General features: G+C 48.1%; 3 protein-coding genes and 1 long non-coding RNA gene across 6 annotated transcripts; 2 read left to right on the forward strand and 2 right to left on the reverse strand.

Moving 5' to 3' along the window:
- Positions 1-10,794: 10,794 nt before the first annotated feature.
- On the reverse strand, positions 10,795-12,362 carry LOC143818506 (uncharacterized). The gene is made up of 3 exons (XM_077299792.1): positions 11,479-12,362; positions 11,193-11,400; positions 10,795-11,102 (listed from the first exon to the last, which is right to left on the reverse strand). Exons 1-3 carry the CDS (start codon positions 11,716-11,718, stop codon positions 10,951-10,953), a joined length of 600 nt encoding a protein of 199 aa, XP_077155907.1. The 5' UTR covers positions 11,719-12,362; the 3' UTR covers positions 10,795-10,950.
- A 15,214-nt stretch (positions 12,363-27,576) lies between these two features.
- On the forward strand, positions 27,577-31,861 carry LOC143816951 (uncharacterized). Of its 2 annotated transcripts, XM_077297957.1 has the most exons (6): positions 27,577-27,733; positions 28,145-28,301; positions 29,420-29,544; positions 29,626-29,760; positions 30,433-30,607; positions 31,010-31,861. In XM_077297957.1, the coding sequence occupies exons 5-6, from the start codon at positions 30,538-30,540 to the stop codon at positions 31,768-31,770; spliced, it is 831 nt and encodes a 276-aa protein (XP_077154072.1). In that variant the 5' UTR covers positions 27,577-27,733; positions 28,145-28,301; positions 29,420-29,544; positions 29,626-29,760; positions 30,433-30,537; the 3' UTR covers positions 31,771-31,861. The 2 variants fall into 2 exon arrangements, with proteins under 2 accessions (XP_077154072.1, XP_077154073.1); XM_077297958.1 differs by having other exon boundaries at positions 28,145-29,544.
- Positions 31,862-31,997: 136 nt separating this feature from the next.
- LOC143816952 (protein XNDC1N-like) lies at positions 31,998-38,828 on the reverse strand. 2 transcript variants are annotated; one of them, XR_013224027.1, is made up of 4 exons: positions 38,727-38,796; positions 37,494-37,631; positions 37,249-37,404; positions 31,998-33,382 (listed from the first exon to the last, which is right to left on the reverse strand). XR_013224027.1 is itself a non-coding variant. In XM_077297960.1 (4 exons), exons 1-4 carry the CDS (start codon positions 38,826-38,828, stop codon positions 33,216-33,218), a joined length of 609 nt encoding a protein of 202 aa, XP_077154075.1. In that variant the 3' UTR covers positions 31,998-33,215. The 2 variants fall into 2 exon arrangements, 1 of the variants encoding a protein (XP_077154075.1); XM_077297960.1 differs by having other exon boundaries at positions 37,494-37,677; positions 38,727-38,828.
- A 38-nt stretch (positions 38,829-38,866) lies between these two features.
- Positions 38,867-47,454, forward strand: LOC143816954 (uncharacterized). Its single transcript, XR_013224030.1, has 2 exons — positions 38,867-39,001; positions 46,239-47,454. It is a non-coding gene; the product is annotated as an uncharacterized LOC143816954 (long non-coding RNA).
- Positions 47,455-55,909: the final 8,455 nt, after the last annotated feature.

Consider the following 55,909-nt stretch of genomic DNA (forward strand, 5'->3'; position numbering starts at 1 on the left):
GGATCACCTTTGCCTCCATGCCGGCCGGACCACATCACCACCCGTGCATGGTATCCTGGACTGTGGACTGCTTCTACCAGTAAACCAGGTAAAGACTTAACAACTCTGTGTCCTCCACTTATTTGCCGGCATACACGATCCTTGCCATACACCTTGGGAGTCCTGGGGACCCCGCTTCACCTGTGGGAAGCATCACGATCTGGCTGCAACATCACCCCAGAGGACCCCTGTAAGCAGCGTTGGTCCCACTGACCGAGAACCACAGGTGGCGACACGAATAGACTTTACTAATTTCCCTTAAATGAGCGCCCAGGGCCACAGACCGGGTTGCAGCCACCGTGACATCCCCAAAAGCGACCGGACCCGGTACTGAGTGTCCCCATTGCCCTGGTGGGCGACTCACCCGCATCAGCAGGGGTAGCAAAACTACCAGTCTGACCACCACCAGCATGATCAGGCACATGGCAGCAAAGCACATGACTTAGTGGCCCGTATCCCAGGTTCCAGGAACACTGTCTGCAGGTGACACCACTGCTTCTTCCACTCTTGTGCGTGCAAGCCAATCCCCTGTCCATGGTGCATGTGAAAATGCCTCCTGCCCTGCACCTTTAATTGCACACACTCAATTAGCATCATCATCAAGCACGCCCTCATCCTTGTCCCAGCGCAGCGTTCAGTTGTCCATACCCCAGTCCTTGAAACACAAGTGCAAATACGCTGCCAATGCTTCACAAGCCACACTACTAAATTCACACATTTTTCATCTGCTTGTGCTCGAAATGTTGCCTTTTAGGCTTGTGGAGACGGAACCTTATGGTGGCGGCTGTCCCAAGGTACTCGTTCTCCAGCTGCCACTATTTTTCCAGGGGTGCCGTCCCCGCTTTACACAACCACATGTCCCACATTAGCTGTGTCCTCAACAATGCTGTTACTGGGAAAGTACACCTAACCACGGACACATGGAGAAGTGCCTCTGGGCATGGACGGTACATCTTGCTGACGGCAGACTGGGTTAACATACTGGAAGCCAGGACCCACTCAGACCTTGGGATGGAACACATCCCCACGACACCGAGGATTGTGGGCTCTACGTCAATCAGGGTTGCCCTCACAGTGTACAGCTCCTGCACCTCCTCTTCAGATCTGTGGCTGACACCGCTGAACCTCCAGCCAGGCATGGTCGTGTATGACAATGGCTGTAATCTGATGGCGACTCTGAGGTGAGGCGAGCTAACATACGTACCATGCCTGGCCCATAATAATAATAATTTTTATTTATATAGCGCCAACATATTCCGCAGCGCTTTACAACTTATAGAGGGGATTTGTACAGACAATAGACATTACAGCATAACAGAAATCACAGTTCAAAACAGATACCAGGAGGAATGAGGGCCCTGCTCGCAAGCTTACAAACTATGAGGAAAAGGGGAGACACGAGAGGTGGATGGTAACAATTGCTTTAGTTATTTGGACCGGCCATAGTGTAAGGCTCGGGTGTTCATGTAAAGCTGCATGAACCAGTTCACTGCCTAAGTATGTAGCAGTACAGACACAGAGTGCTATTAACTGCATAAAGTGTATGAGAACATGATGCGAGGAACCTGATTATGGTTTGTTTTTTTTGTTTTTTTTAGAATGGGCCACACAGGGATGGTTAGGTTAATGCATTGAGGCGGTAGGCCAGTCTGAACAAATGAGTGTGGCCCATGTGCTTAACCTCCCTTTTCAATGGCTTCTCAAAAGCTACCCGGAGCTTCCGTATCTCCTTGTCAAGGTACACAGGCTGTGTGCCCATTTCATAAAGTCAGCTACAGATTCCGCCACACTTGCTCTGCTTCAGCAGCGTTTGCAGCTTCCAGCTCACCGACTGTTGTGTGATGTCCCCATGCATTGGAACTCTACACTGCAGATGTTGGAAAGATTTGTTAGCTGAAAAGGGCAGTTGTTGACTATCAGAATCAACAAGGTCATTGGTATTCAGACTCCACACATAAGACCTCGGGAGTGGACATGGATGTTAGACATATGTACTATCCTCCAAAACTTTGATCAACCAAGATGGTGAGTGGCGATGACACCATAATTAGCATCACCATCCCACTTCTCTGTGTTCTGAAATGCTCTCTGCTCACTATCAAAGAAGATGCATTGCAGACGGAGATTGATGAGATTGAGCAAGGAACCATATGTGGTGAATACACACAGCCCACCCACATCTCATCCCAATGTGGATTGGGTGACAATGAGGAAGAGGAGGAGAAAGAACAGGAGCTATTTTCATGCACTATAGACGGTACTACAAACACAACTGTCATACCATCTGTTCAGCTTGGATGGCCTGAGGACAGGGAGGAGGAGGACAGCATGGTCAGTAGTCCTCTTGGTGAGGACACAGAAGTCTTGCCTGTTAGCAGTCTGGCACGCATGGCTGAGTTTATGTTACGCTGCCTTTTCCGTGACCCTCGCATTCTCAAAAGTTTGGGTGACAGTCATTACTGGTTGGTGACACTTCTAGACCCACACTACAAGGAGAACTTTCTATCTCTTATTGCAGAGTCAGACAGGTGTACTAAAATGGTGCAGGACCAGAGGGCCCTTGTTGCAGAATTATTAAAAAAATTCCCATCTGAAAACGCTGGCGACAGAGGTCACAGTTCGTTGGCCAACCAAGGAGTACAGACAAGAGAATCAGAACTCCAATCCAGCAAAGGCAGGGGAAGACTGTAAAAGTTCAGGTAGAGTTTTCTCAGAGCCCCCATCGCACAGGTCCTGAGGCGTGAGGTACTCTCACAAGGAGTGCAAAGTTTTGGAAGATGCGGAGGGAGTACCTTGATGACTATACCAACATCCTCCTTGATTCCTCCGTGCCTTACAATTATTGCGTAACCAAGCTGGACACGTGGCATGAACTGTACGCCTTGGACGTCCTGGCCTGCCCTACGGCTAACATTTTGTCGGAGCGGGTATTTAGTGCCGCTGGGGGAATTATAACTGATAAGCGCATCCGCCTGTCAACTGAAAATGCTGACAGGCTGACTCTTATAAAAATGAACAAGGGCTGGATTGGGCCAGACTTCTGTACACCACTGAATGTTCAGTGAAAGAACTCTACTCCAGTGTCTTTTTTTGTTAACTCTATTACCATGCACCTCTTTACACCCACACATGGGTATACGCTTCGTGATTTCGCCTTTTTTTCTGTTGTCGTCCTCCTCCTTTTACTCATCCTCATCATCCACCACCATTACATCACCATGGTGACCGTGGTCCGTGATAGAACTGCCATTTTATTGTGTCAAAGGGTGTTTTTTATGCCCGTAAAAAAATGTTTACATACAGGTCCTTCTCAAAAAATTAGCATATAGTGTTAAATTTCATTATTTACCATAATGTAATGATTACAATTAAACTTTCATATATTATAGATTCATTATCCACCAACTGAAATTTGTCAGGTCTTTTATTGTTTTAATACTGATGATTTTGGCATACAACTCCTGATAACCCAAAAAACCTGTCTCAATAAATTAGCATATTTCACCCGGCCAATCAAATAAAAGTGTTTTTTAATACCAAACAAAAAAACCATCAAATAATAATGTTCAGTTATGCACTCAATACTTTGTCGGGAATCCTTTGGCAGAAATGACTGCTTCAATGCGGCGTGGCATGGAGGCAATCAGCCTGTGACACTGCTGAGATGTTATGGAGGCCCAGGATGCTTCAATAGCGGCCTTAAGCTCATCCAGAGTGTTGGGTCTTGCGTCTCTCAACTTTCTCTTCACAATATCCCACAGATTCTCTATGGGGTTCAGGTCAGGAGAGTTGGCAGGCCAATTGAGCACAGTAATACCATGGTCAGTAAACCATTTACCAGTGGTTTTGGCACTGTGAGCAGGTGCCAGGTCGTGCTGAAAAATGAAATCTTCATCTCCATAAAGCATTTCAGCCGATGGAAGCATGAAGTGCTCCAAAATCTCCTGATAGCTAGCTGCATTGACCCTGCCCTTGATGAAACACAGTGGACCAACACCAGCAGCTGACATGGCACCCCACACCATCACTGACTGTGGGTACTTGACACTGGACTTCAGGCATTTTGGCATTTCCTTCTCCCCAGTCTTCCTCCAGACTCTGGCACCCTGATTTCCGAATGACATGCAAAATTTGCTTTCATCAGAAAAAAGTACTTGGGACCACTTAGCAACAGTCCAGTGCTGCTTCTCTGTAGCCCAGGTCAGGCGCTTCTGCCGCTGTTACCTGGGGAATGCGGCACCTGTAGCCCATTTCCTGCACACGCCTGTGCACGGTGGCTCTGGATGTTTCCACACCAGACTCAGTCCACTGCTTCCTCAGGTTCCCCAAGGTCTGGAATCGGTCCTTCTCCACAATCTTCCTCAGGGTCCGGTCACCTCTTCTCGTTGTACAGCGTTTTCTGCCACATTGTTTCCTTCCAACAGACTTACCATTGAGGTGCCTTGATACAGCACTCTGGGAACAGCCTATTTGTTGAGAAATTTCTTTCTGGGTCTTACCCTCTTGCTTGAGGGTGTCAATGATGGCCTTCTTGACATCTGTCAGGTCGCTAGTCTTACCCATGATGGGGGTTTTGAGTAATGAACCAGGCAGGGAGTTTTTAAAAGCCTCAGGTATCTTTTGCATGTGTTTAGAGTTAATTAGTTGATTCAGAAGATTAGGGTAATAGGTCATTTAGAGAACCTTTTCTTGATATGCTAATTTATTGAGACAGGTTTTTTGGGTTATCAGGAGTTGTAGGCCAAAATCATCAGTATTAAAACAATAAAAGACCTGACAAAATTCAGTTGGTGGATAATGAATCTATAATATATGAAAGTTTAAGTGTAATCATTACATTATGGTAAATAATGAAATTTAACACTATATGCTAATTTTTTGAGAAGGACCTGTATTATGTTGATGTGTATCCCCCAGGGGCAAATGTTTGTCAGCCCATACACTTAGTGTATGGGCATTACAAGTATAGAAGACCCGCTCCTTTAAATTGGGAAAATAATTTTTAGGAGGACATCCTCCACATCTCTTCAGACACTACCAATAGATCACCAGGCTGAACGTGTTCCGTGATGCAACAGCCAAGTTATTGTGTTAAAGAGTGTTTATGATGCCCGTAAAAAATATATTTACACAGTATGTTGATGTGTACCCCCCAGGGGCACATTTTTTTTTAAGAAGCCCTCCTCCACGTCTCTTCCAAGGGGGATTAGGGTGCATGCAAATTTGGAGCAGGCCTTGCATTCACTGCATAGCCAAACAGTATGAGAGACTCAGTTCCTAATAATGGGAACTGTAGGGGTTCGTTACTCTGCTTCAACAATGTGGAGCGCCCCCAGATGCAGGGCCGCGGGGTACTCGGTACCGGGCCTCTCTGTCTCGGTCTTGGGGTTGTCACGGTGGCCTTACCCGGTCCGTGACCCTGCTAAGGGGCGTCCAATTAAAGGTGGTGGTGTGTGATGCGATGAATAACGAAGACACAGGGTTGCAGTCTCTTTACCTCTTTACTGAAGGCTTTGGGATCCGCAATCCAGAACACTGCTAACAGGGCTGGCTGAGACCGGCCGGTCCGAAGGCACATCCAGAGTTCCCTTTGCAGGTGGAAATCTGTGCCTAGCTACTAGCGACTGGGTGTTGTAGTACTTCCCTGCTGAGCACCACGGGATAGTCCTCACAATTGTCGTGTCTGTTTCTGATGTCCTTTCTCTCTCCGTCCCCCAGATGATATGGATAGGATGCACCCGTATGACGGGGTAGGCCTGGAGTTATTTTATAGGGACCCTAGAGACGCCCCTCTCCCACAATTGCCTCCGTTGTCTTCATTAGGTGATTTAGGTGAGGCAGCCAACCTATAATTAACTGCCCTGCCGTTGGTTTGAAGTAATGCTTAGAGCCCAATACTTCCTCGGTGTTCCGGCCACGCGCCTCAGTAGGATGTTGCCACGATCTTAGGGCACGACTCCTACTGGTTCTCTCGCCTTTGTGCTGTGATCTCGTTTCTCACTTCTCCACAATATACTTAGCTTCGTGTCCTTTCTTAAGATGCCGCCACAAGGTAGTGCAGGCGCGGCTCCGTAACAATCTGTCCTATTCGCTAGGCCACTGTCAGGATCCCACCCCTGACAGGGACCCCCCTGAATCTTCCCAAGCAACGCTCTTCTCTCACTAGATGTTACCTGGGCAAAACCCAGTCAGCTTCTCCCTAACTTCCTATCCAACCCACCAGTTTTACCCGAGTGTGAGGAGTGGCCTAATACATAGAACCCTTTGCTCCCCCTGGTGGCCGGAGTGTGAAGTGTAATGTGTAACTGTGATACCTGGTCAGGTGAACTCCTTTAGTGCCATCAGATGTAACATGACTCCCCTTAGTGGCAGAGCGACGTTACTGCAACGACCAGGTCTCTGGGGCGCTGCAAATGCAATTCTCCATTTTTGGTTCTTCATCCTCAACACTGACATTCTCCAATACAGGTTCTTCAGGCTTAATACCGCAATTCACTGCATAGTCAAACAGTATGGGAGTACCAACTTCCTAATAATGGGAACTTTGGTGTCATGTGGCCATCCACTGCGTCGGTTCAAAGGGTTATTGGGGTGCATGTAACTTTGGGGCAGGGCAGGCCTTGCATTGAATGCATAAGCTAACATTATGGGAGTAGCAAATTAAGAAAAATTGGAACTTTGGTTTCATGTGGCCTTCCAGGACATCTGTTCAATGGGTTATTAGGGTGCATCCAAATTTGGGTCATGCCTTGCATTCAATGCGTAGGCAATAACAGTACAGGAGACACACTGTTTAATAATGGGAACAACAAAGCCCAGCCAGCTGATGGCTCTCTAAGAATAGGGAGGACAAACTGCTGTCCCTTTAAGAAGATTAAAGTCCGCCTGATGGCCCTCCTCCTTTAATAGTCCCACCTTCATAAATGAAACAGGATGTGTCTGATGATGTGTCACACACCACATGGCCAGCTAAGGTTGTTCAATGTTACAATGACATTTCCCAGTGAATGCATTTGTCTTGGCTGAAAACAATGTTAAAGATGAAAAACGCATCAAAAACGCTGCGTGTGAACATAGCTCAAGTGGTGGAGGAACATTTTTGTTTTGGGTTATTTATTTTGCCTTAGGCTACTTTCACACTAGCGTTTTTCTGCAGATGTCAAAATGCGTCGTTTTGTGTAAAAAACGGATGCGTCAAAAATAGTGAAAAACGGATGCAATGCATACAGCATTTCGACAGATCCGTAGCAAATCTGCTAAACTGTTCCGTCGAAATACTGTATGCGTTGCATCCGTTTTTACCAACCGTTGCATCCGTTTTTACCATCCGTTTTTACAACGGATCTGTTTTTAAAATGGGAGTCTTCCAAATTTGATTGGCTACTGGAAAATAGGGAAAACTATATACTGACTGTTTTTACAGCCCATCTTTGAAAGGGTTTAGTTTAGTGGCAGAGATGGAAGGTGTACTTGGTAGGATTGCGAGTGTGGTAACTGGTGTGATATTTGAGACAAATCGCCTGGATATTATAGTGCGGGAGAAGGAGGCGGCAGCAGAAAGACGGAGGATGCTTCTGCAGCAACATAGACGGAGACGACTATGGATACATCCTATAAATGAACTGCAGATGACCAGGGGTGTCCAGTCCACTCTCTACCTGGAGTTGTGGCAGAACCCAGACAAATTTTTCAATTATGTACGGATGAGGATGGAGCATTTTGATTATTTGCTGGAAAAACTTGGGGATGTCATCCAAAGGCAGGACACACGGAGGAGGCTTGCCATCACACCGGCGGAGCGGCTGATGGTTACACTGCGGTAAGCCTCTGTTTTTTATGTCATAGCTCATGTTTAATGTCATATAACATACTCCCGGTACTTACCTACACGCAACCTCCGATCCTCACAAGATCTCCTCCTCTACTCCCCTCTTATCTCCTCTTCACACAATCGTATACAAGATTTCTCTCGCGTATCACCCCTACTCTGGAACCCTCTACCACAACACATCAGACTCTCAACTACCATCGAAACCTTCAAAAGGAACCTGAAGACCCACCTCTTCCGACAAGCCTACAACCTGCAGTAACCACCGATCGACCAAACCGCTGCATGACCAGCTCCATCCTCACCTACTGTATCCTCACCCATCCCTTGTAGATTGTGAGCCCTCGCGGGCAGGGTCCTCACTCCTCCTGTACCAGTTATGACTTGTATTGTTTAAGATTATTGTACTTGTTTTATTATGTATACCCCTCCTCACATGTAAAGCGCCATGGAATAAATGGCGCTATAACAATAAATAATAATACTGCAGAAATTACTGTACTGAAACATTGCGTTGCATTTTCTGCAGCATGTTATTTTTTATTGTTTGTGGACATTACACTGTTTTACACGTGTTTCATGCAGTTTTTATTGTGCGTCCCGTCAGAACAAAAATTTCCACAGTGCTATTTATTGAAACTTTACCATGAAACAAAAAATTTAAAAATGTTGTTGGTCTGTGCAATTTTTTCTAACATATTTTTTTTTTTTCACAGCTTCCTTGCTACGGGTGAATCCCTGACTTCACTCCATTATCAATTCCGGCTTGGCATTTCTACAATTTCCGGAATAGTGAAAGAGACCTGACGGGCTATCTGGGATAATTTACAGCAGGAGTATATCCCCCAACCAACAATGGACATCTGGCTGACAAGTGCAGAACTGTTTGAGGAACTGTGCCATTTCCCAAGTTGTGTTGGTGCCGTCGATGGGAAACACATCAGGATTGCTAAACCGGCAGGAACAGGCTCTGAGTACTACAACTACAAGAAATAGTTCTCCATTGTACTCATGGCTATAGCAGACGCCAACTGAAAATTGCTGGCTGTGGACATAGGAGCCTATGGCCGGTCCAATGACTCACAAGTATTCAAAAACTCTCCGATGGGCCGTTGCTTGTATGCAGATACATATGATTTCCCACCAGCCAGACCACTCCCGGGAACAAGTGGACCACCCATGCCATATGTATGTGTAGGTGATGAGGCTTTTCAGCTATCGCCGCACCTACTTAAACCATATGGTAGCCAAGACTTAAACAGAACAAAACCGGTATTTAATTACCGCCTTACTCGAGCCAGAAGAGTGGTCGAGTGTGCTTATGGAATATTGACGGCAAAGTGGAGAGTTCTGCTGACTGCAATAAAACTGCAAACCCACACAGTAGACGAGGTTGTTACGGCCTGTGTGGTGCTCCATAACTTTGTACTTTCCAAGGAGCCTGTTTCCGTTGATGAAGAAGGATTGGAGACAACCTTGTAGGATTACCGCAGCAGCTCTGTTCGCTCCACAGGTTCTGTTACCAGGATGAGGGACCATTTTGTGGAGTATTTTGTGTCACCTGTTGGGCGGGTTCCATGGCAAGACAACATTGTGTGACATGTTTATTTCATGGATTTATGTTTCTGTACAAATTGTGTTTCCCCCCAAAAAAAAAACAGTTTCCAAAAGTGTGGTTTTCTTGGTAATAAACCCAATATGTTATACCTTTAAACGTGTGGTGTTTATATATTTTTTACCTTTTTTTTAGTTACCATATTACCTAAATGAAGGCACATACACAAAAAGAGTAGAGTTTAAATCAAAATGAATTTTATTTGAATTCTCTTTTTTTGTAAAAACATTATATTTTTTGTAAAAAATATATATATTTTTTTAAAATAATCAGTTCTTTCCAACTTTTTTTTTTGTAAAATTCTAAACATTAAAAACAACACATTAGTTTTACAGGTCTTCAAAGTGTGGGGTGGAGATACTAGCGGAGGGGCTGGAAGGTTGGACCACATCGATAGGTGGGGAAAGACTACTGGGTTGGGGTGCAGTGGAAGGGGGGGGGGGGGTAAAAGCAGGAGGCTGACCAGAGGGGGGTGGTGTTGGGGTAGGTGGCATACTTAATGGGGAAGGAAAGATGGGCAAGGAAGAAAACAGTGGGGAAGACATTTGGTTTGTTGGCCGGGATGGGAATTGGGACTGGGTTGGGAATTGGGACTGGCTTGGGTATTGGGACTGGCTTGAGTTTTGGGACTGGGTTTGGTAATGGGGGGCCTGGTGTGGAAATTGGGAATGGGATGGGGCCTGGTGTGGAAATTGGGAATGGGATGGGGCCTGGTGTGGAAATGGGGCCTGGGGTGGAAATGTTGTAGTGGCTGTGTGGGGAGGTGTGGGGGTAGTTTGGGGTTCAGACAGGGCCTTAAGTAGAGCATCATGGCAGCTATTCATTACCCGCATCTGCTGCTCAAAAGAAAGCTTTTCCATGCTCCTGAGCATGGATTGAAAAAAAAGGTTGGCTGGAGACTGACTTACATCTGAATGCAGCCTATCCAAGCGACTGCTGGTTTCACGGCTGGTTTCACTGATGCGTGCTTGCACCATGCTGAAACCAGCAGTCACTTGCTCTCCCAAAATTTTGAAAGAGCTTTGGAAGGCTGCATTCAGATGTAAGAACTCAGGAACATAGCTCCTTTCCTGACTCCTCTGTCGCTGCCGCCACGAACCTAATGGTGATCTAGAGGTGGCAGGATCAGAGAGGTGGGGTAAAGGGAACGCTAACTGTTGAGCATCAGATTCAAGTTAGGAAGGCTGCAATGATGCTCCAGTGCTTGGGGCGGCGGAAGTGGAGGGGACAGAGGGGTCAGATGAGGGGTCAGAGGTGTGGGGTTTACCGACGTGGCCCTCGGTGGCGGACTCGTGAGAGATCGCTCCAGAGGGCGCCGAGGTAGATGCAGGCGCCCGATGGCTGCAGACGGTGCTGTGAAAGAAAAAACAAAAACAATTAATATATTGATAGTAAAAAGCCCTGACTGAAACCAAACAAAGTTAGACAGGTTAACATGGTTATTAGTGGGCTGTAGAATACTTACGCTCTACTCAGCATGGTTTCCCTGAGGAAGGACAGGGCCATACTTGTATTTAGTCCTTCTCCTTCCTGCTGAGCCACTCGGGGCCTGCATCTCCAGGTTAAACTCCCTCTTGAAGCGATCCCTCAGTGACCGCCACCGCTTCCTAACCTTTCCACCTGTGAAGACAAGAATAAAAAGAAAAAAAAAATTGTTAATTACAATACATTACATTCAGCTCAAAACATCACTGAAAAGTGAATACTTACATTCTGTACTCTGCTGCTGTGGATGAAGGTCCTCCCTCCTCGGCAATACATTCTGGCATACTTCCTCCCAGAGCCGACGGGTCACATGGGTATCAGCATGCCTGCGGTCAGCCATGTTCCACAGCGGCTCCCGCTCACGAACCTCCTCAATGAGGCGGTCCACATCAATACTGTCATCCATATCTGCGTCGGGAGCACGCTGTGTGGACTGTGAAAATAAAGAAAAAAAAATTAGTACACTGAAACAAAAAACTACCAAGAGAAGAAATAAAATATTACAACTCACCGATGGCCGACCGCGGCGACGATTACGACGACTCTGGGAGCGGCTGGGAGAACCTTCACGGTGTTGAGAATGTGCAGCAGCAGCAGGAGACTGAAAAAAAAGGAAAATAATTATCTTTAATGTAGGCATATGTTTTATGTGTTCAGTTATGTATGAAGATCTGTTTTGTGTTTGGTGCAGTGTGATGTGTGAAGCAACTGTTTCGCCACAACTTACACTCGGTCCCTCCGCTACTTGCATCTCTCCACCGTCTCGTCCCCTTCTGGTAGCTCCTCATCTAATTCAGCTTCCTGTTTAAACATAATTAATGCATGTAGTGATTATCAAAAATGAAAAGTATAAAAACAAAACCATTTTAATTTTTTTGTTAACTTACCGATACACGCTGTTGCTCTGGAGTAGGGCTGTCAGAAGAGGACATTGTGGCTGTGGTCCCTGGTGGCTCTGTAAGTAAAAAGACACTTGCAATCTGCTATACACATTGAATTGGCAGATTTAGGGTCTTCAAAACTTACTTAAACAATTCCAGATGTGTGCACGTCTGGGTGGGTCTGGGTGGCTGTGGTCTCTGGGTGGTCCCTGTGGGGTCGGTGGCTGTGGTCCCTGGTGGCTCTGTAAGTTAAAAGACACTTGCAATCTGCTATACACATTGAATTGGCAGATTTAGGGTCTTCAAAACTTACTTAAACAATTCCAGATGTGTGCACGTCTGGGTGGGTCTGGGTGGTCACTGTGGGATAGCTTTGGTACCTGGTGGATCTGTAGGTATAATGAATTTATAGTTAGACCACCCCCCGAACTAGGTAATGTTTAACGATAACCACCCTGCTAAAATGATGTGAGCAATGTTCATGCAGGCGAACACCCAAACCCAAAAACAAACACACCCGGTGCGCCTAACCATTTCCACGCACAAAAAATAAATAAATAAATTGAAATGTGAACCCACCATGTTAAAAGATATTTGCCACATATTTTATTTTCAGATAGCCCTTGAAAAATTCCCCTCCCCCAAAAAAACCTTTAAAGTATTACCTTTATTAAAAAATAAACCCTCAACTGTTATGATCCGGTGACCTTGGAGCCGCATGAGACTTTCTCTGGAGTAGGTGGTACCTGTACTGACCGCAAACCCTAAACTAACACCGCAACTAGAAGTAGCCGTGGGGTGTACCTAACACATCCTAGACACCTCGACACAGCCGGAGGACTAAATACCCCTAAAGATGGAAATGGGAATTCTATCTTGCCTCAGAGCAGAACCCCAAAGGATAGGCAGCCCCCCACAAATATTGACTGTGAATATAAGAGTAAAGACACACACAGGCAGAAAACAGGATTTAGCAAAAGAGGCCACTCTAGCTAAATAGAAAAGGATAGGACAGAATACTAAGCGGTCAGTATTAAAACCCTAAAAATATCCACAGCAGATAATACAAAAATACCACATCTAACTAAAGACATGGAATGTATATCTGCATCTCCTGAGAATCCAACATGACTGAAAAATCTAAACACAGTCTAAGCTGGACAAATAAACACAATGAATTGCACTGAATAATAAAGCACACAGCATGTGTGCTGCAGAGACAAAAACAGAAACTTTTCTTAGCTGAATTGGCAGCAGAGCAGGAGGAACCAGACAGAGATGTAACACCTCCAAGAACAATGGACAACTGGCAAGGGCTAATGGATCCTGCACACCTAAATAGCCCAGTCAGAGGTGCAATCAGCAGAAACACCTGCCCAGGATTGCAACCCAGAGGCAATTGCACTACCACCAACAACCACCGGAGGGAACCCAAGAGCAGAATTCACAACACTCAACCAACTCTGTATTGCATACCATTTGTACATGCAACATTTTTTAATTTTCCTTTCTGAAATGATACTACGGACATTTGTTATTAAACATTTTATTAATTTATTTTTTATTTCCTTTTTTTTTCTTTTTAAACATAATAAAGGAGCTAAAATGCTCTTTATTTTAAAAACAAGTACATCAACTGGGAATGGTTTAAACAGTTTAAAAAAAAAAACATTTTAAAGAGAAACAAAAAACACACGCAATACACACGCTCACACATTGAAACCACATGCTGCACAGACCACTATACTTGGTAAATACATCAGAAAAAGGGAATTAACCAAAAGGCATGGAGGCATGCACATGCAATCACCAAGACGCACACAAACATGCCTGAAAGCACACAGGTGCATGCACACGCACAAAAGCACACAGGCGCAGGCATAACACAGGCATAACATTGGCGCAGGCATAAGGTGCAGGCAGGTAAAGGCATACATACAAAAGCACACAGCCATACGCAAATACACAGATGCACCCACACAAAAGCACACAGGCTTTATGCAAACACACACAGATGTACAAAAGCACACAGGCGGACCCAAACACAAGACGCATACAGACACGCACACATACACACGTAAAAAAGGCACAAATCACACCATCTGGGATGCTGGCAGGCCTCCGGCTGGAGCTGGATGTCTTCACAGTGGCAGGCCTCAGGGTGGATCTGGACACTGGCTGTTGCAGGACGATGGCAGGCCTCTGGCTATATTCAGGTTTTTAGCTCTTGCTGTAGTCAGTACATCATACAGACACAAATGCACACGCACACACAGACATGCACACAGACGCACACAAAAATGGCAATACTCACACTGGCTCTATGGTGGCTGGAGGTTGGGTGTGGCAGGAGTCTAGCTGGCAGGCTGGGGTCTTGATGGCAGACAGAAGTCTTGCTGGCAGGCTGGGGTCTTGCTGGCAGGCTGGGGTCTAGCTGGCAGGCTGGGGTCTTGCTGGCAGGCTGGGGTCTAGCTGGCAGGCTGGGGTCTTGATGGCAGGCTGGGGTCTTTTGTGGCAGGCTGGAGTCTTGATGGCAGGCTGGGGTCTTGCTGGCAGGCTGGGGTCTAGCTGGCAGGCTGGGGTCTAGCTGGCAGACAGAAGTCTTGCTGGCAGGCTGGGGTCTTTTGTGGCAGGCTGGGGTCTAGCTGGCAGGCTGGGGTCTTGCTGGCAGACAGAAGTCTTGCTGGCAGGCTGGGGTCTTTTGTGGCAGGCTGGGGTCTTGCTGGCAGGCTGGGGTCTTGCTGGCAGGCTGGGGTCTTGCTGGCAGGCTTCTTCTATGTAGGGTTCTTGCTGGCATATGTGGGGTTGAAGGCCCAGGCCAGGTTTATATAGATTTGGGGGTGTCTGGCCAATTGGCAAGAAAATCCTGCTTCTGAGCATGCTCAGTGTAAAAAAACGTATTGCAGCGCTGCATTGCGTCGTACGACGTATCTTGACGGATCCTGCGTCCATAGGCTTCCACTGTAGCCAACGACGCATGCCGCAGGATGCGTCGCGACACGTTTTTTAGGCGGAGACAAAAAACGTTACAATCAACGTTTTTTCGAATTTTCGACGCATATGTCGTACGATGTACACGACGTATGACAATCTGTCGCAATGCGTCGCCAATACAAGTCTATGGGAAAAAAACGCATCCTGCGAGACATTTTGCAGGATGTTTTTTTTCCACAAAACGACGCATTTCGACGTCTGCAGAAAAACGCTAGTGTGAAAGTAGCCTTATATACAAGTCATTACCCTGGAAAGGATGTACCTCAACATATTTCCCAGGAAAATCCATTTTGGTTTCATTTCTGTATGTTTTAATGTGCGCCTGTAAAAATGGCGTAAGACTCTGACAACATTGTTCACAGCAGTGACCTGGGGGTCAGAAATGCTTCTAGGAGTCTTCCCCACTATGTTCCCGTGTCATTTGAGAACTGTTCCCATAGATTTCCGATGTTTTGATACCCTAAAAAGACCTCTGGGGGTTAAGGCAAAAAAGCTCAGGTTTCCTATAGACTTACATTGGGCTCGTTGCTCAGGTCGAGCATCCAAGCATTCCAATCTGCTCGACCCGAGCAACAAGCACCCGAGCATTTTAGCGCTCGCTCATCACTAGTCCTAGTATTTCTGGTACCTGAGAAAATGGTACTAGAGATGTCAGTGACATATACAATTATCACAGCGTGTGTGCATCTTACTGTACATGCATTTAATTATTAAAGATTACCGCATATACTCGAGTATAAGCCGACCCGAGTATAAGCCGACCCGAGTATAAGCCGACCCGAGTATAAGCCGACCCGAGTATAAGCCGACCCGAGTATAAGCCGACCCCCCCTAATTTTGCCACAAAAAACCTGGAAAAACATAATGACTCGAGTATAAATGCAGCAGCTACTGGTAAATTTCAAAAATAAAAATAGCTACCAATAAAAGTAAAATTAATTGAGATATCAATAGGTTAAGTGTTTTTGAACATCCATATTGAATCAGGAGCCCCATATAATGCTCCATACAGTTCATGATGGGCCCCATAAGATGCTCCATATTAAAATATGCTCCATACAATGCTGCACAAAGGTTAATAATGGCCCCATAAGATGCTCCATAGAGATATTTGCCCCCATATAATGCTGCACAAACATTGATTATGGCCCCATAAGATGCTCCATAGAGATATTTGCCCCCATATAATGCTGCACAAACATTGATTATGGCCCCATAAGATGCTCCATAGAGATATTTGCCCCCATATAATGCTGCACAAACATTGATAATGGCCCCATAAGATGCTCCATAGAGATATTTGCCCCCATATAATGCTGCACAAACATTGATAATGGCCCCATAAGATGCTCCATAGAGATATTTGCCCCCATATAATGCTGCACAAACATTGATAATGGCCCCATAAGATGCTCCATAGAGATATTTGCCCCATATAATGCTGCACAAACATTGATAATGGCCCCATAAGATGCTCCATAGAGATATTTGCCCCATATAATGCTGCACAAACATTGATAATGGCCCCATAAGATGCTCCATAGAGATATTTGCCCCATATAATGCTGCACAAACTTTGAATATGGCCCCATGAGATGCTCCAGAGATATTTGCCCCATATAATGCTGCACAAACGTTGATTATGGCCCCATTAACCCCTTCACCCCGAAGCCTGTTTTCACCTAAGTGACCGGGCCAATTTTTACAATTCTGACCACTGTCACTTTATGAGGTCATAACTCTGAAACGCTTCAACGGATCCTGGTGATTCTGAGATTGTTTTCTCGTGACATATTGTACTTCATGATAGTGGTAAAACTTCTTCGATATGACTTGCATTTATTTGTGAAAAAAAACAAAATTTGTCGAAAATTATGAAAATTTAGCAATTTTCAAACTTTTAGTTTTTATGCCCTTAAATTAGAGAGTTATATCACATAATATAGGTAATAAACAACATTTCCCACATGTCTGCTTTACATCAGCACAATTTTGGAAACATAATTTTTTTTGTTAGGGAGTTATAAGGGTTAAAAGTTGACCAGCGATATCTCATTTTTGCAACAAAATTTGCAAAACCATTTTTTTTACGGACCACCTCACACTTGAAGTGACTTTGAGGGGTCTATATGACAGAAAGTGCCCAAAAGTGACACCATTGTAAAAACTGCACCCCTCAAGGTACTCAAAACCACATTCAAAAAGTTTATTAACCCCTCAGGTGCTTCACAGGAATTTTTGGAATGTTTAAAAAAAATTGAACATTTAACTTTTTTTTCACAAAATTTTTAATTCAGATCCAATTTGTTTTATTTTACCAAGGGTAACAGGAGAAATTGGACCACAAAAGTTGTTTTACAATTTGTCCTGAGTACGCCGATACCCCATATGTGGGGGTAAACCATTGATTGGGCACATGGCAGAGCTCGGAAGGGAAGGAGCGCCATTTGACTTTTCAATGCAAGATTTGCTGGAATTGAGATCGGAACCCATGGCTCGATTGGAGAGCCCCTGACGTGCCTAAACAGTGGAAACCCCCACAAGTGACACCATTTTGGAAAGTAGACCATCTAAGGAACTAATCTAGATGTGTGGCGAGCACTTTGAACCCCCAATTGTTTCACTAAAGTTTAGAATGTAGCGCTGTGAAAATTAAAAAAATCATTTTTTCTTTCCACAAAATGATGTTTCAGCCCGCAATTTTTTTTTTCCCAAGGGTAACAGGAGAAATTGGACCACAAAAGTTATTGTCCAATTTGTCCTGAGTACGCTGATACCCCATATATGGGGGGGGACCACTGTTTGGGCGCACAGGAGAACTCGGAAGGGAAGGAGCACTGTTTTAGTTTTTCAAAGCAGAATTGGCTGGAATTGAGATCGGACGCCATGTCGCGTTTGGAGAGCCCCTGATGTGCCTAAACAGTGGAAACTCCCAATTCTAACTGAAATCCTAACCCCAACCTTAACCCCAGCCCTAACCCTAGCCCTAACCCTAACCGTAGCCCTAACCCTAACCCTAATGGGAAAATGGAAATACATATTTTAAAATTTTATTATTTTTCCCTAACTAAGGGGGTGATGAAGGGGGGTTTGATTTACTTTTATAGCATTTTTTTGGCGGATTTTTATGGTTGGCAGCCGTCACACACTAAAAGACGCTTTTTATTACAAAAAATAGTTTTTGCATCACCACATTTTGAGAGCTATAATTTATCCATATTTTGGCCCACAGAGTCATGTGAGATCTTGTTTTTTGCGGGACGAGTTGACATTTTTATTGGTACCATTTTCGGGCACATGACATTTTTTGATCGCTTTTTATTCCGATTTTTGGGAGGCGGAATGAACAAAAACCAGCAATTCCTGAAATTCTTTTAGGGGGGCGTTTATACCATTCCACGTGTGGTAAAATTGATAAAGTAGCTTTATTCTTCAGGTCAGTACGATTACAGCGATACCTCATTTATGTAATTTTTTTATGTTTTGGCGCTTTTACACAATAAAAACTATTTTATATAAAAAAAATAATTGTTTTTGCATCACTTTATTCTGAGAGCTATAACTTTTTTATTTTTCTGTTGATGATGCTGTATGGCGGCTTTTTTTTTGCGGGACAAGATGACGTTTTCAACGGTACCATAGTTATTTATATCCGTCTTTTTGATCGCGTGTTATTCCACTTTTTGTTCGCCTGTATGATAATAAAGCGTTGTTTTTTGCCTTGTTTTTTTTTTTTTTTGCGGTGTTCACTCAAGGGGTTAACTAGTGGGATAGTTTTATAGAGCGGGTCGTTACGGACGCGGCGATACCAAATATGTGTACTTTTATTGTTTTTTTTTTTATTTACTTGGGGATTTTTTTATTTCATTTTTATACATTGTATTTTTTTTTTTTTTACTTTTTACCATTGCCCCAGGGTGGGACATCACTGTTTTAGATCAGATCGTTGATCTGACAGTGTGCATAGCAACGATCTGACAGGCACGTTCCACAGGCTTGCCGGCGCCTGCTATTAGGAACTCTCAGTAGGCGCCGGCAAGCCAGGTCAGTAAATGACCCGGAAGGAGTCCCGCGGCCATCTTGGATCCGGGGACTCCTTCCAGGTCACCGGAGCAGCGCGATCTCATCGCGTTGCTCCGGTGAGAGAGTGCAGGGAGCCCCCGTCCCTGCGCGATCCACCTCTATGCCGCTGTCACTATTGACAGCGGCATCAGAGGGGTTAAATGCCCGCGATCGGCGATAGCGCCGATCGTGGGCATTGCTGCGGGGTGTCAGCTGTCATATACAGCTGACACCTGCTCAGTGCGAGACTGCGGTGATCGAGCCGCCGTACTAGTACTGCGGCTGGCACTAATGCAGTGCCGGCAGCGCCTACGGCGGCTGGCGCGAAGGGGTTAAGATGCTCCATAGAGATATTTGCCCCATATAATGCTGCATAAACATTGATTATGGCCCCATTTAGCTGCTCCATATAGATATTTGCCCCATATAATGCTGCACAAACATTGATTATGGCCCCATAAGATGCTCCATAGAGATATCTGCCCCCATGTAATGCTGCACAAACGTTGAATATGGCCCCATATGATGCTCCATAAAGATATTTGCCCCATATAATGCTGCATAAACGTTGATTATGGCCCCATTTAGCTGCTCCATAGAGATATTTGCCCCATATAATGCTGCACAAACATTGATTATGGCCCCATAAGATGCTCCATAAAGATATTTGCCCCATATAATGCTGCACAAACGTTGAATATGCCCCCATAAGATGCTCCATAGAGATATTTGCCCCCATATAATGCTGTACAAACTGTTGTGAATTTGGATTCTGGGCTCCCCCGGTGGCTACTGGTGGAATTGTACTGGTGTCCTCATCTTCTCTGTTCACCTGTTCCCATCAAGATGTGGGAGTCGCTATATAACCTTGCTGCTCTGTTAGTTGCTTGCCGGTCAACAATGTTATCAGAAGCCTCTCTGTGCTTGTTCCTGCTCCTAGACAACTACTAGATAAGTTGGACTCTTGTCCATGTTTGTTTTTGCATTTTTGTTCCAGTTCACAGCTGTAGTTTCGTTACTGTGTCTGGAAAGCTCTTGCGAACAGGAATTGCCACTCTGGTGTTATGAGTTAATGCCAGAGTTTTAAAGTAATTTCTGGATGGTGTTTTGATAGAGTTTTCAGCTGACCATGAAAGTGTCCTTTCTGTCTTCTGCTATGTAGTAAGTGGACCTCAAATTTGCTAAACCTATTTTCATACTACGTTTGTTGTTTCATCTTAACTCACCGCCAATACATGTGGGGGGCCTCTGTCTCCTTTCGGGGTATTTCTCTAGAGGTGAGCTAGGACTAATATTTTCCTCTGCTAGCTTTATTTAGTCCTCCGGCTGGTGCTGGGCATCTAGAATCAACGTAGGCATGCTACCCGGCCACTGCTAGTTGTGCGGTAGGTTTAGTTCATGGTCAGCTCAGTTCCCATCTTCCAAGAGCTAGTTCCTGTATATGCTGATGCTATGTTCTCTTGCCATTGAGATCATGACAGTTTGACCGGCCCACTAAAGGGTTAAAATCCTTGGCTGAGAAAGGAGAGAAATAAGAAGTCTGCTGAGATTTTTTTTTTTTTTTTTTTTTTTTTTCCTCTTGAGTGTGCTCTTAATTGGACCTCTTGCCAGTCTGTCTATGCTGCAGCCTTTTTTTTTTCTTTCTCTCCTTCTAAATCTTTGAATGGCTCTGTGTCCACCTGTTTGTAATGGATCTTCAGAGTGTAACTGCAGGTTTGAATAATATCGCCACGAAAGTACAAAATTTGCAGGATTTTGTTTGTCATGCACCTGTATCTGAGCCGAGAATTCCCTTGCCGGAATTTTTCTCGGGGAATAGATCCGGGTTTCAGAATTTTCGAAATAATTGCAAATTATTTTTGTCCCTGAAATCTCGCTCTGCCGGAGACCCTGCACAGCAGGTTAGGATTGTGATTTCCTTGCTCCGGGGCGACCCTCAAGATTGGGCTTTTGCATTGGCACCAGGGGATCCTGCGTTGCTCAATGTGGATGCGTTTTTTCTGGCCTTGGGGTTACTTTATGACGAACCTCATTTGGAGCTTCAGGCAGAAAAAACTTTGATGTCCCTATCTCAGGGGCAAGATGAAGCGGAAATTCACTGCCAAAGATTCCGTAAATGGTCTGTGCTTACTCAGTGGAATGAGTGCGCCCTGGCGGCGACTTTCAGAGAGGGTCTCTCTGATGCCATTAAGGATGTTATGGTGGGGTTCCCTGTGCCTGCGGGTCTGAATGAGTCCATGACAATGGCTATTCAGATCGATAGGCGTTTGCGGGAGCGCAAACCAGTGCACCATCTGGCGGTGTCCACTGAGAAGTCGCCAGAGAGTATGCAGTGTGATAGAATTCTGTCCCGAAGCGAGCGGCAGAATTTTAGACGGAAAAATGGGTTGTGTTTCTATTGTGGTGATTCTACTCATGTTATATCAGCATGCTCTAAGCGCACTAAAAAGCTTGGTAAATCTGTTTCCATTTGCACCTTACCGTCTAAGTTTATTCTATCTGTGACCCTGATTTGCTCCTTGTCATCTATTACCACGGACGCCTATGTCGACTCTGGCGCCGCTTTGAGTCTTATGGATTGGTCCTTTGCCAAACGCTGTGGGTATGATTTGGAGCCTTTGGAGACTCCTATTCCTCTGAAGGGGATTGACTCCACCCCATTGGCTAATAATAAACCACAATACTGGACACAAGTAACTATGCGTATTAATCCGGATCACCAGGAGATTATTCGCTTTCTGGTGCTGTATAATCTACATGATGATTTGGTGCTAGGATTGCCTTGGCTGCAATCTCACAACCCAGTCCTCGACTGGAGAGCTATGTCGGTGTTGAGCTGGGGATGTAAGGGGGCTCATGGGGATGTACCTGTGGTTTCCATTTCATCATCTATTCCCTCTGAAATTCCTGAGTTCCTGTCTGACTATCGTGACGTCTTTGAAGAATCCAAGCTTGGTTCGTTACCTCCGCACCGAGAGTGCGATTGTGCCATAGATTTAATCCCAGGTAGTAAATACCCAAAGGGTCGTTTATTTAATCTGTCTGTGCCTGAACATGCTGCTATGCGAGAATATATAAAGGAGTCCTTGGAAAAGGGACATATTCGTCCATCGTCATCTCCCTTAGGAGCCGGTTTTTTCTTTGTGTCAAAAAAAGACGGCTCTTTGAGACCATGTATTGATTATCGGCTTTTGAATAAAATCACTGTTAAATATCAATACCCATTGCCGTTGCTGACTGATTTGTTTGCTCGCATAAAGGGGGCCAAGTGGTTCTCTAAGATTGACCTTCGTGGGGCGTATAATTTGGTGCGAATCAGGCAGGGGGATGAGTGGAAGACCGCATTTAATACGCCCGAGGGCCACTTTGAGTATTTAGTGATGCCTTTTGGTCTTTCAAATGCTCCGTCAGTTTTCCAGTCCTTTATGCATGATATTTTTCGCGATTATTTGGATAAATTTATGATTGTGTATCTGGATGATATTCTGATTTTTTCGGATGACTGGGACTCTCATGTCCAGCAAGTCAGGAGGGTTTTTCAGGTTTTGCGGTCTAATTCTTTGTGTGTGAAGGGTTCTAAGTGTGTTTTTGGGGTACAGAGGATTTCCTTTTTGGGATATATTTTTTCCCCCTCTTCCATTGAAATGGATCCTGTCAAGGTTCAAGCTATTTGTGATTGGACGCAGCCCTTTTCTCTTAAGAGTCTTCAGAAATTTTTGGGCTTTGCTAACTTTTATCGTCGATTTATTGCTGGTTTTTCGGATATTGCTAAGCCATTGACCGATTTGACTAAGAAGGGTGCTGATGTTGCTGATTGGTCCCCTGATGCTGTGGAGGCCTTTCGGGAGCTTAAGCGCCGTTTTTCCTCTGCCCCTGTGTTGCGTCAGCCTGATGTTGCTCTACCTTTTCAGGTTGAGGTCAACGCTTCTGAGATCGGAGCTGGGGCAGTGTTGTCGCAGAAAAGTTCTGACTGCTCCGTGATGAGGCCTTGTGCCTTCTTTTCCCGTAAATTTTCGCCCGCTGAGCGGAATTATGATGTTGGGAATCGGGAGCTTTTGGCCATGAAGTGGGCTTTTGAGGAGTGGCGCCATTGGCTTGAGGGGGCCAGACATCAGGTGTTGGTATTGACTGACCACAAAAATTTGATTTATCTTGAGACCGCCAGGCGCCTGAATCCTAGACAGGCGCGCTGGTCATTATTTTTCTCTCGGTTTAATTTTGTGGTGTCATACCTACCGGGTTCTAAGAATGTTAAGGCGGATGCCCTTTCTAGGAGTTTTGAGCCTGACTCGCCTGGTAACTCTGAGCCCACAGGTATCCTTAAGGATGGAGTGGTATTGTCAGCCGTTTCTCCAGACCTGCGGCGGGCCTTGCAGGAGTTTCAGGCGGATAGACCTGATCGTTGCCCACCTGATAAACTGTTTGTTCCTGATGATTGGACCAGTAGAGTCATCTCTGAGGTTCATTCTTCTGCGTTGGCAGGTCATCCTGGCATTTTTGGTACCAGGGATTTGGTGGCAAGGTCCTTCTGGTGGCCTTCCCTGTCACGAGATGTGCGAGGCTTTGTGCAGTCTTGTGACGTTTGTGCTCGGGCCAAGCCTTGTTGTTCTCGGGCTAGTGGATTATTGTTGCCCTTGCCTATTCCTAAGAGGCCTTGGACGCACATCTCGATGGATTTTATTTCAGATCTGCCTGTTTCACAGAAGATGTCTGTCATCTGGGTGGTGTGTGACCGTTTCTCTAAGATGGTCCATCTGGTTCCCTTGCCTAAGTTGCCTTCTTCTTCCGAGTTGGTTCCTCTGTTTTTTCAAAATGTTGTTCGTTTGCATGGTATTCCTGAGAATATCGTTTCTGACAGAGGGACCCAATTCGTGTCTAGATTTTGGCGGGCATTCTGTGCTAGGATGGGCATAGATTTGTCTTTTTCGTCCGCTTTCCATCCTCAGACGAATGGCCAGACCGAGCGGATTAATCAGACCCTGGAGACATATCTGAGGTGTTTTGTGTCTGCTGACCAGGATGATTGGGTTGCTTTTTTGCCATTGGCGGAGTTCGCTCTCAATAATCGGGCCAGCTCTGCCACTTTGGTGTCCCCGTTTTTCTGTAATTCGGGGTTTCATCCTCGATTTTCCTCTGGTCAGGTGGAATCTTCGGATTGTCCTGGAGTGGATGCTGTGGTGGAGAGATTGCATCAGATCTGGGGGCAGGTGGTGGACAATTTGAGGTTGTCCCAGGAGAAGACTCAGCTTTTTGCCAACCGCCACCGTCGTGTTGGTCCTCGGCTTTGTGTTGGGGATTTGGTGTGGTTGTCTTCTCGTTTTGTCCCTATGAGGGTCTCTTCTCCTAAGTTTAAGCCTCGGTTCATCGGCCCGTATAAGATATTGGAGATTCTTAACCCTGTTTCCTTCCGTTTGGACCTCCCTGTATCCTTTTCTATTCATAACGTTTTTCATCGGTCATTATTGCGCAGGTATGAGGTACCGGTTGTGCCTTCCGTTGAGCCTCCTGCTCCGGTGTTGGTTGAGGGTGAGTTGGAGTACGTTGTGGAGAAAATCTTAGACTCTCGTGTTTCCAGACGGAGACTCCAGTATCTGGTCAAGTGGAAGGGATACGGCCAGGAGGATAATTCTTGGGTGAATGCATCTGATGTTCATGCCTCTGATCTGGTTCGTGCCTTTCATAGGGCCCATCCTGATCGCCCTGGTGGTTCTGGTGAGGGTTCGGTGCCCCCTCCTTGAGGGGGGGGTGCTGTTGTGAATTTGGATTCTGGGCTCCCCCGGTGGCTACTGGTGGAATTGTACTGGTGTCCTCATCTTCTCTGTTCACCTGTTCCCATCAAGATGTGGGAGTCGCTATATAACCTTGCTGCTCTGTTAGTTGCTTGCCGGTCAACAATGTTATCAGAAGCCTCTCTGTGCTTGTTCCTGCTCCTAGACAACTACTAGATAAGTTGGACTCTTGTCCATGTTTGTTTTTGCATTTTTGTTCCAGTTCACAGCTGTAGTTTCGTTACTGTGTCTGGAAAGCTCTTGCGAACAGGAATTGCCACTCTGGTGTTATGAGTTAATGCCAGAGTTTTAAAGTAATTTCTGGATGGTGTTTTGATAGAGTTTTCAGCTGACCATGAAAGTGTCCTTTCTGTCTTCTGCTATGTAGTAAGTGGACCTCAAATTTGCTAAACCTATTTTCATACTACGTTTGTTGTTTCATCTTAACTCACCGCCAATACATGTGGGGGGCCTCTGTCTCCTTTCGGGGTATTTCTCTAGAGGTGAGCTAGGACTAATATTTTCCTCTGCTAGCTTTATTTAGTCCTCCGGCTGGTGCTGGGCATCTAGAATCAACGTAGGCATGCTACCCGGCCACTGCTAGTTGTGCGGTAGGTTTAGTTCATGGTCAGCTCAGTTCCCATCTTCCAAGAGCTAGTTCCTGTATATGCTGATGCTATGTTCTCTTGCCATTGAGATCATGACAACAAACGTTGAATATGGCTCCATAAGATGCTCCATAGATATTTGCCCCATTTGCTGTTGCTGCGATTAAAAAAATAATCACATACTCACCTCTCGCCGCTCAGGCCCCCAGCACTTGCAATATTCACCTGTTTGCGTTCCGGCGTCTCTGTGTCTTCCGCGTCCTCTACACTAACGTTCAGGCAGAGGGCGGCACGCACACTAACCACGTCATCGCGCCCTCTGACCTGAGCGTCACTGCAGAGGACGTGGAAGACGGAGCGGTGCCCAGAACAAGGAGAGGTGAATATCGCGCAGCGGTCCCCTTCCCCATTATTCTCACCTGCTCCTGGCGCGGTCCCTGCATCTCCGGGCGCCGACAGCTTCTTCCAGCATTGAGCGATCACCATTACCGCTCATCACAGTAATGAATATGCGGCTCCACCCCTATGAGAGTGGAGTCGGGTCCATATTCATTACTGTAATGAGTGGTACCATGTGACCGCTCAACGCTGGAGGAAGCTGTCAGCGCCCGGAGACCAGAGATGCAGGGACCACGCCAGGAGAAGGTGAGTATGTCACAGCCTCCGCTCCCCCTCCCCCGCCGACCCCCCAAGGGACAATGACTCGAGTATAAGCCGAGAGGGGCACTTTCAGCCTAAAAAAATAGGCTGAAAATCTTGGCTTATACTCGAGTATATAGGGTATTTAAAAGAAAAAATGGTGTGAGACCCCGTGTAATTTTCTTAACCAGCAGAGGGAAAGCCGATGGCTGGGGGCAGATGTTTATAGCCTGGGAAGGGGATAATACCCATGGAGCATCCCAGGCTATTAATATCAGCTCACAACTGTATACTTAGCTTTACAGGTATACCATGTCAACTCACTCAAACCTTAGCGGGACCGTGACTCGGGCTCGAGGAGGCCAAGATTGCTGACATACTACCGCCGGCCCAGAAGCAACAATTTAGGGAACTGCTGCAGCAGGACTGGGACCTGCTCTCGGAGTTGCCAGGCGCACAGAGGCGTTGAACATGATATGCTAACAGAGCTGCATGTAAGGGAAAACCTCAAACCCTACAGAATCCCCGAACCACACCAGGAGATAATTTCCAAGGAGGTGAAGAGAATGCTGGACCTCGAGGTGATAGAGGAATCAAGAAGTGGCTGGTCAAGTCCCATCGTCCTCGTATCGAAGCCCAATGGCGAGTAGCAATTTTGTAATGACTACTGAAGGTTCAATGAGGTGTCCAGTGTTGACGTGTACCCAATGTCCCGCATGGACGAACTCACATGGGATGTTATATACCTGGTCATGAGAATCAGGCAGTGTCTCTTAGGAGAGCAGGAACTCCAACTGTGCGGGTCAACTGCAGGGGAATCCTGCAGGGAAAGGACTCATATGGGCTGTGTTTTCTTGGTTTTACCTTTATGCCAGCAAGGCTCGGTTCATTTTGCTGAACCGGCCAAGGTTAATGCTATCCACAATAAACCAGCAGGTGATCATCTACCAGAACGTTTCCTCTGTCTACCTGGGAAAGCAGCGGAGTGTGTCAACCCCTCACAACATGTACAGAAAGCTGCACACACACTGTACTAATTGTATATGTCACTGACATCTATATATCTATCTATTCTATGTGTATAACCCATATATCTGTATCTATGTGTGTAATCCATCTCTTCTAGACTGTCGGGTCCCCGTGTCATTTTAGAGTACGTGGCTGCTGAATTACCGACTTTTCTTCTATCTATATAATATATATACATATATATGTGTGTGTCATTGACATCTATATCTCTACAGTCATGGCCAAAAGTATTCACACCCCTGCAATTCTGTCAGATAATACTCAGTTTCTTCCTGAAAATGATTGCAAACACAAATTCTTTGGTATTATCTTTAAAAAAGATGAAATATGTTATAATGTCATATGATGAGAATTGGAAATGGGAAAAGCTCAGCCAAACCTCTGTAACCACCGGCTGTAATCTAACACCTGGAAATTGCCAGGATGTTATTTCATTCATCCCTATTTGTGCCTCCATCATTATCAGCTGCTTTATAAGGGGCAGATAGTGAGAGAAAAAGTATTGGTTATTCCGCTGCATTGTGACATCATCACTTACCTTATATGGAAGCGGGCAGTGATGTCACACAGGTGAGTGATGATGTCACAATAGAGCGGAACCTATCTAACCCTCCGTTCCATCTCACGGCCTCAGACTTGGTATATGTGTCTCCTGACAACACTTACCTAGTTTTTCTCCTTGTGAGATTAGCCATTTACTTGTGGAATAGCGGAAAACTTCTGTATTAGAGGAATACTTCTGGATTTTCCTGAAGATTACTGACTGAGGACTTCTCCATCTGGAGGTAAATCTATTGAGGCTGTTAGGAATCTAGAAGTTTTTCTCCTGATTCCTTCCCTTGTATTCTGGTAGATGGGAAGCGGCCATTGCCCCTGGAGATGAGTAACTCGTCCGGCACAAATCACGGCACAATACAACAGAAAAAAACATTTTCATTAATTTTTATTTATTTACAAATCATGAAACAAATCCAGTCCTCAGTGACCGGATATAAGAGTAGGAATCGTCGAGAGAAAACCAGGGAGCAAATATCAGTGTCCAGCAATTTACAGGGGGAGGAGGGGAGATTTCCTTTATTAATAAATAGTAGTAATAATAATGGCAGCCAGCGCTCTACCTGTATGGGGCAGGGCGGGCTGCACCAGGGATTATAGCACTGTGTAATATGGCTCCAATGTTATCTTCTCCCCTTCAGATCTCCCTCCTGACTCTGTCTGGTCCAGGACCACAGAGGGGACGTCAGCTCCTGGCTGTCTGGTCCAGGACCACAGAGGGGACGTCAGTCACCACCTACATAAGCTGAGAAGAGAACATCAGCGTGCACAGGACCCGCAGAGCCGGACATCTGTAGAGTGAGTATAATGGCGGAGGAGCCGCCTCCGGGGTCCATCTTCTTACACTAATTAGATAAGTGGAGGAGGCCGGACCACGGCTGTCGGCACCGACCACTGAGTTAGGCCAGAATTGCACCTGACAACCTCCCGCATTTAACCACTATCATTCGGCTACTTGTTGGCTGATTGTCGGGTGTCTGATGCCATTAAGGCAGTTCTTACTGCTGGAAAATACTGACCAAATACTGAGCATGTGAACGTGGCTTAAAGCTGAAAATTTTTTGGTTTAGATCTGAAATAAAACTTGTGTCAGAGTATAATGTAGCCCCCCCTCATAAAATATAATGCAGCCCCCTCATAGAGTATAATGCATCCCCTCCCATAGAGTATAATGTAGCCCCCTTATATAATATAATGTAGCCCCCTTGTAGAATATAATGCAGCCCTCAAATAGAATAATGCAGCCCCCTCATAGAGTAAAATGCAGCCCCTTCATAGGGTATAATGCAGTCCCCTTAAAGAATATAATGTAGCCCCCTCAAATACTATAATGCAGCCCCCCATAGAGTAAAATGCTGCCCCTTCATAGGGTATAATGCAAACTCCCATAGAATATAATGTAGCCCCCTCATATAATATAATGTAGCCCCTCCATAGAATATAATGTAGCCTCTCCATAGAATATAATACAGCCCCACAGTCCTACAGTCTTATGGCCACCAGTACTAACTGATATATATATATATATATATCCCACAATCCTCACCTCTCCTCCTCATTCCCCCGCGGTTCCAGACTCTGTTCCAGTCTCAGCAGCTGCACTGCCATCTGCCCGGCACACAGTATGAGGTGACGTCATCGCGCACCGGCTGTGGCAGAGGGCAATGATGGAGCAGGGAGTATCATCTGATGCCCTCTCCTCTATTATTGCACCTATGATGCCAATACAGTTGAATGCGGCACATGCTGGGGGCAGCAGCGGTGGAGCAGCAGGCGACAGGAGGAAGGAGCCGACTGCTGCGGCTAAAGAGAAATAAATATTCACTGCTCCCCACGCCCATGGCCAGTCCGACCCGGGCTCTACACACAGAACTGAGGAATAAAATGGTAAAACTCATCTGTTCCTTATACTACAGGTGGAATAACGCTCTACTGCTGGAAGGTTCTCAAAGTTTTACTTGTTGAGCGTTGAAAACTCCAAGTGTAAACTTTGTTCTGGATTAGGAATCTTATTTCCATCGGGAATTCACCAGATATTACTGTAAGTATTCTGAGATCATAACAAACATTTCCAGCCTAAAAATAAAAGAATAAAATCTGACCGATCTATTGTTCCTTTTAGGGTTGATAAACGACTACAGAGCTGAAATCTTGACAAGAAGATCCCTGTCGATTACTAAGATCCCAGCTGAATTCTGTAGCACTACTAGTGACATCACATTTCTTGGATTTACAAGAAGAGTAAAGTAGTTAGAAGGTAACGATACTTTTATGTAACATTTAAGTCTAAGTTGCAATGTGTGACCATGATGTGAGGAATAGCGCCATTTCCGGCCATTATATGGCTTGTATGGTATTTTGTATTGTTCTACAGTTTTCACCCTACAGTCACTATCTCTAATTTGCATTTGTCTTTGAATCAGTGTCTCCCGCACAAAAAGTATTTTACCTCTTTCCTTAGGTAGCACAGAGCCATGGAGGAAAGTATATATCAGTACTGAGCATTGCAGCTGTGAATCCAGCTCTGGTCTAAGCTAATATACCTGCTAGAATCCTGCAGGACAATGATTCTGTGCTTCGTCCTGGCAGCTCCTCCTCTGCCTCCTAACTTGTGAAATCTCTGTGCAGAGCAAGACGGATTACAGGAGGTTATTCAGAGTTAATGAGCTCAGGAGACGGGGAAGGGGAGGAATTGACCCATAAGAATAGATTAAAGACGATTTCTCTGATATCATATGTTACAAAGTTTCTTATAATCACTTATACTAGTGATTTATACAATTTGTTGCCGGGCAGTTCCAATGTAAACACATTCTCGATGTTTTGCGGCTTCATCTTCTCGTCCTTCCATACTACTTATGGTCACTACTTTTTGGCTTTTGCGGTTTATTGTCCTATAACTTTTCTCCATTTGTTGATTATTTTGCAGGACTTCTCGCGCACTGAGTGACTTCTGCGTGTTGCTCTGCGCTGTGAGATCTGCGACTATTGTGCGCCGGAAGAGCACTTTACTGAACACTTTTCAGGAGAAACCATGAGTTCTCGGGAATTGAGGCAGCTGATCATGGACAACATTGCATGGATGAACCGGCCAGAAAACCGAAGTAAGTGAACCTTTACAATGTAAGGGGTGTGTGTGGGGGGATTATACCGGGGTCTTTTTGTCGTCACCCCAGTAACAACAGTTTCCACTCTCTAGTTCTTTCCATAAGAGGAGTTAGAAATATTTCTGCCTGTATACTGGGGACAATGTTAGACGGGGAACTAAACTAATAACTCTGGGTATTGTAGTAGTGACGATCGGTGGGGTCCGGACCCTCAGACCAGCACACATCGCTCACAACAGGGGTCAACGTGCTTAGATAATTCTTGGGTGTGTGCAGAGCGGTGTCCCGGCCCAGTAAAAAGTTATAGAGAAATAATAGATAGATAATAGATGATAGACACATTTGTACCTGTCATTTATGATATTTTCTGTAATTATAATACATGGTTTTTCTCTTCAGATCAGAGCCCTGTGATCGGAAGACTCAGGTCGTCTCAGACAAGAGGAGGAAGGATTGAAGATGACAGAGATTATTTACCTTCTCCAGAGAGAAGAAGAAGAGTTAGAGACCCATCCAGGCGCTCAGTACGAGAGGAGACCAGACACAGGAGCCGTTCGCCACATAGGCCGCTACCTGACCGTCCCATCTCTCCTGAGCCTTTACCACCGACCACGCGCCCTGACAATCTCAGGCCTGCGGAGGCTTTACCACCAACCACGCTCCCTGACAATCTCAGGCCTGCGGAGGCTTTACCACCGACCACGCTCCCGGACCGTCACAGTTCTGCTGATACGTCACTACCGAGCAGCAGCAATAACAGGAGTGGTGAAAATGAAGCGGCAACCACCTCCGGGGCTGATCCTCAGCCAAGGTTTATTCCACCATCCGTCGGCACAGATGCTGAGAATCAGGCCGGATTAGATTTAGATGAGGATACAACACCACCGCAGGCTGCACCCCTGCGGAGGAGAGGACGGCGGAGAGGAATGACAAGGATACGGCAAATAGAACGCCTTCCTACCAGGAGCGCCACAGGCCAGGAGGAGATTCCTTCTTGTGCCATATGTCTAGGTGATTATGAAGTAGGTGAGCAGCTTATTGTGCTGCCCTGCCGACATCTTTTTCATCAGAGCTGCATTACACCATGGCTCCGCCAAAACCGCTACTGTCCTTACTGCCGCCAAAACTGTTTCCAACAGAACAGACAGAGAAGAGCATAAATCCCAACATGTGCTCGTGTATCCATCCCCTATATATATTTATTTCCTTTATTAATGATTTTTACTAAATAAAATGTATATGTTTTTTATACTTATGAAGTCAGCACTCCATTTTTTCAGTTTTCTATGTTACCAGGAGTTTCTTCGTGTACTGCCATATTGATACATTTATAGAGGAACAGTCACACGATGCAACTACTTTTTACCTATTTATGCATCATTTCCGGAATTTTCTAAACTGCATCGGTGATATGTCCGCCACTGCATTACAGAATCCATTTAGCTCTAGTGGTCCCCATACTTGCCATTATCCGTTCTGCAATTTCTGAGGCAACACCTCTATTAAATCTGTGGACAGTTTGCTCCAATTTCAAATCAAGCACTAAATCTATTGTAATACTTCTAATCTGATTTACTATGCTGCACGTGAGTGTCCATATATATGGGGGTGCACTACACTATAGAGGCTGCCTATGGGGGTGCATTATATTAGGGGCTGCATTACACTATAGAGGCTGCCTATGGGGGTGCATTATATTAGGGGCTGCATTACACTATAGAGGCTGCCTATGGGGGTGCATTATATTAGGGGCTGCATTATACTATAGAGGCTGCGTTATACTATAGAGGCTGCCTATGGGGGAGCATTATATTACATTATACTAGGGGGTGCATTATATTATAGAACCTGCCTTTGGAGGTGCATTATATTAGGGGCTGAATTATACTATAGAGGCTGCCTGTGGCGGTGCATTATATTATAGAGGCTGCCTATGGGATGCATTATACTATAAAGGCTGCGTTTGGGGCTGCATTATACTATAAAGGCTGCCTGTGGGGGTGCATTATACTATAGAGGCTGCCTATGGGCCTACATTATACTATAGAGGCTGCCTATGGGGGGGGGGCATTATATTAGGGGCTGCCTTACACTATAGAGTCTGCATTATACTATAGAGTCTGCCTATGGGGGATGCATTATACTACTGAGTCGGCCTATGGGGGTGCATTATACTATAGAGTCTGCCTATAGAGGCTGCCTATGGCGGGTACATTATGCTATAGAGGCTGCCTATGGGGGTGCATTATATTAGGGGCTGCATTATACTATAGTCTCCTTATGGGAGGTACATTATACTATAGAGTCTGCCTATGGGGGGTGCATTATACTATGGAGTCTGACTACGGGGGGTGCATTACACTTTAGAGTCTGCCTATGGCGGGTGCATTATGCTGCCGAGAGCACAACGGAGGGGGGCCGCTGCCGAGAGCGCAACGGAGGGGGGCGGAGGATCTACAGTCCCCTGCAGTGGATTCAGTCTCCTCCTACGGAGGGAGATCCATCATCCGGGGTCAGATGTGTCAGCCCCTCTGGAAACAAAAGGCATGCTGGGAGATGTAGTTCCATGATGTCATTAATGAGGGAAGTAGCCGGGTCGTCCTTCCTACACCACACGACGTACCCCAGAGCCTTCGAGCCGCTCCTCATCCTCTTCATCCGGGGTGGAGAGGACGCGGATGAACGACAGACCGAACTGCTCCTGCTTGTTGAAGGGCTGCGTGCAGGTGACACGGTCCCACTTCTCCAGGGCGGCTCCTGCGAGGAAGTCTCCTGCCGAGGGGAGTCTGCTCTACAGAAAAACCTGCAGTCCCCCCAGAGCAGCACACACTCCAGTCACCTCCAGAGCTGCATCCACTGAAAATATTCATATACTCCAGCCACCACCAGAGCTGCATCCACAGAAAATATTCATATACTCCAGCCACCACCAGAGCTGCATCCACAGATAATATTCATATACTCCAGCCACCTCCAGAGCTGCATCCACAGAAAATATTCATATACTCCAGCCACCTCCAGAGCTGCATCCACTGAAAATATGCATATACTCCAGCCACCTCCAGAGCTGCAGTCTGTAAATTCACACATTATACTCCACTCACATCTACAGTGGCATGTAACCGTTTATCCCCTGCTGGCCAGAATCACTGTTATTGTGAACAGTGAAGAGAGCTGAAGATGAAATGATCTGTAAAAGGCCTAAAGTTACAGATGACGCCTCTCCTTGGTGTTTTAGGCAATAAAAATATATATTATTTTCATCGTTTACATTTTAAAAATTATAAAAAGGAAAATGAGCAGATGAAAAAGTTTGTGCACCCTGCATGGTTAGTACAAGTATCAGCCTGTAAACGCTTTCTGTATCCAGACACGAGTCTTTCAGTTCTTGTGTGAGGGATTTTCCTCCGTTCTTCCTTGGAGAATTCCTCCAGTTCTGTGAGATTCCTGGGGCGTTTTGCTTCCTCTGCTATTTTGAGGTTTCGCCACAGATTTTCAATGATGCTGAGATCAGGGGACTGTGAGGGCCATTGTAAAACCTTCAGTTTGCCCCTTTTCAGGTCTATTGTGGATTGTGACGTGTGTTTAGGACCATTCTCCATATGTAGCAGCCATCCTCTTCCTCTTTTCACCTTCAGCTTTTTTACAGATGTTTTTTTCAAAAATTTGTTGAAATTTCATTGAATCCATTCTTCACTCTACCCTTGAAATTTTCCCCAAGCTATTGGCTGCAACACAGTGCAAAGAATGATCCTCCCCCATGCTTAATGGTTGGCGAGATGTTATTTTCCTGACATTCTGTGCCCTTTTTTCTCCACCTTTTATCATTGTGGCCACAGAGTTCTATTTTATCCTCATCGGTCCACAGGACTTGTTTCCAAAATGCATCAGGCTTGTTTAGATGTTCTTTGCAGACTTCTAAAGCTGAATTCCATTGATTGGATGCAGGAGAGGTTTTCCTCTGATGACTCTTCCATGAAGGTCATATTTGTGCAGGTGTCTCTGAACAGTAGAACAATGTACCACAACTCCAGAGTCTGCTCAATTTTTCTGAAGGTCTTTTGCAGCCAAGTGGGAGTTCTGATTTGCTTCTCTACCAATCCTATGAGCAGCTCTTGATGAAATTTTCCTTGGTCTTCCAGACCTTATCTTGACCTCCACTGTTTCTGGTAACTGCCATTTTTTAACTACATTACTAAATGAGGAAAAGGCAACATGGAAACGCTTTTCTATCTTCTTATAGCCTTCTCCTGCTTTGTGGGCTCCACCATTTTCCTTTTCAGAATGCTAGGCAGCCGCTTAGAAGAATTCAAAGCTGCTGTTTTTTGGTTAGAGGAGGCTGGGTTTTTATAAAGCTGGGAAATTTCCATCATCGGCCTTTCCTAACAATTATAGTGAAGAAGCCATAACCTTAACAGGCTAATTAAGGTCTGAAACCTGGGTCAAAGTTATCTGAGCACACATATATCCAAGGGTGCACAAACCTTGGCATCAGCCAGTTGTCCTTTAAGTAATTTTGAAAATCTAAAAGATGAAATTACCGTATATACTCGAGTATAAGCCGAGATTTTCAGCCCACTTTTTTTGGCTGAAAGTAACCCTCTCGGCTTATACTCGAGTCATACCCAAGGGTCGGCAGGGGAGGGGGAGCTGAGCTTTGTAATAATACTGCTCCTGGCACGGTCCCTGCACCTTTTTTCCCCCCCCCGACAGCTTGTTTCTGTAGTGAGCGGTCACATGGTACCGCTCACTACAGTAATGAATATGGACCCGACTCCACTCCCATAGGGGTGGAGCCGCATATTCATTACTGTAATGAGGGGTACCATGTGACCGCTCACTACAGGAAGAAGCTGCCGGGGTACAGATGTGCAGGGACCGCGCCAGGAGCAGGTGATATAACGCAGTGCGCTATATTCACCTGCTCCCCGTTCCACCGTCGGCGCCGCTGCCTCCTCTACACTGACGCTCAGGTCAGAGGGTGCGGTGACGCAATTAGTTCGCGCCGCCCTCTGCCTGAACATCAGTGCACAGGATGGGGAAGACACAGCGGCAGTCGGCGGTGGAATGGGGAGCAGGTGAATATAGCAAGTGCCGAGGGCCTGAGAGGTGAGTATGCGATTTTTTTATTCTTTTAATCGCAGCAATAGCATATGGGGCAAATATCTGTATGGAGCATCTTATGGGGCCATAATCCACATTTGTGCAGCATTGTATGGGGCATATTTTAATATGGAGCATCTTATGGGGCCATCATGAACTGTATGGAGCATTATATGGGGCTCCTGATTCAATATGGACATTCAAAAACACTTAACCTATTGATGTCTCAATTAATTTTACTTTTATTGGTATCTATTTTTATTTTTGACATTTACCAGTAGCTGCTGCATTTCACATTCCAGGCTTATACTCGAGTCAATAAGTTTTCCCAGTGTCGGCTTATACTCAAGTACATACGAGATATAGATAGATAGATAGAATTTTCGTTCTCACCCCAAATGGGGGTGGTCTTTGTTGTCCTTCCTCATTCTCGAGTCCTCCTGGGAGTTTGAGGGTTCTGCGCAGGATCTTAGCTGTTCCCAGCATTGCGCTTTTCTGGACAGAGCTCAGATGTTGCTCCTGGGATCTGTTGCAGCCATCCTTCCTCTTAGGGGTCACTGCTCCACATGCTACGATCACCACTGGAATCACTGTTGCCTCCACACCTTCTCCAGTTCTCCTCTGAGGCCCTGGTGTTTCTCCAGCTTCTCATATTCCTTCTTTCTGATGTTGCTGCCTCATCTATTATCATTGCTGTCCTCTGCTCCTTGTCTACTATCACAACGTCTGGTTGGTTAGCCAACACCTGCTTATCCATCTGGATCTTTAGATCCCACAGGATTTTAGCCCTTTCATTCTCCACCATTTATCTGGGGTCTCCCACCTGGACTTAGCCCATACGCTGTGCAGATGTTCCTGTATACAGTTCCCGCTCCTTGGTTGTGGCATTCGGTAGACGCTGTTCCTGCATTTCGCATCCTGCCATTGTGTGTTGGACGATTTCTGAGGTTTCTTTGCATAGTCTGCGCCTTGGGTCTTGTAGATTCCGGCTTCTATGGATCTGGTCCTTGGTGCTCGCTCTTTTGCCGCTATGATCAGTGCCTCTGTCTCGGAGTCCTGCTTTCTCCAGCCATTGGTAGGATTTCTCCATGTCAGCCGCCTCCATTATCTGTCGATGGTACGTCCCATGCAGCGGCTTGTCTTGCCATGGTGCTTCATGGTCCTGCTCCTTCCAGATCTGTTGCTGCCTTAGGCTCTCTCAGCATCTCATCTTTTGGAGCCATTTTCCTGATGTATTCCTGGATACTCCTGGTTTCATCCGTGATGGTGGCTTGGATGCTTATCAGGCCTCGACCACCCTCCTTTCTGCTGGCGTACAATCTTTGGGTGTTAGACTTAGGGTGGAGACCTCCATGCATTGTGAGGAGCTCTCGTGTCTTTTGGCCAGCACTGTTCACAATAACAGTAATTTTGACCAGGGGTGCACAAACTTTTACATGTTGCTGTACTACAGTCACACCTAAAGCTGCAATAAATAAAAAATTACATTTTCTGCACCAGCCACATCTAGAGCTGTTGTCACCATTTTCCTTTACCCTCTTTGAACATCCGGACCCCTCTGTGGTTCTTCATCAGTCTGGCGTCTGCCGGTGGCATCAGCGTGGTCGTGGGGAGGAGAGTGGTGAACCCCTTATCCAGAGCCCAGATGGAACGTCCCACGTCGATCTGTAGGAAGGCCGAACCACTGTTTCCTGTTCACGGGGGAGGACACAACACATGAGAGCAGAGACACCCAGTCACACACAAGCTGGAACACCAAGATCTGCTCCAACTGTGGCACCTATATCAATGTAGCCGATGTGACAGGCTCGATCCAACTGTAACTCCACCCGGAGCTGCCGGCTGCGGTCCCGGGGACAGCTGAGCCACGCTGGGTGAGGTTGTCTATCAGGAGATTCTCCACCGGATGTTTTGGGTCCTGCAACAGGTGGAAAGAGAAGTGTGTAACCTGCACGTCGAGGCTCCTGCAATACAAATAGGAGAGCAGAACGTCGGGGCCACGTGAAGAACGAAACTGGGATCATAAACACAAAAGAAATGCTGTCACAGCAGGCAGTAAAGCGAGCGGGTAATCAGCCTGCAGTGTATGTGCCGCCATCTAGTGGCCAAAGGTAACACACACAAGAAGATGGAAATATTAGGGGGGTTTTGCTCAATTAAAAAACAAAAAAATAAATGAAGCAACAAGTGAGTTGTGTGAGCCCGAGAGACCGAGGTTTAGCCCTAAAAATAAGAATTGTAGAATAAACAAATCATGGACACGTCGGGCGCGGCCTCAGGAGCTGCAGAGGTCAGCTGTGCTACACTGCCGGCATCCGCCTGTACCAGGAGCAGCTCCCGGCCCACTGACATTAGGGCGACCACAATCCCGGCGGGGGAGACAGCGCGCCATGTTGTGCTCACAGTCACTACAGGCAGCCATACACTCTGGGGGGGGGGCAGGGACCGCGCACTCTGGGGGGGGGCAGGGACCGCACTCTGGGGGGGGCAGGGACCGTGCACTCTGGGGGGGGGCAGGGGCCGCACTCGGGGGGGGGGGGGGCAGCGACCGTGCACTCTGGGGGGGGGGCAGGGACCGCACTCTGGGGGGGGGGGGGCAGGGACCGCGCACTCTGGGGGGGGGGGCAGGGACCGCACTCGGGGGGGGGCAGCGACCGTGCACTCTGGGGGGGGGGCAGGGACCGCACTCTGGGGGGGGGGGCAGCGACCGTGCACTCTGGGGGGGGGGGCAGGGACCGCACTCTGGGGGGGGGGCAGGGACCGCGCACTCTGGGGGGGGGGCAGGGACCGCACTCTGGGGGGGGGCAGCCATACACTCTGGGGGGGGGGGCAGGGACCGAGCACTCTGGGGGGGGGGGCAGGGACCGCACTCTGGGGGGGGGGGCAGGGACCGCACTCTGGGGGGGGGGGGCCAGGGACCGTGCACTCGGCGCCATGATGCAGAACACGGTCCGGCTGATTGTACAATGAATTGGTCTCCAGCAAAGTAACGCACAGAAAACGCCATTCACACCTCGGTATTCGGTAACAAGGTGAACCGGCCTGGGTGTACCAACATGGCAGCGTCTACACTGGAGTTGATTTCTTGAGGGGGAGGAGTGAGTCCTTGGATCATGACATCCCGGAAAGGGCGGAGCCTCCTTCAGTCCAATGAAGATCGGTAGATGCTAGAGTGTATGGGCTCCTTCCAGGTGTGACGTCATTTCCGGGGGCGTGTCATATCGGGAGGGGGCGTGTTCTCCAAGGCGGCAAAGGAAAGCAGCATGACAGCTTGTGGACGCCATGGAGGTCAGTGGTTTCAGGGTGAAAAATGCTACTTGCCGCTCGCTATTCGCTATTGGGGGGAGGCCCTGTGGTGGTCGACCTACTTGTCTGTGTGGGGAGTGACCCGTGGTGGGATTTTGGGGGGTGTTGCTGGCTATTGTGGGGGACCCCTGTGGTGTGGTTTTGGGGGGCTCCGCTGCTGCTGGCTATTGTGGGGGTTCCCTGCGGTGGGATTTTGGGGGGCTCTGCTGCTGCTGGCTATTGTGGGGGATCCCTGCGGTGGGATTTTGGGGGGCTCCGCTGCTGCTGGCTATTGTGGGGGACCCCTGTGGTGGGATTTTGGGGGGCTCTGCTGCTGCTGGCTATTGTGGGGGACCCCTGTGGTGGGATTTTGGGGGGCTCTGCTGCTGGCTATTGTGGGGGATCCCTGCGGTGGGATTTTGGGGGGCTCCGCTGCTGCTGGCTATTGTGGGGGACCGCTGTGGTGTGGTTTTGGGGGGCTCCGCTGATGCTGGCTATTGTGGGGGACCCCTGTGGTGGGATTTTGGTGGGCTCCGCTGCTGTTGGCTATTGTGGGGGACCCCTGCGGTGGGATTTTGGTGGGCTCTGCTGCTGCTGGCTACTGTGGGGGACCGCTGCGGTGTGGTTTTGGGGGGCTCCGCTGCTGCTGGCTATTGTGAGGGGACCCCTGTGGTGGGGTTTTGGTGGGCTCCGCTGCTGCTGGCTATTGTGGGGGACCCCTGTGGTGGGATTTTGGTGGGCTCCGCTGCTGCTGGCTATTGTGGGGGACCGCTGCGGTGTGGTTTTGGGGGGCTACGCTGCTGCTGGCTATTGTGGGGGACCGCTGCGGTGTGGTTTTGGGGGGCTCCGCTGCTGCTGGCTATTGTGGGGGACCGCTGCAGTTTTGGTGGGCTCCGCTGATGCTGGCTATTGTGGGGGACCCCTGCGGTGGGATTTTGGTGGGCTCTGCTGCTGTTGGCTATTGTGGGGGACTGCTGCGGTGTGGTTTTGGGGGGCTCCGCTGCTGCTGGCTATTGTGGGGGGACCCCTGTGGTGGGGTTTTGGTGGGCTCCGCTGCTGCTGGCTATTGTGGGGGATCCCTGCTGTGGGATTTTGGGGGGCTCCGCTGCTGCTGGCTATTGTGGGGGACCCCTGCAGTGGCATTTTGGGGGGCTCCACTGCTGCTGGCTATTGTGGGGGACTGCTGCGGTGTGGTTTTGGGGGGCTCCGCTGCTGCTGGCTATTGTGGGGACCCCTGTGGTGGGGTTTTGGTGGGCTCCGCTGCTGCTGGCTATTGTGGGGGACCCCTGCGGTGGGATTTTGGTGGGCTCTGCTGCTGCTGGCTATTGTGGGGGACCGCTGCGGTGTGGTTTTGGGGGGCTCCGCTGCTGCTGGCTATTGTGGGGGGACCCCTGTGGTGGAGTTTTGGTGGGCTCCGCTGCTGCTGGCTATTGTGGGGGACCCCTGCGGTGGGATTTTGGTGGGCTCTGCTGCTGCTGCTGGCTATTGTGGGGGACCGCTGCGGTGTGGTTTTGGGGGGCTCCGCTGCTGCTGGCTATTGTGGGGGGACCCCTGTGGTGGGGTTTTGGTGGGCTCCGCTGCTGCTGGCTATTGTGGGGGACCCCTGTGGTGGGATTTTGGTGGGCTCCGCTGCTGCTGGCTATTGTGGGGGACCCCTGCGGTGGGATTTTGGGGGGCTCCGCTGCTGCTGGCTATTGTGGGGGACCGCTGCTGTGTGGTTTTGGGGGGCTCCGCTGCTGCTGGCTATTGTGGGGGACCGCTGCAGTTTTGGTGGGCTCCGCTGATGCTGGCTATTGTGGGGGACCCCTGTGGTGGGATTTTGGTGGGCTCCGCTGCTGCTGGCTATTGTGGGGGACCCCTGCGGTGGGATTTTGGTGGGCTCTGCTGCTGCTGGCTATTGTGGGGGACCGCTGCGGTGTGGTTTTGGGGGCTCCGCTGCTGCTGGCTATTGTGGGGGGACCCCTGTGGTGGGGTTTTGGTGGGCTCCGCTGCTGCTGGCTATTGTGGGGGACCCCTGCGGTGGGATTTTGGTGGGCTCTGCTGCTGCTGGCTATTGTGGGGGACCGCTGCGGTGTGGTTTTGGGGGGCTCCGCTGCTGCTGGCTATTGTGGGGGGACCCCTGTGGTGGGGTTTTGGTGGGCTCCGCTGCTGCTGGCTATTGTGGGGGACCCCTGTGGTGGGATTTTGGTGGGCTCCGCTGCTGCTGGCTATTGTGGGGGATCCCTGCTGTGGGATTTTGGGGGGCTCCGCTGCTGCTGGCTATTGTGGGGGACCCCTGCGGTGGCATTTTGGGGGCTCCGCTGCTGCTGGCTATTGTGGGGGACCGCTGCGGTGTGGTTTTGGGGGGCTCCGCTGCTGCTGGCTATTGTGGGGGACCGCTGCGGTGTGGTTATGGGGGGCTCCGCTGCTGCTGGCTATTGTGGGGGACCGCTGCGGTGTGGTTTTGGGGGGCTCCGCTGCTGCTGGCTATTGTGGGGGACCGCTGCAGTTTTGGTGGGCTCCGCTGATGCTGGCTATTGTGGGGGACCCCTGTGGTGGGATTTTGGTGGGCTCCGCTGCTGCTGGCTATTGTGGGGGACCCCTGCGATGGGATTTTGGTGGGCTCTGCTGCTGTTGGCTATTGTGGGGGACTGCTGCGGTGGGGTTTTGGTGGGCTCCGCTGCTGCTGGCTATTGTGGGGGGACCCCTGTGGTGGGATTTTGGTGGGCTCCGCTGCTGCTGGCTATTGTGGGGGACCCCTGCGATGGGATTTTGGTGGGCTCTGCTGCTGTTGGCTATTGTGGGGGGACCCCTGTGGTGGGGTTTTGGTGGGCTCCGCTGCTGCTGGCTATTGTGGGGGGACCCCTGTGGTGGGGTTTTGGTGGGCTCCGCTGCTGCTGGCTATTGTGGAGGGACCCCTGCGGTGGGATTTTGGTGGGCTCCGCTGCTGCTGGCTATTGTGGGGGACCCCTGTGGTGTGGTTTTGGGGGGTTCCGCTGCTGGCTATTGTGGGGGACCCCTGTGGTAGGGTTTTGGTGGGCTCCGCTGCTGCTGGCTATTGTGGAGGACCCCTGTGGTGGGGTTTTGGTGGGCTCCGCTGCTGCTGGCTATTGTGGGGGACCCCTGTGGTGGGGTTTTGGTGGGCTCCGCTGCTGCTGGCTATTGTGGGGGACCGCTGCGGTGTGGTTTTGGGGGGCTCCGCTGCTGCTGGCTATTGCGGGGGACCGCTGCGGTTTTGGTGGGCTCCGCTGCTGGCTATTGTGGGGGACCCCTGTGGTGTGGTTTTGGTGGGCTCCGCTGCTGCTGGCTATTGTGGGGACCCCTGTGGTGGGGTTTTGGTGGGCACCGCTGCTGCTGGCTATTGTGGGGGACCCCTGTGGTGGGATTTTGGTGGGCTCCGCTGCTGCTGGCTATTGTGGGGGACCCCTGCGGTGGGCTTTTGGGGGGCTCCGCTGCTGCTGGCTATTGTGGGGGACCGCTGCTGTGTGGTTTTGGGGGGCTCCGCTGCTGCTGGCTATTGTGGGGGACCGCTGCAGTTTTGGTGGGCTCCGCTGATGCTGGCTATTGTGGGGGACCCCTGTGGTGGGATTTTGGTGGGCTCCGCTGCTGCTGGCTATTGTGGGGGACCCCTGTGGTGTGGTTTTGGTGGGCTCCGCTGCTGCTGGCTATTGTGGGGGACCCCTGTGGTGGGGTTTTGGTGGGCTCCGCTGCTGCTGGCTATTGTGGGGGACCCCTGTGGTGGGGTTTTGGTGGGCTCCGCTGCTGCTGGCTATTGTGGGGGACCCCTGTGGTGGGGTTTTAGTGGGCTCCGCTGCTGATGGCTATTGTGGGGGACCCCTGTGGTGGGATTTTGGTGGGCTCCGCTGCTGCTGGCTATTGTGGGGGATCCCTGCTGTGGGATTTTGGGGGGCTCCGCTGCTGCTGGCTATTGTGGGGGACCCCTGTGGTGGGGTTTTGGTGGGCTCCGCTGCTGCTGGCTATTGTGGGGGACCCCTGTGGTGGGGTTTTAGTGGGCTCCGCTGCTGATGGCTATTGTGGGGGACCCCTGTGGTGGGATTTTGGTGGGCTCCGCTGCTGCTGGCTATTGTGGGGGATCCCTGCTGTGGGATTTTGGGGGGCTCCGCTGCTGCTGGCTATTGTGGGGGACCCCTGCGGTGGGATTTTGGGGGGCTCTGCTGCTGCTGGCTATTGTGGGGGACTCCTGCGGTGGGATTTTGGGAGGCTCCGCTGCTGCTGGCTATTGTGGGGGACCGCTGCTGTGTGGTTTTGGGGGGCTCCGCTGCTGCTGGCTATTGTGGGGGACCGCTGCAGTTTTGGTGGGCTCCGCTGATGCTGGCTATTGTGGGGGACCCCTGTGGTGGGATTTTGGTGGGCTCCGCTGCTGCTGGCTATTGTGGGGGACCCCTGTGGTGTGGTTTTGGTGGGCTCCGCTGCTGCTGGCTATTGTGGGGGACCCCTGTGGTGGGGTTTTGGTGGGCTCAGCTGCTGCTGGCTATTGTGGGGGACCCCTGTGGTGGGGTTTTGGTGGGCTCCGCTGCTGCTGGCTATTGTGGGGGACCCCTGTGGTGGGGTTTTAGTGGGCTCCGCTGCTGATGGCTATTGTGGGGGACCCCTGTGGTGGGATTTTGGTGGGCTCCGCTGCTGCTGGCTATTGTGGGGGATCCCTGCTGTGGGATTTTGGGGGGCTCCGCTGCTGCTGGCTATTGTGGGGGACCCCTGCGGTGGGATTTTGGGGGGCTCTGCTGCTGCTGGCTATTGTGGGGGACTCCTGCGGTGGGATTTTGGGAGGCTCCGCTGCTGCTGGCTATTGTGGGGGACCCCTGTGGTGGGCTTTTGGGGGGACCTGCTGCTGCTTGCTATTGTGGGATTTTGTGGGGGGGGACTGCTGCTGGCTGTTGTGGTGGACTTCTGTGGTAGGCAACCTGCTTTTGTGAGGGGGGCTGCAGGCTATTGGGGGACCCCTGACCTGCTTGTGGGGGGGGGGGGGCGACCTGCTGCATGCAATTGGGGGTGACCCATTTTAGTGGGGGGGTGACCTGCTTGTGGGGGGGGGGGGGACCTGCTGCTGGCAATTGGGGGGACCCCTGTGGTGGGATTTAGGGGTGACCTGCTTATGGGGAGACTTGTTTGGGGTGAGAGACCTGCTGCTGGCTATTGGGGTGACCCCTGTGGTGTGATTTGGGGGCGACCTGCACCTTTTAGTGAGGGTGACCTGCTTATGGTTGGGTTTGGGGAGGCGACCTGCTTGTTGCGGGACCCCTTTTAGTGGGGGCGACCTGCTTGTGGAGGGGTGACCTGCTGATGGCTATTGATGGGCCCCTGTGGTGGGGTTTGGAGGTGACGTGCTGCTTACGGGGTGGACCCCTTTTAGTGGGGGCGACCTGCTGCTGGCTATTGGGGAGACCCTGGTGATGGGGTATGACGGCGACATGCTTGTGGTCGGGTTTTGGGAGGGCGTGACCTGCTGTCTATTGGGGGGGACCCTTGTGGTGGATGTGGGGGGAGACCTGCTGCAAGCTATTGGGGGACCCCTGTGGTGGGATGCGGGGGTGACCTGCTTGTGGTGGGATGTGGGGAGGCGACCTGCATGTGAGGGGTGACCTGCTGCAGGCTATTTGGGGGACCCCTGTGGTGAGATTTGAGGGCGACCTGCTTGTTGTTGAATGTGGGGAGGCGACCTGCTTGTCATTGAATGTGGGGAGGCGACCTGCTTGTCGTTGAATGTGGGGAGGCGACCTGCTTGTCGTTGAATGTGGGGAGGCGACCTGCTTGTCGTTGAATGTGGGGAGGCGACCTGCTTGTCGTTGAATGTGGGGAGGCGACCTGCTTGTCGTTGAATGTGGGGAGGCGACCTGCTTGTCGTTGAATGTGGGGAGGCGACCTGCTTGTCGTTGAATGTGGGGAGGCGACCTGCTTGTCGTTGAATGTGGGGAGGCGACCTGCTTGTCGTTGAATGTGGGGAGGCGACCTGCTTGTCGTTGAATGTGGGGAGGCGACCTGCTTGTCGTTGAATGTGGGGAGGCGACCTGCTTGTCGTTGAATGTGGGGAGGCGACCTGCTTGTCGTTGAATGTGGGGAGGCGACCTGCTTGTCGTTGAATGTGGGGAGGCGACCTGCTTGTCGTTGAATGTGGGGAGGCGACCTGCTTGTCGTTGAATGTGGGGAGGCGACCTGCTTGTCGTTGAATGTGGGGAGGCGACCTGCTTGTCGTGGAATGTGGGGAGGCGACCTGCTTGTCGTGGAATGTGGGGAGGCGACCTGCTTGTCGTGGAATGTGGGGAGGCGACCTGCTGCTGGCTATTGGGGGGATCCCGTGGTGGGATTTGGGGATGACCTGCTGCTTACAGATGGAACCCTTTTATTGGGGGGTGACCTGCTGCTTACTGGGGGATCCCTTTTATTGGGGGCGACCTGCTTATGGGTTGGGTTTGGGGGGGGGCTGAAGAGGGTTTAAGCTGGGTGGGGGGTGGACATCGAAGGGGGTGTGTGCTGGGTGGGGGGGTCCACGTCCGATGGGTGTTGGATGCCCGATGGGGGTTTGTGGGGGTTGGACGTCCGAAGGGGGTGTGTGCTGGGTGGGGGGGTCCACGTCCGATGGGGGTTTGTGCTCGGGAGGGGGAGTCCACGTGTGATGGGGGTTTGTGCGGGGTGGGGGGTCTGCATCTGGGGGTTTGCTGGGTGGGGGGTTCCGCGTCCGGTGGGGGTTGGACGTCCGATGGTGGTTTGTGGGGGTTGGACGTCCGATGGGTGTTGGACGTCCGATGGGGGTTTGTGGGGGTTGGACGTCCGATGAGAGTTTAAGCTGGGGTGGCGTTCGATTGGAGGGGGTGTCTGATGGGATTTATGGTTGGGGCAGGGGGCGCCATATTTGGATTTACGCTTGAGGGGAGGGAATGTCTAGTGGGCTTTGGATTTATCCTGTGGGGTCCGCTGGTTAATGTGAGGTGGATGTTCCTGACTGGGGGAGCGAGGTTATGCTGTGTGGCCATCTGGTTGATGTGGGGGGGGGGGGGGCTAATGCTTCATTGGGGTACACAAAAAAAATATGAGTGTATGCTGCTTATGCTATGCAAAAAAAAAAGGTATTTCCCTGTAGGGTAGGCCACACCACCAACTGGCACGAAGCTAATCCTTTTTAGCTTAATGTCAGTAGGAGGCAGACATGGGTCTGGACCACCCAGCTCAGTTCTGACTTAGGTTTTGGGTTTTTTTTTTTATTAACGATTTTCCTTTTTCTTTTTTTTTTTTTTTTTTTTTTCAGATACGGCTTTTGAGGGCGACAGTGGAATTGTCACTCTAATCTCCCACCTAGAATTGTCACTACCATATCATCTGTGGTGTACGAGGCAAGGCCCTAACACATCAAGAGTGTTTGTGGTTCCCCAGAGGACGGTCCACGCCACGAATCCCCCTACCCTCTGGCCCCCCCAGAGCCAGATGGAGTAGGGAGGGAAGACTAATCCGTTATGTGCCAGCCGCCGAAAGGTCTGCGTCCAGGTTATTCCATGCCCATCTTCATCATCTGTGAAGAATGATGTGTGACCTTCAGGACAGGTATATCCTACCAGGCAGTGAGGGGGCTACTTTAAAAAAAAAAAAAAAAAAATGGAAAGGACAGGACAAGTATGCCCTAGTTTGCCCCTGAGCAATATGGACATCTTCTGGGGAAACCTTCCTATTCATGCAGCCTCCATGTTTTCCAGAGGCTCCTGTGACCCTGCTCTTAAAATATCCAGGCTTCGGTCTAGGCCTTCTCTGGTGGCCGGTCCACACCGCCAGTGCCCTGAACAATCATGCACACCAACTTTCTAGTGTGTCCTACTCTGCACCTATCAGTTTAAGAGTACTTCGCTTCTGCAACAGAGGACTAAAGTCTGCCTCCCAAGACATCTGCTGTTCAATTTTGTTTGTTTTGGAAATGTTCTGTCCAAAAAACCGACGGGACAACTCTCCGACCCGCCAGGAAAAGATGAGACCTTCCTTTAGGCCAACCCCCTCCTGGCATCCATGAACCCACCAGCACTGGTCTGCTAGGCCTGGATCTAGCAGACTCTCTTCGACATGATGGGGCGTTCCCACCTTGGATGTTTCTCAGGGTCGGCTGCCGTGTCCTTCACAATTCAAGGCCGGTATTACGATCTCTGGTCTGGGACACCGAAACCTCAGACATCGGAGGCAGGCCTGGGGGGAACAGAGCCACATACCAAACCGACAGTCCAACCCGCATGCACCAACAGCATACTACAGTTTTACAATACTTTAGAAATGCATAAAATGAAACAAGCAAAGGCATAAAGTTATTCAATGCAAAAAAATGCAGTCTTATAAAATTGGAAATGTTTCTATATCTAATGGTAAAATGATATTTATCCAGTATTTCTATAAGTAAAAGTCTGAGATTTCTGTGGGAAATGGTCATTTGTTCCTCTTAAACCAGTTCTCAATGTAAATAAAACATTGCTCTGATGAAGTCTCCACATTGTATTTTCGCCTTTCATTTCATGCGCAGGGCAGGACAAGCCCATGATGTATCTGTGTAACACATGGTAGGTGCTATAATAACAGCCGTAGGCTGGTTTCACACCAGCGTTCGGCAGGGCTGCGGATGGCAGCCTTCTTCCTCCGTTAAGGCTACTTTCACACTAACGTCGCTTGCTGTACGTCTCAATGCGTCATTTTGGAGAAAAAACGCATCCTGCAAAGTTGCCTGCATGATGCGTTTTTTCTCCATAGACTTTCATTAGCAACACATTGGGACGGATTGCCACACGTCGCATCCATCATGCGACAGATGCGTCATGTTTTGGCGGACCGTCGGCACAAAAAAAGTTCCATGTAACTTTTTTGTGCGTCGAGTCCGCCATTTTCGACCGCGCATGCGTGGCCGAAACTCCGCCCCCTCCTCCCCGGAACTCACAATAGGCCCCGGATGCGTTGTAAAACTGCCTCCGCTGCCCACGTTGTTCTACATAAAACACACTGTCCGTCGGGCCGACGGTTTGCGACTGCCCGTACCGACTGACTAGTGTGAAAGTAGCCTAAGCCCTGCTCACTGCCACAACTCTTCATTCAGTTCCGCCTACGTCTGCATGCGTCCTGCATACCCTATCTTTAATATTGGGTACGCAGGCCAAGCGGATGCCTCCGCATGCGTTGTTTTAACGCTGCGCCAACTGCAATAAAATGCAACATGTTGCGTTCGACGCAGTTCAGCGCATCTTCAAAATGAGGCATGCCTGCGTACCCAATGTTAGATAGGGGACGCATGCAGACTTAGGCGGAGCTGAAGGAAGAGGCGCAGCAGTGGGCGGGGCTTAATGGAGGAAGAAGGCTGCCGAACGCTGGTGTGAAACCTGCCTGAGACAGGTAAACCACCTTTGAAACAATGTTCACATTTACAAGCTCTTAGCCCCTTTGTGGCGTGGCCAATTTTTTAAAATCTGACCAGTGTCACTTTATATAGTAATAACTCTGGAATGCTTCAACATCCCATTGATTTTGAGATTAATTTTTTTTTTCGTGCTATATTAGACTTTATGATAATGGTAAACTTGAGTTGATATGTTTTGCTTTATTTTGTAAAAAATCAGAAATTTTACAAATTTTAAAAAATATAAATTTTTAATGATTTTCCCTTTAAGGCCGGAGTCACACTAGAGAGGAATACGGACGAGTGCTATGCGAGAAAAAAATCGCATAGCACTCGAACCAATGTTAATCTCCCATCACTTTTTTTTCACGGCCGTATATGTGCGAGTGAAATTGCAGTATGCTGTGATTTGCACCGTATATCAGCCGAGACTTGCCAATGAAAGTCTATATGTGCAAGAAAAACTCGCACCACACGGGCCATCAGTGTGACTTGCGAGAAATACGCAACGGTGTCCTTTGAAAGGCCCGACAATTCAGGTGCAGTGTACAGTAAAATCACACTGACAGGTTACAATAGAATAGACATATACACACAGTATAGGTGTATATAAAATCTAAAGAGATACACTACAGACCAAACGTTTGGACACACCTCATTTAAAGATTTTTCTGTATTTTCATGACTATGAAAATTGTACATTCACACTGAAGGCATCAAAACTATGAATTAACACGTGGAATTATATACTTAACAAAAAAGTGTGAAACAACTGAAATTATGTCTTATATTCTAGGTTCTTCAAAGTAGCCACCTTTTTCTTTGATGACTGCTTTGCACACTCTTGGCATTCTCTTGATGAGCTGCAAGAGGTAGTCACTGGGAATGATTTTCACTTCACAGGTGTGCCCTGTCAGGTTTAAGGGTATGTGCACACGTCAGGATTTTGTCAGGATTTTTCATCAGGTTTTGTAGCCAAAACCAGGAGTGGGTGATAAATGCAGAAGTGGTGCATATGTTTCTATTATACTTTTCCTCTAATTGTTCCACTCCTGGTTTTGGCTACAAATCCTGATGAAAAATCCTGACGTGTGCACATACCCTAATAAGTGGGATTTCTTGCCTTATAAATGGGTTTGGGACCATCAGTTGTGTTGTGCAGAAGTCTGGTGGATACACAGCTGATAGTCCTACTGAATAGACTGTTAGAATTTGTATTATGGCAAGAAAAAAGCAGCTAAGTAAAGAAAAACGAGTGGCCATCATTACTTTAAGAAATGAAGGTCAGTCAGTCCGAAAAATTGGGAAAACTTTGAAAGTGTCCCCAAGTGCAGTGGCAAAAACCACCAAGCGCTACTAAGAAACTGGCTCACATGAGGACCGCCCCAGGAAAGGAAGACCAAGAGTCACCTCTGCTTCTGAGGATAAGTTTATCCGAATCACCAGCCTCAGAAATCGCAGGTTAACAGCAGCTCAGATTAGAGACCAGGTCAATGCCACACAGAGTTCTAGCAGCAGACACATCTCTACAACAACTGTTAGGGCTTGTTTCCATTTGCGAGAAACACATCCGTATCTCGCATGTGGAAACCAAGCTGTGGCGCCGGCACTTTGGAGCGGAGCATGCAGCTCCATGTGTTCCTATGCGGCCGCACGCTCCGCTCTGGAGTGCCGGTGCTACAGCTTGGTTTCCACATGCGAGATACGGACGTGTTTCTCGCAAATGGAAACAAGCCCTTAAGAGGAGACTTTGTGCAGCAGGCCTTCATGGTAAAATAGCTGCTAGGAAACCACTGCTAAGGACAGGCAACAAGCAGAAGAGACTTGTTTGGGCTAAATAACGCAAGGTATGGACATTAGACCAGTGGAAACCTGTGCTTTGGTCAGATGACAACTAAAATTATACTTGGCACTCAGGAGACATTTGTTGAAGATCCAAAAGTAGATTTTATTTTAGTGCATCCAGCTCAACATATAAACGTTTTCGGTCTCGACAACTGAGACCTTCATCAGATATAGTTGTCAACGCTGGAGACCATGGGTAATGTGTGTGAATTACACACTGGGTGCAAGGCTCCCGGGGCCTTGCACAGCAGCGCAGCGTCCACTCCACCCCTGGCAGCGGCACCATTCAGCGCTCCTCATCCCTGCGAGTACCTCGCTTTGTCTAAGCGCCGCATACTGCCCTTCAGTGTCTCAGGCGCCTCGCGCTCCTGCTCCCTGGCTATACACCCAGTATGTAATTCACACACATTATCCATGGTCTCCAGCGTTGACAACTATATCTGATGAAGGTCTCAGTTGTCGAGACCGAAAACGTTTATATGTTGAGCTGGATGCACTAAAATAAAATCTACTTTTGGATCTTCAACAAATGTCTCCTGAGTGCCAAGTATAATTTTAATTGCTATTTACGGGTTGGATCCCCAACTTGAGCACCTCCCAAGAATCCCTGAGTGCCGTGGTCACCACTTCCCTTTGGTCAGATGAGTCCAAATTTGAGATCTTTGGTTCCAACCACCGTGTCTTTGTACACAGAAAAGGTGAACGGATGGACTCTAAATGCCTGGTTTCCACCGTGAAGCATGGAGGAGGAGGTGTGATGGTGTGGGGGGCTTTGCTGGTGACACTGTTGGGGATTTATTCAAAATTGAAGGCATACTGAACCAGCATGGCTACCACAGCATCTTGCAGCGGCATGCTATTCCATCCGGTTTGCGTTTAGTTGGACCATCATTTATTTTTCAACAGGACAATGACCCCAAACACACCTTCAGGCTGTGTAAGGGCTATTTGACCAAGAAGGAGAGTGATGGGGTGCTACGCCAGATGACCTGGCCTTCACAGTCACCAGACCTGAACCCAATCAAGATGGTTTGGGGTGAGCTGGACCGCAGAGTGAAGGCAAAAGGGCCAACAAGTGCTAAGCATCTCTGGGAACTCCTTCAAGATTGTTGGAAGACCATTCCCAGTGACTACCTCTTGAAGCTCATCAAGAGAATGCCAAGAGTGTGCAAAGCAGTCATCAAAGCAAAACATGGCTACTTTGAAAAACCTAGAATATAAGACATATTTTCAGTTGCCTTACACTTTTATTAAGTATATAATTCCACATAGTTTTAATGCCTTCAGTGTGAATGTACAGTTTTCATAGTCATGAAAATACAGAAAAATCTTTAAATGAGGTGTGTCTAAACATTTGGTCTGTACTGTCTGTGTGTATGTATGTGTGTGTGTGTGTGTGTGTGTGTGTGTGTGTGTGTGTGTGTGTGTGTGTGTGTGTGTGTGTGTATATGTACAGTGGGGCAAAAAAGTATTTAGTCAGCAATAGTGCAAGTTCCACCACTTAAAAAGATGAGAGGCGTCTGTAATTTACATCATAGGTAGACCTCAACTATGGGAGACAAACTGAGAAAAAAAAATCCAGAAAATCACATTGTCTGTTTTTTTATCATTTTATTTGCATTTTATGGTGGAAAATAAGTATTTGGTCAGAAACAAAATTTCATCTCAATACTTTGTAATATAGCCTTTGTTGGCAATGACAGAGGTCAAATGTTTTCTGTAAGTCTTCACAAGGTTGCCACACACTGTTGTTGGTATTTTGGCCCATTCCTCCATGCAGATCTCCTCTAGAGCAGTGATGTTTTTGGCTTTTCGCTTGGCAACATGGACTTTCAACTCCCTCCAAAGGTTTTCTATAGGGTTGAGATCTGGAGACTGGCTAGGCCACTCCAGGACCTTGAAATGCTTCTTACGAAGCCACTCCTTCGTTGCCCTGGCGGTGTGCTTTGGATCATTGTCATGTTGAAAGACCCAGCCACGTTTCAACTTCAATGCCCTTGCTGATGGAAGGAGGTTTGCACTCAAAATCTCACGATACATGGCCCCATTCATTCTTTCATGTACCCGGATCAGTCGTCCTGGCCCCTTTGCAGAGAAACAGCCCCAAAGCATGATGTTTCCACCACCATGCTTTATAGTAGGTATGGTGTTTGATGGATGCAACTCAGTATTCTTTTTCCTCCAAACACGACAAGTTGTGTTTCTACCAAACAGTTCCAGTTTGGTTTCATCAGACCATAGGACATTCTCCCAAAACTCCTCTGGATCATCCAAATGCTCTCTAGCAAACTTCAGACGGGCCCGGACATGTACTGGCTTAAGCAGTGGGACACGTCTGGCACTGCAGGATCTGAGTCCATGGTGGCGTAGTGTGTTACTTATGGTAGGCCTTGTTACATTGGTCCCAGCTCTCTGCAGTTCATTCACTAGGTCCCCCCGCGTGGTTCTGGGATTTTTGCTCACCGTTCTTGTGATCATTCTGACCCCACGGGGTGGGATTTTGCGTGGAGCCCCAGATCGAGGGAGATTATCAGTGGTCTTGTAGGTCTTCCATTTTCTAATTATTGCTCCCACTGTTGATTTCTTCACTCCAAGCTGGTTGGCAATTGCAGATTCAGTCTTCCCAGCCTGGTGCAGGGCTACAATTTTGTTTCTGGTGCCCTTTGACAGCTCTTTGGTCTTCACCATAGTGGAGTTTGGAGTCAGACTGTTTGAGGGTGTGCACAGGTGTCTTTTTATACTGATAACAAGTTTAAACAGGTGCCATTACTACAGGTAATGAGTGGAGGAAAGAGGAGACTCTTAAAGAAGAAGTTACAGGTCTGTGAGAGCCAGAAATCTTGATTGTTTGTTTCTGACCAAATACTTATTTTCCACCATAAAATGCAAATAAAATGATAAAAAAACAGACAATGTGATTTTCTGGATTTTTTTTTCTCAGTTTGTCTCCCATAGTTGAGGTCCACCTATGATGTAAATTACAGACGCCTCTCATCTTTTTAAGTGGTGGAACTTGCACTATTGCTGACTGACTAAATACTTTTTTGCCCCACTGTATATGTGTATATATATATATTATAATATATCACACGGACAGCGGAATAGCTGATAGATAATTTGTCGGCTTCTGTTAAATCATTGCAAAGGCTGACAGGATAGGAGACATGGTTTACATACAGTAAACCATTGCTGAACAGTTAGACTTATATAGGTCAGTGACTAATACGGTTAGTTGTGTGTGTGTGTGTGTGTGTGTGTGTGTGTGTGTGTGTGTGTGTGTGTGTGTGTGTGTATAAAATTTGGGGCCTGTATATATTTAATAATGTTTTCACTGAAAAAACTGGCGTGGGCTCCCGCACAATTTTCTGTGCCACAGAGAGAAAGCCAGTGACTGAGGACAGATATTATAGCCTAGAGAGGGACCATGGTTATTGCCACCCCAGAAAAGGTGCATCTGTAAGACGCGCCAATTCTGGCACTCAGCCTCTGTCTTCTCACTGCCCTGTAGCGGTGGCATATGGGGTAATAAGGGGTTAATGTCACCTTTGTATTGTAAGGTGACATTAGGCCAGCTTAGTAATGGAGAGATGTCTGATAGATGCCTCTCCATTACTAACCTGTGGGCTTGATGTTACTTGACAATAAAAAGGTGACATCAACCGCACAATTATGAACCCCTCTGCTACAGGGCAAGTGGGAAGAGCGAGGCTAAGTGCCAGAATTGGCACATCTATAAGATGCGCCATTTCTGAGACGGCTGAGAGCTGATGGTTTTTAGCCTGTGGGGCTGCCAATATCCATGGCCTCTTCACAGGCTATAAATATCAGCCTACAGCTGTCTGCCTAGCATTTGCTGGTTGGATTTTATGTCAATATTTTGTGTCCCCCTGTAAAATAGCCAGTAAAGGCTAAGCAAACAGCTGTGAGCTGATATTAATACCCTGGGAACCTTTATGGTTATTGGCTCCTTTCCAGAATAGTAACATCAGCTGTCAGCTTTCCCACTGCTGGTTATGAAAATTATGCGGGAGCCCATGCAGGTTTTATTTTTTGAAAAATAAACATATTGCATTTCACGCAGGTTTCTTAGTTGTTTTTTTTACAGCATATGTAGGTTAATTATGTTAATGCTCCTACATGGGTGTGTGTGTGTCTTTAGTTAATATTAATGATGGTATCTCGTGAAGAGTTTGAATAAGGAAATGCATCAAATTCCTTTATTTTATTTTTTTTTAATATATCTTTATTTAGCGCTCACGATTTACAGAAACGCATCAAATCCGCATAAAAAAGTACAGAATTTCCACTGCGTTTTCTGCTAAGAGACGCACTAACCATGCAGACATTTCCTCAAGCAAATCTGCAACGTGCGCACATAGCCTTAACCATTATGCGTCCATATTCATTAATGAGCAGAACCACGTGACCGCTGAACACAGGAAGAGCTGCACCGGAGACCATCGGACATGCAGGGACCGTGCCAGGAGCAGGTGAGTATGTGACAGCCGCCGCTTCCCCGCCGACAATGACTCGAGTATAAGCCGAGAGGGTCTCTTTCTGCCCAAAAAAATTTCGGCTTATACGCGAGTATATACGGTACAGCACTCTAGAAGGGTGTGTATAAGGGCATATAGGTGCTGGTGGTACTATATATGGGAAAACCTGGTGACAGGTTCCCTTTAAGAAACCTATGGAACTAGGTTAAAATTAGCATTTTTTGGGATGGTGAAAAACTTGTAATTTAAATATTGATGGTGGCTGAACTGCAGGTGGTCTGTGTCGCTTCATAAGTTTAAGGCCGGGGTCACACTAGGGTAGAATACGGACGAGCGCTATGTGAGAAAGCATCGCATGGCACTCGGACCAGTGTTAATCTATCTGTGATTATTTTTTCATGCCAAACCAGCATACGAGAACAATCGCAGCATATATACCTGACAGGGGCCCATACAGTCTATATCTACAATAATATATACCTGACAGGAGCCCGTACAGTCTGATATCATCACTAATATATACCTGACAGGAGCCCATACATTCTGATATCATCACTAATATATACCTGACAGCGGTCCATACATTCTGATATCATCACTAATATATACCTGGCCAAAAGGAGAAAAATTCAGAGCATTGATTTATAAAACAAACTTTAATTACCATAAATAGTACAAAAATATATATCAAAACATTACATTATTTAATGACTAGAGCACAGGATGAATGTCCCAGGAATGCTGGAAAAGCGCCCATCCCCCCACTCCCCCAGATGTAAATACCCTTGTAATGGTATGCATAAGGAAAAGCACCTACACTATCCAACCAAGGTCACCCCAAAGCAGTGGGATTCTATAGTAATGCCATTAAGTATGGTGGTGGAAAAAGGGTTTTAGCACTTACCACTACACAGAGGTAGGAGGGGGCGTTCGGGCGATGGTCCCCAACGCACGTTTCGTGGCCACCAGTGCCACTTCCTCAGGGGGATATATACATTCTGATATCATCACTAATATATACCTGACAGGGGCCCATACATTCTGATATCATCACTAATATATACCTGACAGGAGCCCATACATTCTGATATCATCACTAATATATACCTGACAGGGGCCCATACATTCTGATATCATCACTAATATATACCTGACAGGAGCCCATACATTCTGATATCATCACTAATATACACCTGACAGGAGCCCATACATTCTGATATC

This window comes from Ranitomeya variabilis, chromosome 3, assembly GCF_051348905.1.
Source record: "Ranitomeya variabilis isolate aRanVar5 chromosome 3, aRanVar5.hap1, whole genome shotgun sequence".
NCBI classification, from domain to species: Eukaryota; Metazoa; Chordata; class Amphibia; order Anura; family Dendrobatidae; genus Ranitomeya; species Ranitomeya variabilis.

Excerpts from the sequence above, each read along its gene's own strand:
- LOC143818506 (XM_077299792.1), bottom strand. The coding sequence starts at position 11,718 with ATGCAAGTAGCGGAGGGACCGAGTGTAAGTTGTGGCGAAACAGTTGCT. Across the intron at positions 11,401-11,478 it reads GTCGCCGCGGTCGGCCATCG|TCCACACAGCGTGCTCCCGA; the intron begins GTGAGTTGTAAT and ends TTATTTTCACAG. Across the intron at positions 11,103-11,192 it reads ACAGCAGCAGAGTACAGAAT|GTGGAAAGGTTAGGAAGCGG; the intron begins GTAAGTATTCAC and ends TTGTCTTCACAG.
- LOC143816951 (XM_077297958.1), top strand. The coding sequence starts at position 30,538 with ATGAGTTCTCGGGAATTGAGGCAGCTGATCATGGACAACATTGCATGG. Across the intron at positions 30,608-31,009 it reads GAACCGGCCAGAAAACCGAA|ATCAGAGCCCTGTGATCGGA; the intron begins GTAAGTGAACCT and ends TTTTCTCTTCAG.
- LOC143816952 (XM_077297960.1), bottom strand. The coding sequence starts at position 38,828 with ATGATCCAAGGACTCACTCCTCCCCCTCAAGAAATCAACTCCAGTGTA. Across the intron at positions 37,405-37,493 it reads CATCGGCTACATTGATATAG|GAAACAGTGGTTCGGCCTTC; the intron begins GTGCCACAGTTG and ends CCCCGTGAACAG. Across the intron at positions 33,383-37,248 it reads GGTCCGGATGTTCAAAGAGG|GAGACTTCCTCGCAGGAGCC; the intron begins GTAAAGGAAAAT and ends TCCCCTCGGCAG.